Below are 72,089 nucleotides of genomic sequence, written 5' to 3'. Positions count from 1 at the left end.
GTATGTCCTTCAGAGGCTTTCTGGCAACAGATTTGAAAAGAGTGGGTATCATTCAGTAAGAATCTGCACACACAACTTTCTAGATAGCTGCAATAAAAAGTTATGGGTCTCTGAAGTTGGGGAAAGAGCCAATTTCGACATGTGGTGTTTTGACATCAATATTTCAAAGGCCTGTAGTTCCAAAACTACAACATAATTGGGGGCTAATATTTTGCATGTGTGGTACAAACATATGATTCCTGATTAGAGAATTTTTTGAGTAAAATCTGACACGGTGATGTGGGGGAGTTCCTGAAATTTAGGTGAGTTGGCACGGAATGACCCTATAAACAGATGAAAGCATGAAATATTATAAATATAAGCACAAGCATTTGTGATGTTTTATTCTTTAATAATTAAAAATGGTAAACTTTGGCAAATTCCTTTGGTATAAGGGAAAGAAAGCACTTGGGGATGAGCTGTTTTAGGAAAATAATCAACTTCCAGGTGGGAACAGTAAATTTGATTTGCATCCCGCTGTCTGGATGATTTTCCTACAACAACAAACCCACTCGTGTTTTATTCCTTACGTATTAGCTGTGAGAACTAGAAATGTGGCTTTAATTATTTAGAAACTGTGAAAGTCTAAATATTAATATCTTCAGGTCAGCATGTACACAAATTCTTTTCCAATGTTCTTATCATTTTTTCCCATAAAAGTCACTACTTGCTTGAATCTGACACACATTTTTAATAACTGTCTTTATATTCAGAACCATGAGCAGGAACTTCTTGTCTATAAATGAAGAGCTCCAGAAAGGAGACTTCCTGTTATCCAACAACAGCGAGTACAAAGCAATCTTTCAGGTAGAACTGAAACAGGGGAAATATATAGAGATGAAGAGTCTTCTTTGCTTTTTCTTCATTTGCTGTTTGAAAAAATTACTTCCAGTTACTTTCACAGAAATATAAACTCACCTTCCATTCTCTGATATTGAACTCTAACGTCTTGTTTCAGGATGATGGGAACTTTGTAGTGTACGGCTGGGCGCTGCTGTGGGCTACTGACACTGGCGGCATTCCAGGCATCAGTCGCCTGGCCATGCAAAACGACTGCAACCTCGTCATATATACGCCGGATAAACCCGTGTGGGCCGCCAGCAGCTACAGCCCGGATCTCACCACATGCCGTTTAACTTTGGGTAATGACGGCATTCTGGTGATCCACAGGGACAAGCATATGGTGTGGAAGTCCACTAAGAAGAATTAAAATTAATGAAAAAAACTTCTCAAAATGCTTTGATGTTCCTTTCATCTGCAACTGTCATTAAAGTTGTCAATAAATCAGCAAAGCAGATCAGCTGGATGTCTCCGTGTCTCAGTGTTATAGCTATAGCACTGTTATTACAATGTCATGAGCTGAACCTCAACACCACAATTACACCAATCACTATTTCAACTGCACTGTTGATAAATAATAAATCTAAGAGATATAACGTAAGGGACATAATTCTATTTAGAGTCAAAAATAATGAGTATAATATTGATATCAGATAGATTTTGATTGGTCTGTATCGAAGAAGGTTGAATTGATAAAGTGTGAGTGATGTAGAAATATAAGTCCTCTTATAACACAAACATAATACACACACTATTATCATTAGGAACATTAGGGACAAGCCTGCGAGCTGGGGACGGAATATCAGAACGTCAATAACATCAGTGATTGTCGCTAACATTAAGTACGTTAGCTAGCAACACAACAGACTCATGAAACAAACCATTCAAATGCTAACACACAAACAATCCAGTACTTGTCGCTGACTGAAGAGATGTTCCACTGAGATGCAAGACTGAGAAAACAGACACAGCTTGGACTGTGATGAAGTTAATTTGAGACGATTGTGAGCTTTGGAGATCACGTTCCTCTGTAGCTCTGACTGTAATCACAATCTTTTACACAGATCACAAAAAAATCCTGACATGTGTACAAAAGTGTGAAGTAAAGGAAAGGTCGCCATTACTAATGCCATTTCATAGTGTCCTGTGTTTGTGTGTGTGATATGTACATATGCACAAGAAGGTACCCAGGTGTTGAAACACCGGCCCCTGGAGGTGATAAGGGGTGAAATGGAGTTTCTCCTGACACTCAGGTCATGAACGTTTCAACTTGCAAAGACGTGACTTTAAAAGATGAAACCATTTTTAAAGTTGCTCAAAAGTAAAAGTAAATTATTACAGCAAGAAACATCTCGTCTCGTCTTCTTCCGCTTTATCCGGGACCGGGTTGCGGAGGCAGCAGTCTAAGCATGGAAGCCCAAACTTCCCTCTCCCCAGACACCTCGGTCAGCTCCTCGGGAAGAACACCGAGGCGTTCCCAGGCCAGCCGAGAGACATAGTCCCTCCAGCGTGTACTGGGTCTTCCCCAGGGCCTCCTCCCGGGGGAACATGCCTGGAACACCTCCCCAGGGAGGCGTCCAGGAGGCATCCGAAAAAGATGCCCAAGCCACCTCAGCTGGTTCTTCTCGATGTGGAGGAGCAGCGGCTCTACTCCGAGCTCCTCCCGAGTGACTGTGCTTCTCACCCTATCTCTAAGGGAGCGCCCAGCCACCCTGCGAAGGAAACTCATTTCAGCCGCTTGTATCCGTGATCTTGTTCTTTTGGTCATTACCCAAAGCTCATGACCCTAGGTGAGAGTCGGAACATAGATTGACCGGTAAATTGAGAGCTTCGCCTTTTGGCTCAGCTCCTTCTTCACCACAACGGACCGGTAAAGCGACCGCATCACTGCGGAGGCTGCACCGATCTGCCTGTCGATCTCACGCTCCATCCTTCCCTCACTCGTGAACAAGATCCCGAGATACTTAAACTCTTCCACTTGAGGCAGGACTTCTTCACCAACCTGGAGAGGGCAAGCCATCCTTTTCCGGTCGAGAACCATGGCCTCGGACTTGGGGGTGCTGATTCTCATCCCAGCCGCTTCACACTCGACTGCAAACCACCCCAGTGCATGCTGGAGGTCCTGGTTTGAAGAAGCCAACAGGACAACATCATCCTCAAAAAGCAGAGATGAAATCCTGTGGTTCCCAAACAGGATTCCTTCCGGCCCCTGGCTGCGCCTAGAAATTCTGTCCATAAAAATTATGAACAGAACCGGTGACAAAGGGCAGCCCTGCCGGAGTCCAACATGCACAGGGAACAGGTCTGACTTACTGCCGGCAATGTGAACCAGACTCCTGCTCCGTTCGTACAGGGACCGGACAGCCCTTAGCAAAGAGCCCCGAACCCCATACTCCCGAAGCACCCCCCACAGAATACCACAGGGGACACGGTCGAATGCCTTCTCCAGATCCACAAAGCACATGTGGACTGGTTGGGCAAACTCCCATGAACCCTCGAGCACCCTATGAAGGGTATAGAGCTGGTCCAGTGTTCCGCGACCAGGAAGAAAACCGCATTGCTCCTCCTGGATCCGAGGTTCGACTATTGGTCGAATTCTCCTCTCCAGTACCCTAGAGTAAACTTTCCCCGGGAGGCTGAGAAGTGTGATTGGAGCACACTCTCCGGTCCCCTTTCTTAAAAAGAGGGACCACCACCCCAGTCTGCCACTCCAGAGGCACTGTCCCTGACCGCCACGCGATGTTGCAGAGGCGTGTCAACCAAGACAGCCCCACAACATCCAGAGACTTGAGATACTCAGGGCGGATCTCATCCACCCCCGGTGCCTTGCCACCAAGGAGCTTGCAAACCACCTCAGTGACTTCGGCTTGGGTAATGGACGAGTCCACCTCTGAGTCATCAGCCTCAGTCTCCTCAGTGGAAGACATGACAGTGGGATTGAGGAGATCCTCAAAGTATTCCTTCCACCGCCCGACAATGTCCCCAGTCGAGGTCAACAGCTCCCCACCCGCACTGTATACAGTGTTGGCAGAGTACTGCTTCCCCCTCCTGAGGCGCCGGACAGTTTGCCAGAATTTCTTCGAGGCCGACCGATAGTCCTTCTCCATGGCCTCCCCGAACTCCTCCCAGTTCCGAGTTTTTGCCTCCGCAACTGCCTGAGCTGCAGCATGCCTGGCCTGCCGATACCCGTCAGCTGCCTCGGGAGTCCTGGAGGTTAACATGGCCCGATAGGACTCCTTCTTCAGCTTGACGGCATCCCTTACTTCTGGTGTCCACCACTGGGTTCGGGGATTGCCGCCATGACAGGCACCGGAGACCTTGCAGCCACAGCTCCGAACAGCTGCGTCCACAATGGAGGTAGAGAACATGGTCCACTCAGACTCCATGTCCCCCACCTCCCTCGGAAGCTGGGAAAAGCTCTCCCGGAGGTGGGAGTTAAAGACCTCCCCAACAGAGTGCTTGGCCAGACATTCCCAGCAGACCCTCACCATACGTTTGGGCCTGCCAGGTCTGTCCAGCTTCCTCCTCCGCCAGCAGATCCAACTCATCACCAGGTGGTGATCAGTTGACAGCTCAGCCCCTCTCTTCACCCGAGTGTCCAAGACATAGGGCCGGAGATCAGATGAAACGACAACAAAGTCTATCATCGACCTCCGACCTAAGGTGTCCTGGTGCCACGTGCACTTATGGACACCCCATGGTCGAACATGGTGTTCATTATGGACAAACCGTGACTAGCACAGAAGTCCAATAACAAAACACCACTTGGGTTCAGATCGGGGAGGCCGTTCCTCCCAACCATGCCCCTCCAGGTGTCACTGTCGTCGCCCACGTGAGCATTGAAGTCCCCCAGTAACACAATGGAGTCCCCAGTCTGAGCACCCCTCAGTACCTCTCCCAGGGACTCCAAGAAGGCCGGATACTCTATACTGCTATTCGGCCCATAGGCACAAACAACAGCAAGAGCCCTCTCCCCAATCCGAAGGCGCAGAAAGGCGACCCTCTCGTTCACTGGGGTAAACTCCAACACATGGTGGCTGAGCTATAAGCAAGCCCACACCAGCCCGCCGCCGCTCACCATGGACGACTCCAGAGAAGTGGAGAGTCCAGTCCCTCTCGAGGAGCTGGGTTCCAGAGCCCAAGCTGTGCGTGGAGGTGAGCCCGACTATCTCTAGCCGGTACCTCTCAACCTCCCGCACAAGCTCAGGCTCTTTCCCCCCCAGCGAAGTGACATTCCATCTCCCAACAGCTAGCCGCTGTGTCCAGGGATCAGGTCGTCGAGGCCCCTGCCTTCGACTGCCACCCAATCCACACTGCACCAGTCCCCTACTGCTACCTCTGTGGGTAGTGAACCCACAGGAGGTCGGGCCCACGTCACCTCTTCGGGCTGAGCCCAGCCGGGCACCATGGGCAAAGGCCTGGCCACCAAGCGCTTGCATATGAGCCCCAACCCCAGGCCTGGCTCCAGGGTGGGGCCCCGGCTGCGCCATACCGGGCAACGTCACGGTCCTTGATGGTTTCTCCATAAGGGTTTTGGTGAACTGCTCTTGGTCTGGCCTGTCACCTAGGACCTGTCTGCCTTGGGAAACCCCGACAGGGGCATAATGCCCCCGACAACATAGCTCCTAGGATCATTCAGGCACACAAACCCCTCCACCACAATAAGGTGGCAGTTCTAGGAGGGGGCAAGAAACATACAAGGGACTTTTTTTTTAAACCACTGTTTACTAAACATGAGGACCTGAGCATTCTGGGGGGAAAAAATCGATAAAAATAGACTGAACAGACAGAATCTTACTGAAAATAACAAACAAACTGAAGGCAGTGATACTTTTAGGGGCTACGCTACAATTTCTAACTGCACTAACAGCTGCAGAGAAAATCCAGCCTCTGTCTGAGGATGATGATGGTGATGATGATCCTGCTGAGGGAAAATGCTGGCATTATTTAGAAGAAAGAAGAAACTCTTATTTGTCACATGCACACTTCAAGCACAGTGAGATTCATCATCTGCATTTAACCCTTCCTCTGCATTTAACCCGCCCGGGGAGCAGTCAGGGGTTCGGTACCTTGCTCAAGGGCACTTCAGCCCAAGGCCACCCCATGTTAACCTAACTGCATGTCTTGAACTGTGGGGGAAACCGGACCACCCGGAGGAAACCCACACTGACACAAGGAGAACATGCAAACTCTATACAGAAAGACCCCACCAGCCGCTGGGCTCGGACCCAGAACTTTCTTGCTGTGAGGCGACAGTGCTAACCACTACACCAGTGGTTATGAAACCTTTTCAACTTGAGACCCAAACAATAAATTCAGAGTCTCCTCAGGACCCAAACTTACAAAAATCTACAAACCCCATTTCCATAAAAGTTGGGATATTTAACAAAATGCAATAAAAACAAAAATGTGTGATTTGTTAATTCATGTGAATCTTTATCTAGCTGATAAAAGTACAAAGAAAAGATTTTCAATAGTTTTACTGACCAACTTAATTGTATGTTGTAAATATAAACAAAGTTAGCATTTGATTCCTGCAACACACCAAAAAAAAAAAGTTGGGACAGAGGCATTATTACCATTGTGCTACATCAACTTTCCTTTTAATAACACTTTATAATCGTATGGGATCTGAGGAGTTGGACTTTTTGTCCATTCTTGCTTGATACAAGACTTCAACTGCTCAGGAGTCTGTGGCTGCCGCTGTCTGATTGTCATCTTCACGATGCACCATGCATTCTCAGTAGGAGACAGATCTGGACTGGCAGCAGGCCAGTCAAGAACACACACACTGTGTCTACAAAGCCATGCTGTTGTGGCCCGTGCCGAATGAGGCCTGGCATTGTCCTGCCCAAATAAGCATGGACTTCCAGGGAACATTCTCATTCTTATCTCATTATCTCTAGCCGCTTTATCCTGTTCTACAGGGTTGCAGGCAAGCTGAAGCCTATCCCAGCTGACTACGGGCGAAAGGCAGGGTACACCCTGGACAAGTCGCCAGGTCATCACAGGGCTGACACATAGACACAGACAACCATCTACACACATTGACACCTACGGTCAATTTAGAGTCACCAGTTAATCTAACCTGCATGTCTTTGGACTGTGGGGAAAACCGGAGCACCCGGAGGAAACCCACGCGGACACGGGGAGAACATGCAAACTCCACACAGAAAGGCCCTCGCCGACCATGGGGCTCGAACCCGGACCTTCTTGCTGTGAGGCGACAGCGCTAACCACTACACCACTGTACCGTGATGGCAACGTGTCTCTAAAATCCCAATACTGTATATCAATGGCACACACTTCACACACATGCAACTCACCCCCTGATGCCCCCCCATCCACCCACCCATCACAGATGAATCATCTCTGCCCTGATAGAAACATCAAAATAATCGCTTCCACCGCTGTTTTAAATCTTCACGTCGCTCGTGACTCCACCCTTTCTTTTCAGTCACACATGACCAAATCAACTTCCTGTGACTTCCATAATATCACCTGGCTCCGCCCCTCTCGGCTTTCAAGATGCGGTGTTGATGATGATGATGATGATGATGATGAAGAACAGCACACACATCACATCACATTATCTCTAGCCGCTTTATCCTTCTACAGGGTCGCAGGCAAGCTGGAGCCTATCCCAGCTGACTACGGGCGAAAGGCGGGGTACACCCTGGACAAGTCGCCAGGTCATCACAGGGCTGACACATAGACACAGACAACCATTCACACTCACATTGACACCTACGGTCAATTTAGAGTCACCAGTTAATCTAACCTGCATGTCTTTGGACTGTGGGGAAAACCGGAGCACCCGGAGGAAACCCACGCGGACACGGGGAGAACATGCAAACTCCACACAGAAAGGCCCTCGCCGACCATGGGGCTCGAACCCGGACTTTCTTGCTGTGAGGCGACAGCGCTAACCACTACACCACCGTACCGTGATGGCAACATGTGTCTCTAAAATCCCAATACTGTATATCAATGGCACACACTTCACACACATGCAACTCACCCCCTGATGCCCCCCCATCCACCCACCCATCACAGATGAATCATCTCTGCCCTGATAGAAACATCAGAATAATCGCTTCCACCGCTGTTTGAAATCTTCACGTCGCTCGTGACTCCACCCTTTCTTTTCAGTCACACATGACCAAATCAACTTCCTGTGACTTCCATAATATCACCTGGCTCCGCCTCTCTCGGCTTTCAAGATGCGGTGTTGATGATGATGATGATGATGAAGAACAGCACACAGGAAATTGCTGTGATTGTCGTAACGGTGCTGAAACGTGTAGCTCTCGCACTCCGCCACCAGAGGGAAGCACGAGCGCACTGCAGTTCCAAGGAGAACCTTTCAGAGCTGAGAGCCTGAGAACTCCTGCTCCCTTTTCATCATGAGGAAAACACAACTGGCAACAAACATCATCATTCAGTTATAAAAGGATTAAATGAAGTAAAGAAAAAAATGGAAACAATTCCAGAGAAGGAGGATAAAACAAAATATACTGTAAAATAAAACACAAAAGAGTAAATGAATAAATAAAACCGTTTTAACTGAAAGGTATACTAAACACAAATGTCAGAATAGAGGAAGAGCTTTCATTATTTGTGAAAAAATATTTGCTTTTAGTGAATTAAAACTCAACAATTAAAACAGTCAGGTCCTGTATTCTGTGTGTGTGTGTTGTCAAAAGCATCTCATCTGGTCGGTCATTAGTTTAGCATAGTGAATTAATGTAGGTTGCCAGAGTGGAACAATTTGGGTTGCCAGAGTGCGTTAATTTGTGTTTTTGTAAAGTGGAATCTTGTGGGTTGCCAGAGTGGATATATTTGGATTGTGAGAGTGGATCAATTTGTGTTGCCAGAAAGCCTTAATCTGGACTGTCAAAGTGGATTAATGTGGGTTGCCAGAGTGGATTATATCGGTCATGATATTACACTGTATTACTTCAGAAAGTAATGTGCACAATTGTGTACGCGGTGACTGAAGAGGTTAATGTGTGTTGCCAGAGTGGATCAATTAGGGTTGCCAGAGTGGATACATTTATGTTGCGAGAGTAGCTTCATTTAGGTTGCCAGAGTGCATTAATTTGGGTTGCCAGAGTGCATTAATTTGGGTTGCCAGAGTAGATTAATATGGGTTTCCATATTCGATTAATTTGGGTTGCGAGAGATAAATATGGGTTGCCTAGTAGATGAATTTGTGTTTTCAGAATTTTGGTGCCAGAGTGGATTAATGTGTGTTGTCAGAATAATAGTAACATGTTAATATCCAATACAAAAAGGATGGATGGATGTAGGGTGTTTTTTCTGTCTTGGTTTTAGATTAACACAAATTTTAATTTCATAAATACAGTGAAGGACAGCAGTGCAGTCACCATTATCAGGTTAACCAAGATCATTTATATCGACACCTCTACCGCCATACGCTTCAGTGCTTAACACTGTGTTTGGAAATAAACCATGAAATAATATACTATACAGGTACAGCATCTTCAGCTCACACTGCATGTGTTATTGCATACATGAAATTTCACTCAGTGTAGTTGGAGGTGCCAATAATTCTGGACATGGAAAGGTAGGAGGGGGGAAATATGACAGAAAATGTCACAATCATGATACTTGAAGATGTTTCTACAATCCATGATATGTATTGTAATATTTTTACTTTGCTAAGAAGAACAGGTAAAGCTGAATTAAAAAGAAGAACCTGGGAACAACTGAGACTGAGCCATCCATCCGTTATGTCTAGCCGCTTTATCCTGTTCTACAGGGTCGCAGGCAAGCTGGAGCCTATCCCAGCTGACTACGGGCGAAAGGCGGGGTACACCCTGGACAAGTCGCCAGGTCATCACAGGGCTGACACATAGACACAGACAACCATTCACACTCACATTCACACCTACGGTCAATTTAGAGTCACCAGTTAACCTAACCTCATGTCTTTGGACTGTGGGGGAAACCGGAGCACCCGGAGGACAACATGCAAACCCCACACAGAAAGGCCCTCATCAGCCACTGGGCTTGAACCCAAGACCTTCTTGCTGTAAGGTGACAGTGCTAACCAGTACACCACCATGCTGCCACTGAGACTGGTGATATTTAACATTTAATTTTGAATAAAATAAATGAAAATGGAATGAAATGAGACCAAATTTTCCATTTTATAAACTGAGTTGAAGAGAGAAAAAAGAATCAACATCAAATCAAAGCTGCTCCGAAGGTCGATTTATTTCGTCATAATTTTTGAAACATGATAAAAGTTATAAACTATGATTTAAAAAAAAAGTTCTCACATTACTATGATATCTGAATAAAGTCTATTGCAGGGAATTTTATCATGATATTAAAAGTATCGTTACAACATATAAATCACAGCTCCCCCTGGCGGCAGGACATTTTATTATACAGTGGATATTTATGAAGCTCTTTTGTGATAGAGTTAAATAGAGCAGCAGGTCACAGATCTGAGAGAGGTGAGGGGTGAGAGGGGTTTAAATAAAAATAAATAAATAAAAGCTGTATAATTTTTATTTTGTATAAATCTGGCAACCGGGGCGGCACGGTGGTGTAGAGGTTAGCGCTGTCGCCTCACAGCAAGAAGGTCCGGGTTCGAGCCCCGTGGCCGGCGAGGGCCTTTCTGTGCGGAGTTTGCATGTTCTCCCAGTGTCTGCGTGGGTTTCCTCCGGGTGCTCCGGTTTCCCCCACAGTCCAAAGACATGCAGGTTAGGTTAACTGGTGACTCTAAATTGACCGTAGGCAGGGGCGTATCACCCGTGGGGAATGCGTACGTTTCATCCCCCGCACTTTTGTTGAAACACCATTTCATCCCCCGCACTTCTGTCAGATTAAAATGACATCATTATGAAAATTATACAGCTACTATAAAATGTGTAACAAGGAAGTAAACTATTGCCATAACGTATAGACCGCCGAACCGCCCGGGCCAGGGGGGCCGTGGCCCGGGTAACTTTTTGAAAATTATTTTAAAAATAGGCTAAACCAATATTTTTTGACGTTGAGCGGACTCGAGCCTGGCATGAACCGCTCCGACGCGCTATAATGACACCAATCTATCACCAGCTAATCAGGAGACTTAATCAAACGCATCCCCCGCCCACCAATCTATCACCAGCCAATCAGGAGACTTAATCAAACGCATCCCCCGCCCACTTGTGTCCGTGTCTGAGACGCTGAATTTTCACAGAAGGAGGGAGGAAGTTGACTGAGGTAAGACTGTGTGATAAATTAACGAGCGAATAAGAGAGGGATTTCAACATATAGGGCTTAAGTTTGTTACCGTTAAATAAGCATTGCTTGTACAGTAGCGTTATGTCGTTACAACGTTGACCCACTTTTAATGTGTCGAGTACCGACTGTAGCCGCTAACATGCTAATTAGCTTGCTGTCAAAAGTGCAAAGACCTTAAATTGCTCTGTGTAAATTAGAAAATGGCGCAACTTCCTCTGTAGCCGTCAACGGACAAGCACAGACTTGTCTTGAGTTTTGAGCCAATCACAGCAGGGCAGCACTGTGGCCTGAGGTAAAACATGATAGTTTTAGTTTGTTTAAATTACAAAAATGAGTAACCCAATGACTGTCTCATATACTCTTCATATACTCATACTGTTTAAGTAATGCAATAAAACTCATCTTTAAAAGTGGAATTTACTCAAACTGTTTGCACAGAATGAACTTTGGGGTTAACAGTGTAATAGTGTCGCAGTGCTCTGCAAATCTGCAATTTAATATTTCAGATCTTGAGACATGAAAGTGCTATTTTCAAAAATAAAAGGTCAGAAATGTTTTCTTTGTCGTCTATTTAGTTCATTTTATTTCCTCAATAATTTTCCTTGATTGAGAAATCGGTCTGGGCTCTTATGGGTTAATCAGTAGCCTGCCTGCTAGTATATGTTCCATTTACAGTCAAACATTTTGATGGACTCCAGGCTCAATTTTGATGAATCAAAAATCTGCGTAGTAGTACAGTCTGAAGATGCTCTTGCACATTCGGTGTCAATTGAACAAAAATTATGGGAGGATATAGGTTTAATAAGTTTTACAATTTTTGAAGTGAGTGATGGATTGATAAGTTTAGATGTGTTCAATATTTTCTTATCTTCAGACATAATATTGTAGATGTTTCTTTACCTGCTTGATAGTTTTGACCGGGACTCCAATCTTCCTCAGAAGAGTCATTAGTCCTTAAATTAAATTCATTATAGACATGAACTTAAAATCATTGTTTTATTTTATGGCCTCAGTGCCCTGGCTTTTGGCCTTCGTGCCCTCGGCATCAGCAGAGAGTTCGTTTTCCACACTTCGTCGACTGAAATCATACCTCCGATCCACAATGACACAAAAGAGACTGAATGACTTGATGAACTGCCATATTCACCGTGACATTCTGGAACAAACTGACATGACAGCCATCGCAAAGGAGTTCGTGCAGGCCAATCAGTGCGTTTACATGCACATCCAAATCGAGCTACTGTCGGTAATCGAGCTAAGGGTCCCAGCAGGGGAGCCAGAGAAATCCAATCCTACATGCACACAAGGAAATCGAGCTATTGTGTGAGGTACATTGTGCACCCGAGCCACAGGTGGCGCTACACGCCCCATCGTCTTGGTACACTTCCGGTTGTCGTCATGAAGAAGAGCTATTCAAGAGTATAAACAAAGTTATCAGCAGTGTTGCCAGATACTGCTGATGTTTTCCAGCCCAAAACATGTTCAAGTCTGCCAAAATGCACTTAAAACCGCCCAATCTGGCAACACTGGCAGTTCCGTGTTCACAAGTTCCGTGCTCAAGCTGTTAGGCTTGCTCTAACAGACTGTATGGCTACAAACTGTCCTGCGCAGACCACTGTTTTGTAAGACAACTTATTTTGCACAATTGTATATTTTTCTAAAGCCCATTTTTTGCTTACAATTTTTTTTTTTTTTGCTTACAATTTAACTTATGTCTTAATAAAGACACAAAAAGTTCAATTGTTTTGTTTTTGTTGACATTCTTCAGATGTTGGACATTATATATATACACACAAATACAGTGACTTGTTTATGTACACAATTCACAGCTATGCAACAGCTGTACAGATGTATTTGGTGATACAGTAAGTGAGCTAAATTTTAACAGTGCAAACAATGCCACAAAAAGAAAAGATTCATGCCGTTGTCATGATTCGTTGTCATGCCGACCGAGGCTGTTGTGTTTCCCGCTTGTGGTCTCGTCACTCGTCACTTCCGGAAGGGGCAGTGCTGAAGTAAGTAGCTCGACTCCGTAGCTCAATAGGGTTTACATGCACTAAGTAGCTCGGCAGAAATCGCATAATCTAGGTCGTGTAGCTCGATTCCGAGAAATCAAGTTCGGTTCAATTTCAGCCGAATTAAGGTGTATACATGGCATTTTGAACTTCGATTTCAGTCGAGCAATGGCAGAAATTCGATTCTCTCTATGTGCATGTAAACGCACTGAGTGACAGACGCAGGCAGGCCTTTGGGAAGTTTTAAGCGCAAGTTATTGGTTACTTCTATTAGCACCGCCGAGTGCACTGCTTCCTCTGTTTTCAATGTTTCTATACTGCATTGGTACTGATACAAGCAAGTTGTTTAAGTTGAGTTAGCCTACTACCGAGGTGCTTTTGTTGTGTACTGTTGGCTGTTTTAGCATTTTATTCTGCGCACTTCTGTGCTGGCATATTGTGGAAACACTCACACACACACACACAGACGCGCACTCGCGGACACACACGCAGCTCTGACAAAACTGCAGGCATATTCCCATACTTTCCTCTGACCGAGCACCGCCGAGTGCACTTCTCTGTGTTCAGTGTTTCTCTCTATAGTGCTTTAGTACTGGTACAAGCAAGCAGTTTAAGTTGAGTTACCACCGACCACCGAGGTGCTTTTCTTGTGCATTTTAATCTGCGCGGTTCTGTGCTGGCTGTCATGACTGATAGCATTACATGCGTGTCCGTGTATAATGTAGCCTACAGTATATACATCATGTCTGACCTAACATTTCGGTGACACCCTCTTGCGATTGTGGCCCCCCCCCCCCTTGTTCAAATGCGTTCCGCGGTCTATGCCATAACGTTAGACAAAAAACAGCCACGCAACGGACTCAAAACAGTTTTTCTCACCCGACCAATCAGCAGTTGCGTGAATATAATAGCCAGTTTGCATAGCGTGCCGAAAGCGCTCAATAATACAGTATCTGTCTGCAGAGCTGCAGAGCCAACACCAGTTCTACCGCTCCTGATTCACCGTTCCAGGTTTGACGTCGCATGCGGTGATTACTGTGCCTGGCTCTGCGGCTCTGCAGACAGACCCTTCTCAAAGCGCTTGCGATGCCATCGTTCAAACAGTTGTCCCAGGCCCCATGCCCTAAAAGATTGTGTTAAAGGGCTGATGACACGTTTTTGACATCTTTGGCGATGTTTTATAACATAAAAAGTAATTCCCGATGATCCATATATTAATTCACGAAGGCGCCTATTTTACAAGTTATGATAAAAAACGCGGCTATTTGGGCAAATTTGACGGGGCTGCAGCACCCAGGAGACGAATGAGGAGGAGGAGCTATATGACATCAGCGAAAGAATCTTCCTCCTTACTTACCAGTTTGTTGTTGATGCGAGAGGTGTTCAGTTTATCATTATTAGTATTATTATTATACATTATTATAATATATATATATTAGTTATTATGCCTTCACGTTGTGTTGCCGGCTTTTGCTCCAAAACCCACAAGGATGGGGTAAGTTTATTCAAGTTTCCCAGAGATCCCGAGCTGCATGCGAAGTGGGTGAAGCAAGTCAGGCGCACTCGTGACAAGTGGGAGCCCTCACCAACATCCGTCCTGTGCTCTGAACACTTTGATTTGGATTGTTTTGACACCCTTCCCAGCTTAAAGGAATCTCTTGGGTGTTCAGTTCAGCACAAACGTGTGCTGCTACCATCAGCAGTGCCTACAGTATTCCGGAGGGGGTCTACTACTAGCTATGCCGGATCCAGCAGTCGCCTGGGACAAGGCGACTCCTCCAAAGACAGTCCAACTGTCAGAACATGTGTTGAGAAACGACATAAGATAAAGGTACGTAGAGCTATAGAATGCTCCGACATGATGCTAAAAATAGTAACCATGCGCTCTGCGCGGCCATCTTGGAAGTGACTCGCTCCAGAGTGCTCATAGAGTACACATCATAGAGTACACATTCATGATAATCATAAATGTAATCATAAAGTCGGCGTGATATCAGTCATGTATTTGCTTGTGAAAGCTTGTTTCTCAAAGCAAACACTGAGGGAAAGCTAACTTAGCCAGACAAGTAGGCTACAGATTGTCATTTGCTTACGCTGATGTAGGTCATCAAATATTTTGCTTCATTCAAGGATAAAACTAAGAAGCCATAAACTAGAAGACGTGCCTGCCAATATTATCCTAAATGTATCACGGATCAGGCATAGTCATAAGCTTATGTTAGCCGTTTGCATTCTCCATTAGGAACTATGTATTCAGTGTAGCATACGGCTTACATGATATAAGCAGTGTTTACACATGCAAGACAACAATACACAATATTAAAATATTGATTCCGTAACATTTTGAACAAATACGGGTTGACCTACCAATCCTTGTTATCCAACCTTGTGGTGTTCAATGCTGGGCTGTCTGCCTGTCCGCTGTCCATCTCGGGGTCGGAGTTGCTCTCAGATTGCACAGTAACAGGTTCAAACCTGTACGGTTGGATGCACCCGTGTTCGTCATCACTTGATTCTTCCTATCTATCCCACTCACAACACAATTCTAGACTCCCAGAAGAGGAAGAGCTAGAGAGTTCACCGGCGTTTTCATGCGCCATTTCCATTGAGTAGACAGCCAGTGAACCGCAGCGTGTTCTTCCGCTGACGTCACAACATGGCCGCGAGCCACGGACCCAGTTTTCTTGCGCTGTGCAATTAAAAGTTGGATATTCGCGTAACAACAGCTTCTTTTCACGTAATTATAACAGAAATCTAACATGTTTGCCATGTTGTATAGTTTATTTAAGAAATTGCATAGAGTCATGTTCGTGTCATCAGACCTTTTAATTGAGATTTAAAGGCATTTCAAATCGAATGAATGTTCAATAATTGTTGTACAGTAATGTTATTTGGCCATTAAGTGTTTGTTGTATGTGTAGTCTATTGCATCATTTTCAAATTTTATGCGTTAAACCTGATGTAATGCATGATGCAAACAAGTTTTGTACACGAGTTTGAATAATTAAAGACATTAAAAGCAGGAACTGCCCCGTCTTATTTGAATGCTATACTAAAGAGGTCCTTCCAGGATGCTGCGCTTCTCCAACCTGAACTGATTAGCCATGCCTCCTGCTCACACAAAGTGATCCCAGTCCAAACTGTTATGCATGATGGTGTATGATCTATACACTGTGTATGACTTCTTGGGCTATGTGAGGTTTTTGGTTTTGTTTATATCAGTGTATACCAGTGTAGGCAACAATACTGACATCTCTGTTATAGAACAGTATCCTGTTACCTAGAATTATCACTCAATACTTTTTGCCTTCACTTACTGAATAATTACATAGCCCTGGCAGTAACAACACCAAAACCCAACATGATAGATCTCTGCATGAAATGCAGAACTTGGCTGGAGTCAACTGGATTTATAGGCTTTCTGCTGTCCTCCCGTTCATTTGCATCCATGGACCATGGGCATGAAAAAGTTCCATATCGGTCATTGACAGTACATCAGTGTACACGCCGGGCGTGTATATAGCCATAAACCGATTTCTAATGATATGGCTTCCCCATTCCAGAACACCCCCACTTTTGGAAAGCTTGATACGCCCGTGCAAAGACCATCATAAAAATTGTACCTACTGCCATCTGGCAAGGCTGCAATACAGATGTGAGTGGGGAGTCAAACTCTCACGGTTACCAGAGAACCAGTCCCCCAGTGTAACCCTAGCTATATAATAAGAGAGAGGTCGAGGGCTACAGAAACGGAGATCAGCGCTGCCCAGTGCACCTCAAAAGACTGGTTAGTACTGGGACAGGAGACTGCCTGGGAAGACCAGGTCCTGGAGTGGGAGGGACTTTGACACAATTCAATGTGTCATATGCTAATATTATTATTCTGCTGAGATTGTTTTGTGCCCTTGCAAATATTTTGCTCATAAACTCATCAGGAGCTCCACTTTTATGCAGTGCATATATATATAAAATTTTTCTCGCTTATTTGCAGATATTTCATGCGACAGAAAAATTACTTCAGCATCATTGTCAACAACATGCCCTCCTCTGACTAGCTGAAAATAGGTTGGTGGTCCATCCACTTCCACGACGTAGTCAAGATGGTTACAGCGATTATATATAGCCAACAAGATGTCAATAAAGCTTCTAGCAATTCAGCATCAATGAGCGTGTGTGCGCAGTCAACTTTACAATGTATCTATTTGTACAATCTTGCAATGTAGAGGCCGCGTTATAACGGTTTCTTTCGCTAGTGGCAATGCCGAACGGATGAGCGCTGAGCGGAGATGTTCGTGCACTTCAAGAGTAGGGAGATTCCTTACAGCAATGTCAGCCAGCTTTGCCAGTTTGCCATGTACCTACCTGGCACCAATGCTCCAGTTGAGCGAATATTTTCACTCATGAGTAACACCTGGACTGATGAGAGGAATCGCATGACCGTGCCTACTCTCAAAGCCTTGCTCATTACCCGGGCCAATTTCGACGATACTTGCTCGCAGTTTCACAGCAGGCTCTCGGGCAATAAAGCGCTACTGGAGTAAATTCACTCATCATGTAAATATATGCAATAAAATGGCATCTTCTTTAGGGTGGGTGGGTTGGGTGGCTGTGTTTCTGAAACATTTTTTGTTGTCTTTCATCTGTCTTTAATCTGTATCACAGATTGTCTTGACTTGTTTGATGCTGTTGTCAACTCAGGGTTCATCTCATCTTATTATCTCTAGCCGCTTTATCTTGTTCTACAGGGTCGCAGGCAAGCTGGATCCTATCCCAGCTGACCACGGGCGAAAGGCAGGGTACACCCTGGACAAGTCGCCAGGTCATCACAGGGCTGACACATAGACACACACAACCATTCACACCTACGGTCAATTTAGAGTCACCAGTTAACCTAACCTGCATGTCTTTGGACTGTGGGGGAAACCGGAGCACCCAGAAGAAACCCACGCGGACACGGGGAGAACATGCAAACTCCGCACAGAAAGGCCCTCGCCGGCCACGGGGCTCGAACCCAGACCTTCTTGCTGTGAGGTGACAGCGCTAACCACTACACCACCGTGCCGCCCACTCAGGGTTCATGTTTTCAAAATAGTTAATAGCCGACACTGGTTAAGATTAAACAGAGGCATTTTGGGTAAAGGTTCGGAGGTGACAATGATTAGGCTCATGCGCTCATTCCTGTTACAATGCATAGCCTATTGTTTAAAAAAAAAAGTTCATCGCATAAAATATTGATGTTAATATGCAAGCGATGCATTTTCTTGGCGTTTTCACAAAGGTGGAATAAATCAGTTGAAATGTAGGCTATTGGCCTATTCCCCATCATCACATCTGTTGTCTGATTTTCTTACTTTAACTGAATTGTGATAGAAGCACATGTAGATAAGAAAATACTTGCTTATTCTCTGAAATGTTGATAAAAGTGAGCTTCTACAAAATGATAAAAGCACCTGTCTGAGCCATGGTTTGAGCTGGCGCATGTTTACATCAAAACGCGTGTGCGTCCACGAGTGTCCCGGTTTTAGACTTGAGAAATCTGGTCACCCTACTCAGCCCCTATACAGTTCTGTTATTTGAAACACATCAGTGAGCTGGTGTCGTGTTGGTATTCAGAACTAGAAATTCTCATCTCATTATCTGTAGCCGCTTTATCCTGTTCTACAGGGTCGCAGGCAAGCTGGAGCCTATCCCAGCTGACTACGGGCGAAAGGCGGGGTACACCCTGGACAAGTCGCCAGGTCATCACAGGGCTGACACATAGACACAGACAACCATTCACACTCACATTCACACCTACGCTCAATTTAGAGTCACCAGTTAACCTAACCTGCATGTCTTTGGACTGTGGGGGAAACCGGAGCACCCGGAGGAAACCCACGCGGACACGGGGAGAACATGCAAACTCCACACAGAAAGGCCCTCGCCGGCCACGGGGCTCGAACCCAGGACCTTCTTGCTGTGAGGCGACAGCGCTAACCACTACACCACCGTGCCGCCCCAGAACTGGAAATTTAAAAAAAAATTAATTAGTACTGCAGGTTTACACCATGATTTGCCACACAGCTTAATTAACTGCCATCTTGTGTGACTAAGCTACTGAGCCTCAGATAGCTGGTGTTAATATGTTCACTGAGAAATTGACCAAAAAATATGAATGAATGAATGAATGAATGAATGAATTTGAATGAATGAATGAATTTATTTATTTCGAACATGTATAAAATGTATGTAACTATTTGTACATACAAAAGAAAGAAAATGAAAAAAGTGACAAAAAAAGAATAAATAAAATAACAAAGAGCTAAGACATTACAATACACCGCACATTGTTCGAAAAAGGAGTGGGAAGAAGTACAATACTTTTTTTAATTTCCCACCCCTTTTTAACTACCCCGAAATCCAAACTGCATTAATACACCAATAAAAATATATACCATATAGACACTTCATGATTATCCATATAAATATATAATTACAAAAATAAATATATACTACATACCATATCTATCTATCTATCTATATACATATACACACACACACACACACACACACATATATGTATATATATGTATGTATGTATATGTGCAAAGAAGCCCCTGAAACAGTCCAGCACATAGTAGCAGGGTGTAAGATGCTAGCTGGGTCAGTGTACATGGAGAGGCACAACCAAGTGGCTGGGATAGTATACAGGAACATCTGCAACCAGTATGGAATAGAAGTACCCAAGTCCCAATGGGCCATACCACAGAAGGTGGCTGAGAACAACAGGGCCAAGGTTCTGTGGGACTTCAGCTTCCAGACTGACAAACAGATCCTGGCTAACCAACCGGACATAGTGGTGGTGGACAAAGAGCAGAAGAGGGTGGTGGTGATAGATGTGGTGATCCCAGCTGACGCCAACATCAGGAAGAAGGAACATGAGAAACTTGAGAAGTATCAAGGGTTGAAAGAGCAGCTGGAACGGATGTGGAAGGTCAAGGGTTGCGTGGTCCCCGTGGTAGTGGGGGCACTTGGGGCAGTAACCCCCAAACTGGGAGAGTGGCTCCAGCAAATCCCAGGAACAACATCTGAAGCCTCAGTCCAGAAGAGCGCAGTCCTAGGAACATCGAAGATACTGCGCAGAACCCTCAAACTCCCAGGCCTCTGGTAGAGGACCCGAGCTTGAGGATGACATGGATACCACCCCCCCGCCGGGGGTGAGAAGGAGATTTTTTATATATATATATATATATATATATATATACACACACACATATACATACACACACATGGTATATATATACACACACATATATACATATATACATACATATATATATACATACATACACACATACATACATACACACACACTTCATAAATATCTATATAAATATATAATTACAAAAATAAATATCTACTACATACCTATCCCTGTAAATATGAAGATATCTATCCCCATAAATAAATATATACCATATACTAAGTTAGTTCTAATATAACAATCCACCCTATTCTATTTATCCCTCATCATCCTCCATTAACATACTTCCTCTGCAATATACTTATTTAAAAATATTTTTTGTACCTTTTTTTAAACAGATTTATATTTGCACTTTGTTTTATTTCTGTCTCCAGTCTGTTCCATAAAGTCACCCCACAGCTCGATACGCACATGCTTTTCATATTTGTTCGAACCTTTGTTTTTTTAAAATTTAGGTCTCCCCTTAGATTATATCCCCCCTCTCTCTCACTAAACACTCCTTGTATATTTTTCGGCAATAGATTATTTCTTGCTTTGTACATTATTTGTGCTGTTCTGAATTTGACCAGATCCATAAATTTCAACATGTGTGATTTTATGAATAGTGAGTTTGTATGTTCTCTGTATCCTGTTTTGTTTATTGTCCTTATTGCTCTTTTCTGTATTGTACATATCGGCTGCAGAGTGGTTTTGTAGGTGTTTCCCCAGAATTCGACACAATAAGTCAGATATGGCAAAAATAATGAGTAATATAGAGTACGCAAAGATTTACAATCAAGAATATCTTTTGTTTTCCACAGTATTGCCGAGCACTTTGCCAGTTTTGCTCGTACATATCCTACATGAGGTTTTCAGCAGACTTTCGGATCCAAAATCACACCAAGAAATTTAATTTCCTGTACCATTTCTATCTTAGTATTGTCTATTATCAGTTCTACATTACAATCTATTTTGTGTCTCCCAAACAACATCATCTTTGTTTTGCTTAGATTTAATGATAATTTATTTTTGTCAAACCATAGTTTTAGTTTATTTATTTCAGTTGTGATTGTCTCTAAAGTCTGCTGCAAATTCTCACTGGAACAAAAAATATTGGTGTAATCTGCAAACAAAACAAATTTCAGTACTTGCGAAATTGTACATATGTCATTGATATACATTATGAATAATTTCGGACCTAATATTGACCCCTGTGGTACCCCGCATGTAATGTTCATGAAATCAGATTTATGGTCACCTATCTGCACAAACTGTTGCCTGTTTCTTAGATAGCTCGACAGCCAGCTCCACCCGACTCCCCTAACACCATACTTTTCTAGTTTACTTAATAATATACTATGATCAGTAGTATCAAATGCTTTTTTTAGGTCCACAAATACTCCTATTGCTATTTTTTTATTGTCTATACATTTTGTGATTTCCTCTATTAGTTCCATTAGTGCCATCGATGTTGATCTGTCCGTTCTGAATCCATATTGACTGTCTGTAAGGAGGTTGTGTTTTTCAATGAATTTGTCCAATCTATCTGAAAAAAGTTTTTCGAGTATTTTGGAGAATTGGGGGAGTAAAGAAACAGGCCTGTAGTTTGTGAAATGGTGTCTATCTCCGGTTTTAAACAATGGTATCACTTTTGCAATTTTCATTTTGTCTGGAAATGTACCTGATTGAAAAGATAAATTGCAGATGTGGGTGAGTGGTTTCACAATTCCCTCAATAACTGTCTTTACTGTTAACATGTCTATATCATTCCAGTCTGCAGAAGTTTTGTTTTTACATTTTCTTACAATTTGGATAATTTCTTCCTCATCAGTTGCAGTTAGAAAAATTGTACTTGGATTTCTATCCCCCATATCTTCTATGTCCCCACATTGTGTTGTCTCGGGTTCCTTTATTTTTGCCGCTAAATCTGGTCCCACATTTACAAAGAATTGATTAAAACCATTCACCACATCCTCCATATTATTTATGGTCTTATCATTTTCAGTGTAGTACTCCGGGTAATTTGTAGTTTTGGATCCATTTCTCACAATACCATTTAGTACAGTCCATATACCTTTAATATTGTTTTTATTTTTCTCCACTAATTTATTATAATAGTCTTTCTTACATATCCTTATAATATTAGTTAATTTATTTTTATATTTTTTATATTTTTCCTCTGCCTCTATAGTTCGATGCTTTAAGAATTGTCTGTATAATATATTTTTCTTTTTGCAGGCATTTTGTAGCCCCTTGGTGACCCATGGACTATTTGTATATCTATGTATATTACTGTATTTCTTTATAGGACAATTTTTATTATATAGTCCATTGAATATTATTAAAAATTCCTCATATGCTTTATCAACATCTTTTTCTTTATAAACTACATTCCAGTCCTGTATTATTAAATCATTTTTTCGTGCAATCATGGTTTCTTCAGTTTTCACTCTTATATATTTATAATTTTTAGTATCCTTTTTCTTGCTATAATTACAGTAATATACATTAAAAATAGGTAGGTGGTCACTGATGTCTGTTAATAGTAGTCCACTCTCTATATTATTTTCCAGGATATTAGTAAATATATTATCTATTAAAGTGGTGCTGTGAGAAGTGATCCTGCTTGGTCTGGTAATAGTTGGGTACAGTCCCATACTGAACATTGAGTTAATGAACTCTTCTGTCATTTTGTGTTTCTTATGATTAAAGAGGTCAATATTAAAATCACCACAGATGTACATGACCTTCTGAGTTGATTTTATAAACATACTTTCCATCCAATCTATAAAAACTTCTATGCTTGATCCAGGAGATCTGTATACAGCTCACCATTTGCAGCTAGAATAGTCATTTACCACATTAGCAATGTATAGAGTGGATTTCTGATTAGTTTAAAGTGATCTTCATTGAAAAGAACAGTGCTTTTCTTTCAAAAATAAGGACATTTCAAAGTGACCCCAAACTTTTGAACGGTAGTGTATATGCCAGATTAAAAATTTTTGCATTGAAAATCAAAATTTTTAGATTTAAGAACCAAGAAACTGTTAGTATCAGCACTGGTACAATGTCACTATGATTATGCCTGCTCTTTTTGGTACTCAAGTTTGACGAAGAAAACAAAAACAAAACTGCAGATTTCTCAGAATAAATTGGTTCATTTTATTCTAAATTTGCAGCCAAGAACATCATTATTTACTGAACGCTTGAGAATCTTAGGGTGGCTCCCTGTCCGATATAGAGTAGAGCAATCAAAACTAAATCATATGAACCGAGTGCTTGATGGGACGTGTCCTAAGTACCTTTCTGACCAATTCCTTTCCATCTCAAGAAGACATTCTCATACTACTCGTTCTAGTCAACATTTGCTTGTCATTCCTCATTTTGGTGCTTTCAGTAAGTTTTCGTTTTGTATCGCTGGTGCTCCGTTATGGAATCGTCTTCCTTCTACTTTAGTCAGTTCTCATCAATCTTTGTTAAATTTTAAGAAAAATGTTGTCTTTTATATGTGTAATGTTATGACTAATATTGAGAATAATTATTTTTATTTTTTATTAATTTTTGTACATTTTTATTAGTATTAGGCTTATATATCTCTTTTACGTCACATCTTGTATTATGGGGACCACAATGGAAATAAGTTTTTAACTTTTTTGTGTTATCCCCGGCAATATCTACAGTATTATGTATTTTATGTTTTGTCTTATTTTTTATACTCCTGTTTATTTTGGATCATCTTTTTGTATACGTTTATCATTTTTATGTCCTGTATTATTGCCAAATAAATCAAATCAAAAACTTTGACAAGCTGAGATTGTTATATACAGCTCTGGAAAAGTAGCCTGGCAAGCCAGACTAAATGTGAATATTTAGTCTGGTCTCGGTCGTAGACATTTCTGAAGGGTGTGGGTAGGAACAACCCGCTGTCTTTCAAACTGTCTCTGTGCGTATAGGCCAACGCTCTGACCAATCAGCGCAACAGTGACTGTGACGTAGTCAGAGCGACAGAAAGCAGTGGGGGAGGCCTTGAAATAAATAATTTTTCAAAATGCGTATTAATTAATAAACAGGTTCTAGATATTAAGAGGTTTGGAGATAATGACCACGAGTTTGGAGTCTGTACCACATACTTAACATACACTCTTATTTTTTTCAAGTGTTTTTCAAGGGTTTGCTTAAACTGTTTTTGAGAGTTTTTATTTAGTGGTGTTTGGTCAAATAATTTCCCTTAAATTTAAAATAACGGGAAAATAAGAAACAATCAAAAAGTAATGTTTCAAAGCTGTTTATTAATTCTTCGTACTGCACAAACTAGCCCCATCCTTTTGGCTACGAGCGGAGCCAGTTGGTAGATCAGACTTTTGCCATAGCCGGTCGGCAAAACAGCGAAAACGTCCTTCTTGAAAAGGAATGAGCGGAGAGCCTCTTCCTGCTCATGTTTCAATGAAAACTCCAAGTCTAATTCTTCTAAAACTGATTCCAAAGCGGAGTCAAACGCGCGCTGTTCACTAGCGGTAGCCATCTTTCCTGCTGTGCTTTCTCCAGCGTCATGCAGCTTTGTCGTCACTCCTGCAAAAGCCCGCCCAAAGAATCCAAACAAAAACCTTGCGTTGTGATCGGCGGGCACGATTTGATGCCCGGGGTGTTTTGTTGATATGGTGCGAGGCTAGACCCACTCGTAGGCAAAAATATTTTTGGCCGCTAGGCGGGTGGGTCTAGTTTACTAGGCTACTGGAAGAGATTAAGAGACCACTTCAATTTTTTTTCTTAAATCAGCACCTCCGTGTACAGCAGCCATTTCATTCCAGTGTCTGTGCTGGAATTTCTACACAAGCACCTCATTTTAGTTAATGAGGTCCTGATTAGGTGATCACCTGAACCACATTTTATTTAACAAGTGCTGCCAGGCAAAACAAACCTCGCCTGGTCGCATTTATGATGAATATGAAGGAAGATATCATGAAAAAAATCGGTCCCCTATGGGTCCATGTGGCTCCTGCTTATAAATAAAATAGTTTTCTGATCCCGTGTCCATACAGTAAATACAGCATATATTTACTCTATGAGTCAGTAGCCACAAAAATGAAGCGTAATCTAAAAATGAACAATTTAAAAATCACAGAAGTAAAATATACCAAGTGTCTGTACTTTATATTATTCTACTCTTACCTCTTACAGTTTCCGAAACTGAAAGCTCCGAACCGAGGCTGACGTACACACGCTGTCGCCATGACCCAAACTCTTATTTCCCGGAAATGGCCCGGCGCTAGAGCTCAGTGGAAAGCACTTTCCCTCTGTAATAAGCATAAACATTTCTGAAAGTGATTTCTTTAGTCTAGTCCATTTATTTCGAATGGTGAACTGTATACACTCACTGGCCATTTTAATAGGAACATGTGCATGCACATGCGCAGTGCACGACTGTTACACTCTTACATTCTTACAGCACGATGATGTAGTGGGTAGCGCCTCTATATGAGGCAGTAGACACAACAAAAACAATTTTGACCTTTTTGGTGACCTTGACCGGATGACCCTCAACAGGGGCTTAGCTAGGATTGGGAAGGTTGGGAGTGTTTTTCTGAATATAGGAAATGTAACTTGGTCGTGACCTGTGTGTGTGTGTGTGTGTGTGTGTGTGTGTGTGTGTGTTCTTATATATAATATAAAATGTTATAACAAAGTTTTAATTTAGTTTCTTATTCATTAACCAGAACTTTACAAATCACTGTAATTATCAGTAAAATTTTCTACAAATTCCTGCAATAAAAGCCGAAACCTTAAATGATAATTTCTAGTGCACTTAAGACAAAAAAACAAAATGCAAATTGCTGCAACTGACTCGTATTACACAGAATATATCTTTACTAAATATAACAAAGATAACAAATGAGATTCAGCTGACTCTGAAGATTAATATTATGGAATATATACAACTGAAAATAATAGATACCTTTAACAAGTTTAGATTTTATGAAATATACATAATGCAAATGTTACATCACAAAATGTTAGGAATAATTTTGATTCTATTAAAAAGTGCAATAAACAGATAAAAAAAATCTTTTAGAATGAGTAGGTATTTACATGACTTACTCACTCTAAACTTGTCGAGCTTTGCCAGTGAAGCTCTCAAAACTTGTAGTATTTTGCTTCCATTCAAGCCTCGTTTCGGAGTCTGACCAATAAGAAGGCTACATTTTCGGTAGTAAATTTGATTTTCTTGATTTAACTTCCATATATGGAAAGCACGCATGCTGGGCACGCCCCGGGAAACCACTGACCATTGACAAAAATATCCACAGAAATGCATAAAATTACTTCACAAAACAACAAAATTTTGGTTAGCATGGGTTAGTATAACATTTATAGGCCATGTTTGGGGATTTATGGCTGTGTTTTTTGAGAATTGGCCATGTAAAACATGGCTGCACGGTTTGCTAGCTAAGCCTGTGACCCTCAAAATGTTGGAGGTTCTATTTGAGACCAATGCCCATCTATCTTGAAAGTTTCATGAAGAGTGGTCCAGCCGTTTTCCTGTAATGTTGCTAACAAAAAAAAAAACAAAGAAACCCCATTGAAAACAATACCTCACCCTCTGGTGGACTCTGTCCCGAGCAAGGTAATGAGGAAAAGTATAAAAACCACTGCTGTGGTCAACGCTATCGTCTTGCAATAGGATCAGTTTGGATGGCAAAAACAGTGCAAATAGGACCTTAACTTTTAATTGGAAAACAAAATTATCTATTGATCATGCCAAAAAAGTTAAAAAGAAGAGTTTTAAGTGAGGAAAAAGCAAAGTTCAATTCTGGCTTTACTGACGGAGGGATACAGTGAGTGCCAGGTTGCTTCCGTCCTCAAAATTTCAATGACTGCAGTGTATAAGAATAAGGTCAAGCAGCAGACAAAGTTACAGACTGGTGCAGGGCCGTCGACGGGGGGGGGACAACCGGGTATTTTGTCCCGGGCCCAGGCATGAGGGGGGGCCCAGAACTGGTCCCTCATGAAGATGCCATTAATCATTCTGTTTCATTTCAAAATGTGTTGATATGGGGGAGAAAAATGTGCTATATTTGCATTCAATGAATGATTTCTGGTTCTTTTGCCTTTATTGTCTTCGAAAATAGATTCAAGAACCCACCTACCACCCCTAATGCAGAAATGGTTTGGTCTTTGATTAAGGCGCCAAATAACACGGCACTATTCCATCATAACGCTTCGACAATAAGCGTGCGCGAGCCCGTTTGCCAACATGCACAAGTCAGGAGCAAAGAAAAGAAAAGAAAAGAGAAAAAGAGATGAAGAAGCCAAGAGCCTCAGGGGCTCACTGCATAGATATTTAGCTGAGCCAGGTAAGACACAGATAACTTTTTTCCAGCCCCGTAATGTAACCCCAGCACGCGCGACGCACCATTCATAATTATAAAGTAGGGGATAGCAGGGTACACTGAGTGAACACTGAAATGCACAGGACATTGAATTATTTCATAAACATATCGGTTTAATAACACTGTGTTGCATATATCTCAATGAAGCAAAGAATAGCACATTGGCCCGCAATCATATCCAAATGTTTTAGGCACGCTTGCTGAGCTGGACTCCGGTTAGCTGAAAGCCCGTGGAACGCTGCCTCTTGTTAATTAAACCTTATTTTGTTGGAAATCATCCCGTGCAGATACGACGGCATGTGAAATTGCCAGCTAGATAGAGTTTAATGTAACGAATGGGCTATAAATGGGGTGTTTTGAGGTTAGTCTGTTGCAAAACATTAAACTTTCGCTTAGACTGGATACTCTTCAAACGATTCCCTTGCTCAAGTGAAAAATGATAGGCCTGTATGAAAAGCGCAATTAATGAAAGTAGCCTAATAAGCCCTAAATGAATAAAACAACCTCTGTTTTATTGCTGTTGCTTACACGTTAAGATTTTGAAATCTTCTCGGTCCAGTTCTATATCCAGGGAACGTTGTAATCCTTTTGGTTTATCCGTAATAAACGTGTCAGCCCCCAGGTCAGATAGGCTAATGTTACGTGGTTGGGAGGGTGTCAATTTTTTTTGTAACATTCTAAATCGAGTACGGAAAGGACGTTTATGAAAAACAAGACAAAAAAATACACTGAAAAACTCACTGTACACATCACTAGTGGCACACACAGACTGGCCATTGGGAGTAGCGGGAGTTTTCCCGGTGGTTCAGTGTGGGCCGGCGGAGAAAAAAAAAAAAAAACAGTTGCTTGCTGGCCTTTAATATGATAAGCAATGTTAACAGTTTCTTTAAGAAACTGTTAACATTGCTTATTACAGTTGCGCGCTGGCCTTTAATATGATAAGCAATGTTAACAGTTTCTTAAAGAAACTGTTAACATTGCTTATCATATTAAAGGCCAGCGCGCAACTGGTTTTTTTTTTTCTCCGCCGGCCTACGCTGAACCACCGGCCCACCGGGAAAACTCCCGCTACTCCCAATTAGACCCCGAAGCCGCCACCAGGCGCCGCTAAAACCGCCATTTAGAATTTGAGCCGCCGCCAGCCAATAATTTTGTAAGCCAATTTGAGCCGCTATCTAATAAAATTTGGTTGAGCCACTAAGAATTGTGTACATCAAATAATGGGTTTATCCACATCATGAGCTACAAGAAAAGTGACACAAACATGATCAACTGTACACACTAGTAGTAACACAATAGAGACGTATAGGCATACACTGTAGAGATTTAGAACTGATATCACAGCACAGAGAGCCACCACAAGCTTGCCGTTGTGACTACCTGTCTGGCTTCCCGCCCCTCACACCGTTACCACGATACACTGGGGAACCCGGGAACCCACCCAGAGCATCAATCGACTCCGATATCGACGAGATGGCTGCATTCTTTGCCGCTGCTGAGGGAAAGTGTAAAGGTATTTTTTTTTGTTTGTTTGTTTCACATACTTCGAGATTGATTAAAAAAAAAAGTACTCCACCACTCTACTTTCATCATAGTAAGATAGTTGCCAGTCCTTCACTGGTCATTGCTAGTGAGAGTAGATAGCTAGATGCCTTCCTCGAACAATCCAGATTAGCTTATTATTAGCATTGAACTACAATCTTGCTAGATTTATATTTACAATGAAGTAAGAGACCAGGGGACCTGTGGTAATTTGCTATTTATTCCCCCCGTTTGTTTGATCCGTTCGCCCGGATATATGCCACACAGTGACGTCCAGTATCAGCCATTTGTAGCCATAAACATTTTGGTGGCTGCAGCAGCCATTAAGGTTTTGGCTGAGTCAGCTAGCCAGCCAATAATTTCATCAGCCAGCCATTATCCTGAAAACAAACGGCTTCGGGGTCTACTCCCAATGGCCAGTCCGTGTGTGACTAGTGGTGATGCTTCTATGTTCAGATTTTGGGAAAGCCATAACTCCGTTCTCATTGAGGCCCAGTTCCATCCTGTAAACAATCATTTTGGTTTATCAACTACCTGCGCTGGCGGCACGGTGGTGTAGTGGTTAGCGCTGTCGCCTCACAGCAAGAAGGTCCTGGGTTCGAACCCCGGGTCCGGCGAGGGCCTTTCTGTGTGGAGTTTGCATGTTCTCCCCGTGTCCGCGTGGGTTTCCTCCGGGTGCTCCGGTTTCCCCCACAGTCCAAAGACATGCAGGTTAGGTTAACTGGTGACTCTAAATTGAGCGTAGGTGTGAATGTGAGTGTGAATGGTTGTCTGTGTCTATGTGTCAGCCCTGTGATGACCTGGCGACTTGTCCAGGGTGTACCCCGCCTTTCGCCCGTAGTCAGCTGGGATAGGCTCCAGCTTGCCTGCGACCCTGTAGAAGGATAAAGCGGCTACAGATAATGAGATGAGATGAGATGAACTACCTGCGCTCAAACATGTCACAGGAGAGGCTCAATGGGCTGGCTATGCTCTCTATAGAGCACGAACTTGCAAAGAAGCTGGACTTCAATGACCTTATTGACGACTTTGCCACAGCATCCGGCGCATTGCATTTCGCACCTGAATAGTTGCAGACTAAGGAAATGTTCAAACTGTAAATATGTTGAAATGTTGAAATAAAATGGTTGACTGTTATAATGGGCTTGGAATACCTGTTATTTAAGGGTTGGAGTGAATGGAGACTGTGAAAAGAGGGGTTGGGTGTGGGTGGTTGCTGTGTGGCGATGTGCGTGCGCGCATATGTGTGTGTGTGTGTGGGGGGGGGGCACTCAGATTATTTTGGGGGGGCCCACTCAGATTATTTTGTCCCGGGCCCAGCCAAAGCTGTCAACGGCCCTGGACTGGCAGACGGCAAAAACGACTCTCCACTGACCGGGATGATTGTCAAGATGTCACTCAACAACCGTAGGATGCCATCAAGTGACCTACAAAAAGAATGAGAAATGGCAGTTGGGGTTAAGTGCATGGCAAGGACAGTTCGAAACAGGCTCCTCCAGGCGGGGTTGAAGTCATGCAAAGCTAGAAAAAAGCCCTTCATCAGTGAGAAGCAAAGAAGAGCCTGGCTGAGGTTTGGTAAAGACCACAAGGATTGGAGCATAGAGGACTAGAGTAAGGTCATCTTCTCTGAGGAGTCCAATTTTCAGCTTTTCTCATCACCTGGTCATCTAATGGTTAGATGGAGATCTGGAGAGGCCTACAAGTATCTACAGTATCTCTGGGATCTGGGGGTGCTTCAGCAAGGCTGGAATGGGGCAGATTTTTGTTTGTGAAGGACACATGAGCCATCAAGCCATGTACAAGGTTATCCTGGAAGAAAACTTGCATCCTTCTGGTCTGACAGTGTTTCCTAACTCTGAGGATTGGGTTTTCCAGTAGGTCAGTGCTCCATACCACACAGCCAGATCAATCAAGGTGTGGATGGAGGACCACCAGATCAAGACCCTGTCGTGGCCAGCCCAATCTCCAGACCTGAACCCCTCTGGAATGCGATCAAGAGGAGGATGGATGGCCACAAGCCATCAAGCTGAGCTGATTGAATTTTTGCACCAGGAGGGGCATAAAGTCACCCAAGAGCAACGTGAAAGACTGGTGGAGAGCATGCCAAGACGCATGAAAGCTGTGATTAAATGTCAGGGTTATTCCACCTAATACTGATTTCTGAAGTTCAAACATCAGTATTGTGTTGTTTAAAAGATGAAGATGATCTTGATTTCTGTGTGTTACTCAAGGTCTGAAAACACTTTGACTTTTTTGTTATTTTGATCAGTTGTGATTTTCTGCGGTGGCACGGTGGTGTAGTGGTTAGCGCTGTTGCCTCACAGCAAGAAGGTCCGGGTTCGAGCCCCGTGGCCGGCGAGGGCCTTTCTGTGCGGAGTTTGCATGTTGTCCGTGTGGGTTTCCTCTGGGTGCTCCGGTTTCCCCCACAGTCCAAAGACATGCAGGTTAGGTTAGCTGGTGACTCTAAATTGACCGTAGGTGTGAATGTGAATGGTTGTCTGTGTCTATGTGTCGCCCTGTGATGACCTGGCGACTTGTCCAGGGTGTACCCTGCCTTTTGCCCGTAGTCAGCTGGGATAGGCTCCAGCTTGCCTGTGACCCTGTAGAACAGGATAAAGTGGCTAGAGATAATGCATGAATGAGTTTATAAATGTAATTGGTGATTTCTCCCCCCCCATCCCTGGGAGTGGATTTATGCCTTTTCCCCTGAACGATACAGTGGCCTACGAGCCACTTGTAGTTTCAAGATTTTCATATTTGCACACAGTTGTTTGTGTAGATGCTCGTGGTACCTTCAGTAATTTGGAAATTGCTCATAAGTAGGAACCAAACTTCCTCTGTGAGAAAATGCTATTTCCAAGGATTATATAGAAACAAATAGGATTGCTTTCTCTGAGATGGTGAGCTGCTCCTTCAAACTGGTCCAGAGTAAGGAAGCAGAAATGAGATCTTTTGTAGTGGTGCCTCCTGAACTGGACAGACTTTATGAACATTGCTGCTAGGGGTGGCACGGTACACAAAAGTGACGGTCTGGTACGTACCTCGGTCCAGACCCCACGGGTATGGTACATTTTCGGTACGGTGCAGGGGGAAAAAAAAACAACCAAAAAGGTTGTACTTAAGGGTATTTATTGTTCAAAAATAGGTAGCTGAAATATTCTGAATCAAAATGAAAAATGGAACAATGAAGGCAAAGCAAAGGAGTGGCCTGTGAAGTTGATGGTCTGTCCTCCTGTGTGGACAGAGACAGATCATTCTGCAATGTGAAAAGGGGGAAAACAATAAATTGAGCATTATGATGTAATAGTAGATTAGTCACTTAAGAAATAACATTTTATATATTATTATTATTATTATTTTCTTAAATGCATACCTTTCTTAAATGCATGTAACAAATATTTGAAGCCTTCCTCTTCCACAGTGGAGTATGGGCGCATTGCGGATGCAATAAAAATCCCAATTGCGTCGGTAATTTTTTTCACTCTAGTAGAGTTTGTGTCTAGTGGTTGGTGAAACACGGTGGGGAGAAGTGACTGGACACTTTTTTTTTTTCGGGCTTGTTCCAGTTATGGGAATGCCTGGGTGATGTCGTCGGATGTGCTTTAGCATGTTCGAAGTGTTCCCATTCGCATAACCAACCACTGTCGAACAACGCCGACAGACAGTCTTCGTTTTGTCTACTTCTCGCTCACCTTTATTGTAAGTCACGGGGAACCCGAAATTATCCCACACCGTTGATTTAAACGATGCAGGCGGGTCTTCTAACTCCGGTGTGCTGTCACTCGCCATTCTTGCATTTGTACTTCTCTTCAAACTTGCAGCCGCAAAGAAAAATAAGGAGCCATACCAAGCAGTGGTTGTATTTTGAAGGCGTTTGGGCGGGGTTGGAAAAGCTAGACCAATCAAGAGTTTCCAGGTGCAAATGGTTAATATGCCCTGAATGAATCCTCACACGACACAGCAGTTCCGCGTTTAGTTCTTATAAAAAAAAAAAGAGTACCGTGTATTCTCCGTGACAATACATGTACCGGACCGTGACGGTCCAATACAAGTACAAATACCGTGCCACCCCTAATTGCTGCTGAAGAGCGCTGTGTGTTTCTGAATGGAATGATGAAGATAGTGTTGACGGTGGCAGTAAGCTGTATAATGTCCTGCTCCTTCTGCTGATCACAATATCCTGAACTTTCCCCGTAACTCTCTTTTCCCAGAATGCAGCACCTGCAGGGTGGCACGCCCACCCCCTTTCGCCCTGAGACCTCAATGGCCAAGTCGCTGATGGACATCGGGACACGGCGGATCTTCTCTGAGGAACATGACCTGTTCAGGCAGAACGTCCGGCGCTTCTTTAAGGAAGAAGTAGTTCCTTATCATGCAGAGTGAGTGCAGTGGCTACGTCCTGAACGCCACATTACTATCACATGTTTTATTCAATCACATATCTCTAACGATGGTAACTTCCTGTTTGGTAGTTAACCATCACTCATGACTGCGCTGTTTTTTCTCTTAAAATGTTTAAATGTAAATTATGTTAAAAGTGTTTCAAAGACTTTTTTGCTGAGGATCAATTGAAAACAGTTTCCAATTTTACAAAATATAAAATATCCTCCTGCTCAATTCTATAAGATCATGTGATCAGAAGCATAAAGATGAAAAGCTTTTCGCAGTTCTGTCTTTACACGGCTACAGAGACGATACACCGTTATACTGTTACGCTGTAACATACAGGATTTACAGAGTTTAGTCCTGGGTGTGACTTTAAACTGCAACCGGTGGTGAGTCTCAGGTCCAGGAGGACTTGAGTATTGGGGAAAGTGGAGTTACCCCTTAATCACCATTGCTCCCAGGTCCGCTCTGACCCGGAGTGGTAGCACCTGCCTGGGTTCCAGCTATGGTTTAAATAATACATCGCCGATAAGGTGCTGGCAGCAGGGCGCTTTTCGGTGAAATGTGGCAGATGAACCCAACAGTGTCAGTGGTGCACCACCAGATGGCATGTGGAAGAGCCACTCAAATGGCCAACGGATGGCATCACTCAGCAAGTCAGCTGTCACTGTGGGGCAACTTCCATACCCGTCAGGTCTGTGGTACTTTTGTGCACCATTTGGCATCAGGTCTGGAGGTCCAGAGAGACAACACAATGGGGGCATTACATCGTTTGTCTTATCTTACTATGCAAGGCGCTTGATTAGGAGAGGAGAAAAATATGTGAGAGCTCACAAGGCCCGACATTCCAATGGCAGCTCGGCCGGGCTGTTCGTGATGCCACCGCTGTGGACGGCTCTGTCACTCTGGTGCAGGCCTCGTGCCCATCTGTGTTTCTGTGCATGCTACTGAAGCAGTCATCATCACTAGCGATGGACAGCGGATGACAGCGATTTACAGAATTACACTGTTTTGTTGCTGATAAACACTGTGTAAAAATATTAACTATGGAAATTTGTTACAAAGCAACTCGGTAAACGTGCAACAGTGTAAGTGTGTAATGCAAGTCTGCAAAAAAGTCTTTGTTTTTGTTGATCTTTTTCTAACATTACTGTAGAACAGGGGTTCCCAAACTTTTCCATGCCAAGGCCCCCCAAACAGCATTAGCTTCTGGCCGGGGACCCCTTTGCAAACCCACAGACAATGCTACACAATATGTATAGAAACATCAACTTTTAGAATGTTTTCTCTTACTTTTATTCAATAGTCAATAATTGTTATATTTGTTTAGCATAAGAATATTATTAACTAACATGTTTTCAACACAAATATTTTCGCACTGAACAATAAACTGTATAACCTCCTGTAGTACCTGATTCAACTTGTTATCCGTCCTTTTTGCGACCAGTGCCTCGCGATGGAGCATGCAGTGTGTGGCCCCTACATGCGGGGCCTTCTGCTTAATGAGAGCGGTCACTCCACTGATCTTCCCGGTCATTGCCGCGGCTCCGTCCGAACACGCCCCCACACAACGGGTCCAGTCCAATCCGTTAGACTCGATGTAATCGTCCAAAACTTGAAAAATGTCTTTCCCAGTAGTTCTTCTTTCAAGTGCTTTACAAAATAGTATTTCCTCCACAAATCTTTCCTGTGAAATAAATCTGATGTACACAAGCAGTTGGGCCTCGTTGGATAAATCTGTGCTCTCATCCAGCTGAAGTGCGACGTATTCGCTGGCTCTCACCTGCTCCAACAGCTGAGCAGATGCGTCTTGAGCCACGTCACCAATCCGTCAGCTCACGGTGTTATCAGAGAGTGGGACAGCATCGATTTTTTTTTTTTTGGCAGCATCCTCACCAAGCAATTCTCGGACAATGTCTTTGGTGGCTGGTAAAATCAAATCTTCTCCAATTGAGTGAGGTTTTTTAGCACGAGGAATGTGGTACGAGGCTAAAAATGATGCCTTCAGGGCCCGCTCGGGGACAGTAGCTCGCTGGGTGAATGCAGCAGATTGCCTGACCAAATGCTCTTCTTTGCGTCTGAAGAAATCTACTGTTTTTTCGGCATCTGTCGGATGTTTTTGTACCAAGTGACGCTGAAGTTTCGAAGGTTTTAAGCACTCGTTTGACAGGGTCTCCAGACAGAGGACACATTTCGGGCAATCATGGCCATTTTTCTGTATGGCTGTAAAGCCATACTTAATGTATGCTGCCTCATATTTTCGGATTTTAGGTGGCCAGGACTTCTTAATTTTTTTCGCAGCAGTGTCCTCCACAGCAGGGCTGTTGGTTTGTTCCGTCGGTCTCTTTTTCAAAAACTTGTCCATTTTATGCAAGCAATACGCTAGCTTGAGGAGCAAAGCAGCTTGATAAATGGCGCAAACCGCAACGTCACAGGCAATCGGAGAGATGAGCATGGCAAACAACGTTTCGATATGATGTATTATTATTAATAATTATATTTTATAATAATGATTAAAAAACTAATTACAATATATTTAATAATAATTATTTTTAAAAAGTATATTTTTTTTCGCAGTTTTTTTTTATCGTCCCTCCAACTTTCTGAGGCCCCCCTAGCGCCCCCTGGCGGCCCCTGCCCCCACTTTGAAAACCACTGCTGTAGAACATTGTTGATCTTTTGTCCTGTGAAACTGTAAAAATGTAACAATTTCGGAATGTAATGTTGTAACGGTGTAACATTTGTATCTATGTAACAGTGGCCCCTTTTCCGCAGTCTGTTCAAGGCAGAAATCTTGCGCCTTTATTTCACGTTGCATTCTGTATAAAGCATCCGAATGTGGAACGGCAGGTCTGTGCTGTTCCTCCTCTGAGCCAGAACGATTGCTAGTAACAGAGCTGGAATCGACGCCTAATGGTTAGTGAAGCAGCTTTGGGACCAAAAGGTTGCTGGTTCAATTCCCTCGATCAGCAGGAATTGCTGAATTGGCCTTGATCAAGGCACCGAACCCCTAGCTGCTCCCCAGGCTGCTCTGGGTGTGTTCTCTTATCCAGAGCAACATAGCCTCTGCTAAATGCCTGCAATGTAAAAGGAACAGCTGGCACAGCGGGACAGGGGTTGTGACGTTGTACCTCTTTCCAAAATCAGCGCAAATTCAAGTCTCCATCTACGGTGTCTAAGGTCCGCACCCCTTTCTGACTTAAACTGCTTCACTTTATTCTCCAACATTATTCTGATCAAACATGTTGCTTGCACGAGTCTTGCTGGGGGAAGTCATGGCCCTCATGGTTAGAGAAGCAGCTTTGGGACCAAAAGGTCACTGGTTCGATTCCTTGGAACAGCAGGAATGTCTAAAGTGCCCTTGAGCAAGGCACCGAACCCCCAACTGCTCCCCAGGCTACTCTGGGTATTTTGCATGTCATTTTGGATAAGAGTGTCTGCTAAATACCTGTAATGTAATGAGTCTCTCCACTCCTCTGTCTCTCTCTGTTTGTGAGTGTAATTTTCTGTAACAGACTTTTCCCCCCTGAAAAGCCAGTATGTTTGAAGTATTCATATTTCCGATGTGTAGCTGCGTCCCCCTAGACGCCGTCCCGCCTCTGGTTGCTGAACGCCAGCTCACGGTGTAAAAACACACACTGCCTCGGCTTCATGCTGGATTTATTTTTCAGCGTAAATCACTAAAGCTGGAAAATTGAGGTGTTTCTTTACACCAAGATTCCAGAATATCTGTGTGAAAATAGCGAGAGGAACAGCGGAACAGTGTAGCGATGTGACCCAGGTTTGCTAAAAGCTGTTGATCTTCATGTTTTGGATCCAAGAATGCCGTTGGGAAGTTGGATGAGATGACTGGTACCAAATTTGTGTAAAACAACAATTAAAGCGCTTAAATATCAGGGTATTTTTAACCAAAGTGATTCACACAGCCTCAAAAATCTAAACCTAACCCTGTGAGGAATGCAATCAATCAATCAATCAATCAATCAATCAATCAATCAATCAATCAATCAATCAATCAATCAATCAATCAATCAATCATATACAAGGGTTTGATGTTTAAAAATTGATTAACTTGTTTTTATTTTAATTGGTTGTGTGTGTGTGTTTACAGGTGGGAGAAGGCGGGCGAGGTCAGTAGGGAGGTGTGGGAGAAGGCGGGCCAGCAGGGGTTGCTGGGTGTTTACACTCCTGCTGAACATGGTGGCATCGGAGGAGACCTGCTCTCTGCTGCCATCATGTGGGAGGAGCAGTAAGTAACACTGGGTTACTGTCTCACTTACTATACCTGTTTCTGTCTGTCTGTCTGTCTGTCTGTCTGTCTCTCTCTCTCTCTCTCTGGGTATCTCAGTGGATCATTTTGGTTGGTGTGTGTGTGTGTGTGTGTGTAGGATGTACTCGAACTGTTCTGGTCCTGGTTTCTCTCTGCATTCGGAGATTGTGATGCCGTACATCAGTCATTATGGCTCTCAGGCTCAGATCGAGCACTTCCTGCCTCAGATGGCTGCTGGGAAATGCATTGGTGCCATCGCCATGAGCGAGCCAGGGGCAGGCAGGTGAGGCCACGCCCACTAATGATGGCACACAATCGTATACATATTCATATTAGATATTTCACTAGCATACAAGTGACATCTGTTGGTGAAAGAGGGGAACTGCAGCAAGTAGTGTGTGTGTGTGTGTGTGTGTGTGTGTGTGTGTGTGTGTGTGTACACACAGTGATATTCAGGGAGTGAAGACATATGCTCGGCAAGATGGCACTGACTGGATCCTCAATGGAAATAAGGTTTAAACAGATGCTGAAATATTCTTCTGCTACATTAACAAATAAAGTTTGGATTTATTTATTTATATTAAATGTGTTGTACCCTTTCTGTCTGTCTGTTTGTATGTCTGTCTGTCTGTCTGTCTGTCTGTGTCATCCCTCCCCCCCAGGTGTTTATCACTAACGGGTGGATGAGTGATCTGGTTATTGTTGTTGCTGTAACAAATCGTGAAATGAAATCAGCAGCTCATGGTCTCAGTCTGTTTCTGGTGGAGAGCGGCACCAAGGGCTTCAGCAAGGGACGTAAACTAGAGAAAATCGGCCTCAAAGCACAGGTGTTTACACACACACACACACTATATGTCACATCATACTGGTTTTGATGATTAGCATACAACACCAATTCCAAAAAAGTTGGGACGCTGTATAAACTGTAAAAAACAGAATGTGATCATTTGCAAATCACAGAAACCCTATAGGGGCGGCACGGTGGTGTAGTGGTTAGCGCTGTCGCCTCACAGCAAGAAGGTCCGGGTTCGAGCCCCGTGGCCGGCGAGGGCCTTTCTGTGCGGAGTTTGCATGTTCTCCCCGTGTCCGCGTGGGTTTCCTCCGGGTGCTCCGGTTTCCCCCACAGTCCAAAGACATGCAGGTTAGGTTAACTGGTGACTCTAAATTGAGCGTAGGTGTGAATGTGAGTGTGAATGGTTGTCTGTGTCTATGTGTCAGCCCTGTGATGACCTGGCGACTTGTCCAGGGTGTACCCCGCCTTTCGCCCGTAGTCAGCTGGGATAGGCTCCAGCTTGCCTGCGACCCTGTAGAACAGGATAAAGCGGCTACAGATAATGAGATGAGACGAGACATTTCTGTAGCTGTCACTGCTGATCTAATCTCAAATCTCTTTTCCTTTTCTGAGTCACTGTATAAACAGCAGGGGGCGCCATTAGATAAACGCCATTCTGATCTGAATTCATACTCTGACCTTTAACCTTGGTCATTTTATCCCATACATCAATCTAATCTAGAAATTAGGGCTCTCTATATTCCAGTCTAGACGTGCTCCCTTTGTTTGTTTGTTTTATTAGGATCCCCATTAGCTGCAGCAAAACTGCAGCTATTCTTCCTGGGGTCCGACACATAGTATACAATACATTACAACAGAAAATTAAAAACAGACCAGTAAAGGTACCATAATAGAAAAATAAAAATGAAATGAAACTAAAAATTATACCACAAAATTATACTTTTAATTACTGGTAATACATTCAATACAATGCATATCCAGACATTCTACAGCTAGCATCAAAGTGTTTTGTATTTATTACTTATAATGAGATGATGAGATGAGAAACCCTATATTTCATTGAAAATATTACAAAGACAATATATCAGATGTTGAAACCGAGAAATATTATTGTTTTTTGGAAAATATATGCTCATTTTGAATTTAATGTCAGCAACACGTTTCAGAAAAGTTGGGACGGGGCGTGTTTACCACCGTGTTTCATCACCTCAACTTTTAACAACACTGTAAATATTTGGGAACTGAGGAGACCAGTTGCTGTAGTTTTGAAAGAGAAATGTTGTCCCGTTCTTGCCTGATATACAATTTCAGTTGCTCAACAGTTCGGGGTTTCACATCTTTATCGTATTTTGCGCTTCATAATGCGCCAAATGTTTTAAATGGGAGGCAGGTCTGGACTGCAGGCAGGCCAGTTTAGCACCCGGACTCTTTTATTACGGAGCCATGCAGTTTTAATATGTGCAGAAAGTGGGTTTGGCATTGTCTTGGTGAAAGAAGGAAGGCCTTCCCTGAAAAAGATTTTGTCTGGATGGCAGCATGTTGCTCTGAAACGTGTTTATATCATTCAGCATTAATGACGCCTTCCCAGATGTGCAAGCTCCCCATGTCATGTGCACTAACGCCCCCTCATACCATCACAGATGAACTGTGCACTGATAACACGCCGGATGGTCCCTCTCCTCTTTAGCCTGGAGGACGTGGTGTCCATGATTTCTAAAAAGAATTTCTACTTTTGATTCGTCAGACCTCGGGACAGTTTTCCACTTTGCCTCAGTCTATCGTAAAAGAGCTCGGGCCCAGAGAAGGTGGTGGTGTTTCTGGATATTGTTTATATCTGGTTTTAACTTGCATTTGTGGCTGCAGTAATGAAGTGTTTTCACAGACGATGGTTTTCTGAAGTGTTCCTGAGCCCATACAGTGATTTCCACTACAGACACGTGTCTGCTTTTAATGCAGTGTCTCCTGAGGGCCTGAAGATCACAGGCATCCAGTGTCAGTTTTCAGCCTTGTCTCTTGCATACAGAGATTTCTCCAGATTCTCTGAATTTTTTAATGATATTATGGACCAGAGATGATGTGATCCCCAAATTCTTTGCAGTTTTACATTGAGGAGCGTTATTCTTAAATTGTTGCGCTGTTTGCCCACGCAGTCTTTTACAGAGCGGTGACCCCCTCCCCAACTTTACTTCTGCTCCTCGGACCTGCCTGATCCATCCTGGTGCCCTATGTCTGGTTGGAGTCTCATCGCATCGCTCCTGTGGAGGACAGCCCCATGAGGACAGTTGAAAGTCACACCTGGAAGACGCTCTGGACTCTTACAGTAATGCTTTTATGGCTGAGGACTACAGTTGACTTGCTAACTTTAGGGCTGCAGTTGTCATGAACAGTTTTGCACTCAAGTTTCCATCAATGAAGAGTTTATAACTTCAACAACACAGACTTCCTGTTAAAACTGTTAATGTTGTAGTCAGGCTGTCTGTTGTTGCCCAAATGAGGATGGGTTCCCTTCTGAGTCTGATTCCTCTCGAGGTTTCTTCCTCATGTCGTCTGAGGGAGTTTTTCCTTGCCACCGTCGCCACAGGCTTCATCATTGGGGATAGATTAGGGATAAAATTAACTCATGTTTAAAGTCATTCAAATTCTGTAAAGCTGCTTTGCGACAATGTTTACTGTTAAAAGCGCGAAACAAATAAACTGGACTTGACTTGACTTCTGAGAGATTCCGTCTCTGTGGGATACTCTTTTTATACACAATCATTTTACTGACTTGTTGCCAATTAAACTAATTAGGTTTTTTTTTAGCATTACACAACTTTTTCAGTCTTGTTGCCCCGTCCCACCTTTTCTGAAATGTGTTGCTGACATCAAATTCAAAATGAGCATATATTTTTCAAAAAACAACAAAATTTCTCAGTTTCAACATTTGATATGTTGTCTTTGTACTATTTTCACTATTTTAAATGAAATATAGTTTCCATGATTTGCATACATGTCAACCCCTATGGATTTCCCGTATTCCCTACGGATTTTGGCATTTTAAAAATGGTACGGGCGTAGTGGTATTCAACTACGGATTTTTCTACATTTTCACCTTAAAATTATTTTGATTTATTACCATCAAAAAAATCGTCATGAAATACGAAAATGCACGGGAGCCGCCATTTTCTACATTTAGAATTACTCAACCGGTACTTCCGCTAGTACCAACAAGCCATTCCGAATGTCTGAGCATGCGCAATTGTGATTTTCCTGCACACCGAGCGGGAAATAACAGCACATGTAGCGTAACAATAGACAGGTCAAGATGTCGGCACCACCGAAGAAAAAACTCAAAACATCTAAAACTGGAGGTCGCTTTCTTCCTGAATGGACAGAAACATTCAGTGGAATAATTATCGCTTCCAAAATGGGTGCTGAGTATGTCAACTGCACAATTTGTTGTAGAGACGTGAAAGTGTTTGCCTCTGGAATTTACGACGTGAGGGAACACATGAAATCTCAAATGCATGTGAAGAATGCAAACCAGAAAAAGAGACAGCCGTCAATTAATTTCTTCACGCAAAAGCAATCAGGAACATTGCTGAACAATGTGCCAAGCGAACCCCAAATTACTGGATTATGTGAGAAGAGACACTAAAGTTTGTTGAACTGATATAGGGTTAAAGGAACAGTCCACCGTATTTCCATAATGAAATATGCTCTTATCTGAATTGAGACGAGCTGCTCCATACCTCTCCGAGCTTTGCGCGACCTCCCAGTCAGTCAGACGCGCTGTCACTCCTGTTAGCAATGTAGCTAGGCTCAGCATGGCCAATGGTATTTTTTGGGGCTGTAGTTAGATGCGACCAAACTCTTCTGCGTTTTTCCTGTTTACATACAGTAGGTTTATATAACCAGTGACATGAAACAAGTTCAGTTACACAAATTGAAACGTGGCGATTTTCTATGCTATGGAAAGTGCGCACTATAATTACAGGCGTACTAACACCTTCTGCGCGCTTCGGCAGCGCATTGATACGGAGCTCAGATATCAATGCGCTGCCGAAGCGCGCAGAAGGTGTTAGTACGCCTGTCATTATAGTGCGCACTTTCCATAGCATAGAAAATCGCTACGTTTCAATTTGTGTAACTGAACTTTGTTTCATATCGCTGGTCATATAAACCTATGTAAACAGGAAAAACGCGGAAGAGTTTGGTCGCATCTAACTACAGCCCCAAAAAATACCATTGGCCATGCTGAGCCTAGCTACATTGCTAACAGGAGTGACAGCGCGTCTGACTGCATCTGACTGACTGGGAGGTCGCGCAAAGCTCGGAGAGGTACGGAGCAGCTCGTCTCAATTCAGATAAGAGCATATTTCATTATGGAAGTACGGTGGACTGTTCCTTTAAGAAAACACTGACTGTTGTTTAATTGAGTGTGAACAGTACATATGGATGTACAGAAATAAACCAGTGCATATATTAGGTAAGATCTGATACATTTTTATTATGCATGAAATATTACTATGGATTTGGTCTGGAAATTATGGATTTCTTTACCAGGCAGTGCAGGTGAGAGCCGTGAGGGGTTGACATGTATGGATTTGCAGATTATCACATGATTTTCTTTACAGTTTACACACTGTCCCAACCAGGGTTCCCGCGGGTCCTTAAAAAGTCTTAAATACAGCTTTTGGTTTTCAAGGCCTAAAAACGTCTTAAATTGTTTGGAATGACTGGAATTTTCGAAAGGGAGGCATTAAATTTAATATTGGACCGAACGAGTGAAATGTCTCCATCCGGTTCGGGGTATTTATTTAACCGTAATTTTAAAAGTGACCAGCGGACCTTTTGGGGGCAGCATTGGGTCTGTGCGTTCTGTGCATTCCGTAGATCAAGAACTAACGTTAGGAGGCTACTGGAGGCGGTGTGGTGGGTGTGAAGAGAGAGAGATAGAAAGTGTTGATAATTATGGGAAGATGTCTGTTTAATGACAAGTGGTTGGGGGATGACAAATACCCCCAAAATAAGGAGAAGAATCGTTTGCGATAAAAAGCGCTGGATTGCACAAATGTGTTTAAAGATGGTACTGCAGCGCTGGGGACACGCCCACTGGGAAACTGGCTTTTCACGGACACGAGGCGGGCATGTGTTAGAGGTCAAGTGCTCCGGAGTGAAACGCAGGGGGGTTCGCGCATGCGCACAAGAGTCAGGTGGAAAATGGGACTTATAGGACATAATACTCATCTCATCTCATTATCTGTAGCCGCTTTATCCTGTTCTACAGGGTCGCAGGCAAGCTGGAGCCTATCCCAGCTGACTACGGGCGAAAGGCGGGGTACACCCTGGACAAGTCGCCAGGTCATCACAGGGCTGACACATAGACACAGACAACCATTCACACTCACATTCACACCTACGGTCAATTTAGAGTCACCAGTTAACCTAACCTGCATGTCTTTGGACTGTGGGGGAAACCGGAGCACCCGGAGGAAACCCACGCGGACACGGGGAGAACATGCAAACTCCGCACAGAAAGGCCCTCGCCGGCCACGGGGCTCAAACCCAGGACCTTCTTGCTGTGAGGCGACAGCGCTAACCACTACACCACCGTGCCGCCCATTACTACTTATAAATTAGTGATTAATAAGTACTAGGGATTAATAAATGTTATTAAAAATTATTACAAATAATTATTAAAAAGTAGTAATTGGTAGAATACAAACAAATACTCATGGATTATAGATAATTTTTTAAAATAATGAACATTGATATAAAATAACTACTACTACTAATAATAATAATAATAAACAATAATACTACTAGTAATACTTGTTAATGTTATTATTATTATCAGTTCAGTTGTTATCAATGTTCACTATTAAAAACAAATTATCTATAATCCATGAATAATTGTTTGTATCACTGCTACTACTACTACTACTAATAATAATAATAACTACTTTTTTAATAATAATTTTAACTAATCTTATAACTCAATTTTATAGCATTTTAATAATCACTACTTATTATTTATTAGTATAATTTAGTTGATGATAATTACTACTTATTATTAAATTGCATTTTGATAATCACTGCTTATTAATTAAGTAGTAATTAATAATACTGAATTATAATAATTGCTACTCTATTCATTAATTAATATAGCTAATAAGTAGTGATTATTAAAATGTTATAAAATTGAGTTAATTTTTTTTTATTATTAAAAAAGTAGTTATTATTATTATTAGTAGTAATACAAACAGTTATTCTTGGATTATAGATAATAATTAATGATTATTTTTGAATAATGAACATTGCTATAACGATTGCACTGATGATAATTAGTTTGCAGTTATTACGGCACATTGATTAATATTGATAATGGTTATGAAAGGTGACAGTAGTTTTTCTGTGTTTAATGTAACGCTCTGATGATTGTATGGCTGCAGAAACAGGTTTACGCTGTTCCCTGCTATAATGCAGAAGATACTCGAGAACTTCCTCAGCCAGCTGTGTACTGTACCACACTCACACTGATTTTGCTGTCGGACACAAAATCACACATCAAAGATAATCTTTGGGGATTGAAACAATGCCGGCTAAGGTTGTTCAGCTGGTTCTACTTGCCGTTTATTGTTTTTGAAATGATTCATGGTGTTTTCTCCAGTAAACCCCAGTCTTCTCCTTGCTGCTACAGTAGTTCTGCAGCCCAGAACACACGACTTTGCTTCAGCTGTTTGCTGTCTAACAGTTGCCATTGATGCACCCTGTTGTTCACCAATTGTGTGCATTCTTCTTAAAGTTAGTAAAAAAAAACTATTGCAGAAAAGAGTTTTAAGTTGTCGTATTTATCATTTTCTTTGCCATGGTACAGCCTTAATTTTTCCATTTAGAGGTCTTGAAAATGTCTTAAAAGTCTTTAAATTTGTGCTTGAAAAATGTGCAGATACCCTGCCAACTTTTTTGGAAATGGGGTTGTATTTTCAGTATTTAATCTTTATGTGGAGCTGCAGCTGGATTTTAAGTGTGTGTGTGTGTGTGTGTGTGTGTGTGTGTGTGTACAGGACACAGCAGAGTTGTTCTTTGAGGATGTTCGCCTCCCAGCTGATGCTGTACTGGGAGAAGTGAATAAAGGTTTTTACTATCTCATGAATGAACTGCCTCAGGTACGAGCAGCTCCACACTGGAGGAGATTTTACCCTCTTCTATCACTTCATCTTTCGTTCTGCCTCCTTCTTTCCTTTTGTCTTTTTTTTATATTTTTCATTCGATGTCTTTCTTCCCAAATGAGGTTTATCATCACACTGTTGCATGAGTTAAATTTATAATGTAAAGCTATGCAAGTGTGGCAGCGGGGGCGTGGCCGAGCGTCAGGGAAGCTGAGTGGTCGTGTCACTACACCTGTTGTCAATTAACGTGTGTTTGTGTGTGAGAATGAGAAGGGGAGGGCGGTGCCGAGGGCTTGCTGGTAGCCTGTGTGTGTGTGTGTGTGTGTGTGTGTGTGTGTGTGTGTGTGTGTGTGTGTGTGTGTGTGTGTGAGTCGTTCTATAATTAGGGGTACATTTCATGTAAAGCAAAATCTCAGTATTCTTTTTCAATAAATAACCTATGTTTCCATGGTATATACCCTCAAGTTCCTAAACAAATTAATTGCCAAGCTTAATCTTAAATAACTTTTAAAATATTTTAATGAAAATGAACATTTGATTGTTTATTTTGTCAACCGTGTTATGGACAAATGTTATGTCATCTTAAACATATATAAAAACACTACACATTTGAAAACACATTTGTTTGAAAGTGCTTAAGTCCATTAACAAGATGTTTTTAATTAATCTGTACAACTGTTATGGAAAATATGAATTTTGAGCTTCATAAATAGGATTTTATGGTTCACTGTGATGCAGAATGACACTTTTTTCAACATAAATCCTTGTTACGTCGAATTTAGAGTTGTTCTCCCTCCTTATACAAGACTTCCCTATCCAGAGATAATCCCCAATCTTTTATTTTACAGTTCATCAAACACATAAGAGATTTATAGCACAAAAAACACTTGCAACACAGTTGACAGGCAATGTAAAACAATTGACGGGAGTAACACAGTTGACAGGGCAGAAGAACAAGAGGACACTTTTTAGGATAAAAAGAGCTTTTTATTGTTTTAAATTTAACTACAAATAAGCTGATGAATTCAGGTGAACTGTTAAAACAACATTTAGACACAATTTCAGAGAAACGTAGCTTATTTAACAAATTGAACATATTAAATCATTCTGTTTGTTTGTCTGTCAATATGAAGATTAAGTGACAAAAACATCCTCCTCCTCAACTGTGTCATAGCTGATGGGTAACACAGTTGACGGTAACACAGTTGACATTTCGGCCATTTTTAGAGTGTCGTGCTAACTGCAGACCTCAGAGCTTTCACTACAAGACCTTAATCAATTCATATTTTTATTATCTTTAGCTGTATACTTTGTAAATACAATTTCTAAATCAGGTTTATATGAATATGTTGACAACACAGTTGACAGACAATTAACCCTCTCTAGGACTATACAACAGTATTGATGAAAATATTGAAGAGGTGAACTCAAAACTTACCACACGGTCTTCAAATTTCCCACCAAAGAGGATATGACATCACATGATGTTGGTCACATGACTTAGGACCAAACCATTTGCCGATTTATGGGGGGGGTTCAGTGGGTAACACAGCTGACATAAGTTTCTCGGACGCACACAAAATTCTTCATTTAATTTATAATATAAAGCATTTTAGGCTTTTAAACACTTTTGTCATATTATAATAATTACCATGAATAAATATTTGTAAAAATTTTAAACAAAAACCTTTTTTTAAAATGTAAATATGAAGACCAAACCTGACATTTGGAAAATCGGACAGCATAAAAACACCAAATTCCAGTATTATATATGCATTTTTGCAGAGTAAAATGATGTAATTTGTTGACTTTTTGTATTATATAAAAGAGAAATGTGTGCTAATGTACAGTACAAAAGATCAGTGGCTGAAGTTAATAGTTAGTGAAATTGACAAATACAGCACATGGACTTGAGATGTACCCCTAATTATAGAATGACTCGTGTGTGTGTGTGTGTGTGTGTGTGTGTGTGTGTGTGTGTGAGAGAGAGTTTGAATTGTGTGCTGAAAAGCAGCAATAAAGAAAATAATTAAGACGCAAACAACCGCCTGCTGTGCTTCTGTGCTCCACCCACATCAGGGTCTTTCTAAAGTAAGGTCCATAAACAGTAGTGAATTTAGACTTGCGCTCTCTCTCTCTCTCTCTCTCTCTCTCTCAGGAGCGGCTGATAATAGCGGTCATGGCTCTGGCCAGCTGTGAGTTTATGTTTGAGGAGACTCGGAATTACGTGATTCAGAGGAAGGCCTTTGGAAAAACCATCTCTAACCTCCAGGTGGGACTTTAATAAATAAAAACACAGTTTAGACTTTAAAGATTCCTTGTGTTTTTCAACTCCTTTCATTTTAAACAAAATGATTTTTAGCTCATCCCGCTGTAGGCCAGGCTGGATGAGCTTATGTGATCACGCGTCGTCTGCAGTCATCCGTCCACAATTTACAAAACTCGCTGTTCCTCCTACAGGAGTGATCAGGTTTCGATCAAACTTGCATCCAGTGTTCCCAGGTGGGTGTGCATAAAAGTGGTCAAGACGGTGGCGCCACCTGTCATATTTACGATTTTATAGGCGTCTGAAATTTTTGGGTGACTCTCTGCTCTTCGTAAACTGCTGGGACGTTGTAGTAACTCACGGGAGGCTTCTTGCTGAACATTAAGGAGTTTTATTATGTTTCTAATGAACACAGTGTGCAGCTTGGTCACCTCATTTCTCACAGTATGCAACCCAAACTGTTTCTTCCTCTACTGTCTGTTTAACCCAACTGGTAACAACTAAAGGTCACCATACCACCTAGTGGACCTGCGGACTAACATGCGTTACTGTCAAATATCACCGTTACAGCAGACGTTTTCACTGAAACTCACCCAGAAGACTCTAAAGACATATTCCAACAAGAGTTGTTCACCAGGTGGCGCCACCTGCCACGGATGAGGCTCCACAGGGGTCCTATGCAATTTCACAAATATCGCTACTCCTCCTACAGGAGTGATCGGATTTCAAACTCGCACACAACAATAATGGCCGGTATGAGCTCCAGCTTCAGTGAGGCTATTTTTTTCAAGGATATGTTACTACTCGGCATTTTTCAACTTTGGAATTTTCCCCCTCACTCCAAACTCTCTAGGTATTTTAGTTGTTTCTTGGACTTAAAAAAGTAAACTCCATAAGTATTTGGACAGTGACAGACTTTTTCTGTTTATACTGTTCAAACCTTGTTAAAATGATCGCTTTTTCTGATGTAAAAAAAATGAGACCATGATAAATAATTTCAAAACTTTGCCCACCTTTAATGTGATCTATAACCTGTACAATTGAAAAACAAACAAATCTGTTAGGGGAAAAAAAAACATATAACAAGCTGGTTGCATAAGTGTGCACGCCCTTAAACTAATACTTTGTTGAAGCAGCTTTTGATTTAATTACAGCATTCAGTCTTTTTGGGTCGGAGTCTATCAGCCTGCCACATCTGGACTTGGCAATATTTGCCCACTCTTCCTTGCAAAAGTGCTCCAAATCTGTCAGATTGCGAGGGCGTCTCTTGTGCATAGCCCTCTTCAGGTCACCCCACAGATTTTCAGTTGGATTTAGGTCTGGGCTCTGGCTGGGCCGTTCCAAAACTTTAATTTTGTTCTGGTGAAGCCATTCTTTTGTTGATTTCGATGTATGCTTGGAGTCATTGTCATGCTGAAGGATGAAATTCCTCTTCATCTTCAGCTTTCTAGCAGACACCTGAAGGTTTTGGGCCAAAACTGACTGGTATTTAGAACTGTTGATAATTCCCTCCACCTTGACTAAAGCCCCTGTTCCAGCTGAAGAAAAACAACCCCAAAACCTGATGCTGCCACCACCATGCTTCACCATGGGTATGGGGTTCTTTTGGTGATGCGCAGTGTTGTTTTTGCGCCAAACATACCTTTTGGAATTGTGGCCAAAAAGTTCAACCTTGGTTTCATCAGACCATAACACATTTTCCCACATGCTTTTGGGAGAGTTGATGTTGTTTTTTTTTTTTTTTTTTGCAAAATTTAGCCGGGCCTGGATGTTTCTCTCTGTAAGAAAAGGCTTCTGTCTTGTGACCCTACCTCATAGTCCAGACATATGGAGAATATGGGAGATTGTTGTCACATGTAGTACACAACCAGTACTTGCCAGAAATTCCTGCAGCTCCTTCAGTCAGTGCGTTTACATGCACATCCAAATCGAGCTGCTGTCGGTAATCGAGCTAAGGGTCCCAGCAGGGGTGCCAGAGAAATCCAATCCTACATGCACACAAGGAAATCGAGCTATTGAGTGAGGTGCATTGTGCACCCGAGCCACAGGTGGCGCTACACGCCCCATCGTGTTGGTACACTTCTGGTTGTCGTCATGAAGAAGAGCTATTCAAGAGTATAAACAAAGTTATCCGTGTTCACAAGAAGAGTGTTTGTAGTTTGTATGTATGAACAGAAGTGTTCCTAATAAAGTGGGCAGCTAAGGTGAAGTGTCATGCCGACCGAGGCTGTTTTTTTTTTTTTTCCGACCGAGGCTGTTGTGTTTCCCGCTTGTGGTCTCGTCACTTCCGGAAGGGGCAGTGCTGAAGTAAGCAGCTCGACTCCGTAGCTCGATAGGGTTTACATGCACTAAGTAGCTCGGCTACAATCGCATAATCTAGGTCGCATAGCTCGATTACGAGAAATCCAGTTCGGTTCGATTTCAGCCGAGCTAAGGTGTTTCCATGGCATTTAGAACTTCGATTTCAGTCGAGCTACGGCAGAAATTCGATTTTCTCTATGTGCATGTAAACGCACTGAGTGTTGCTGTAGGCCTCTCGGCAGCCTCCCTGACCAGTTTTCATCTTGTCTTTTCATCAATTTTGGAGGGACGTCCAATTCTCAGTAATGTCACTTTTGTCCCATATTTTCTCAGAAACACTTTTCAGAAGTCATCAAGAAGTGGAGAAAATATCAGAAACACTTTTCTTCTGAAAAGTGTTTCTGATATTTTCTCCACTTCTTGATGACGGTCTTCACTGTGCTCCATGGCATATCTAATGCCGTGGAAATGTTTTTGTCCCCTTCTCCTGACCGATACCTTTCAGCAATGAGATCCCTTTGATGCTTTGTAAGCTCTCTGTGAACCCTGGCTTTTGCTGGAGGAGGCGACTGAGTAAATGTCTGAACTTTATTTGGAGTTTAACGTGATGTCATTGGCAGATTCCCCTTCTTGTGTACCACGTCACGTGTGACATGGCACAGATTATCAGCAATGGCGGACAGAACGCGATTGTCAGCTTCGGAAAAGAAGCGAAGGAAAATAGCGAGTGATGCCCAAAGGAGACGGTCGATGGTGAATATCAGCACAGCAATCGACAAGTGGAAATCGTGTTCTATCCGCCATTGCTGATAAACTGTGCCACGTCACATGTGACGTGGTACACAAGAAGGGGAACCTGCCGATGACATCACGTTTCACTACCGCGCGGAAATTAAAAGGGTAGGTGACTTTGGTCGCAAAATTAATATACTTGTCGTTGTCAAAAAATTATGTTTGATATATCATTTTGAAGCGAAAAGATTTCTCTGTCTAGTCATGTTGTCATAAAATATATTGTATTTTATGCCAAAGAATACATCCAATGGTGGAATGGCACTTTAAGGGTGTGTACACTTATGCAACCAGCTTATTGTACGTTTTTTATTTTTCCCCCTGAACAGATTTGTTTTTCAGTTGAATTGTACAGGTTGTAGGTCACGTTAAAGGTGGGAAAAGTTTTGAAATTATTGATTTTGGTCTAATTTTTTTTTTACATCTGAAAAACCAATCATTTTAATGGGGTGTGTACACTTTTTATATCCATTGTGTGTGTGTGTGTGTGTGTGTGTGTGTCATATAGGGCTGAACGATCTATCGTTTTTGACCGAAAATCGCGATCTCAGACAACACGATTTTGGGATCGTCAAAGCCGCGGTTTTTCTCAGTGCTCCTAAACTGACCCATGTTTTGTTTCGTCAATAAATTGTCCTCATTTTTTACACTACAGACAAAAAAAATTACGTTCAGGAAAGCCTTGTGGCACTCATTGTGAAAGAGTTTTGTGAATATCTCCTTCCGTTGTCATGTAAATCCCCGTTGTTTGGAGGGAGCGCTGTGAGGAAAAAGTGCGCTTTCTCTGTCTCTGAGCGCGCGGGTGGGGGAGGGTCTGCTCTCTCTCTCACACACAGGAGGGAGGGGCCTGCAATAGCGACTGCTACAGCCACTGCATCACTCTTATTTCCCACAGGGGAATTGTTGGCTCTAGTTATAATTTATAATGCTCATGTACATTCTTTTACAAAAGTGCAATATTTTGATGCTGCTGAGCCATTGATCAACCTTTTTTTATGTCTGATATGTTGTAGATGGGAAAAGTAAAAGAAGCAAAAGTTTACTTAAGCAAGATGGCTCTCTTTTTATTTTTATTTTAAGTTATTATAACTTGTTCCTCAGGCACTCAATGTTAATAAACAGGCCTACATTTGAAATCTGTTGACCTCAGTTTTCATTCTTGCATTAGCTTTATGGAATTCATTGTATTAATTAATTTGCACTGAAACTCGGTTTAAAGAAAAAAAATCGTGGTTGAAATCGAAATCGCAATATCTGCCAGAAAAATCGCAATTCAATTTTTTCTTAAAATCGTTCAGCCCTAGTGTCATATATAAAATATATTGCCAAAAGTATTTGCTCACCCATCCAAATTATCGGAATCAGGTGTTCCAATCACTTCCATGGCCACAGGTGTATAAAATCAAGCCCCTAGGCATGCAGACTGTTTTTACAGTTTGGAGCTGGCCCCTTCCTCTTCCAACATGACTGTGCACCAGTGCACAAAGCAAGGTCCATAAAGACATGGATGACAGAGTCTGGTGTGGATGAACTTGGCTGGCCTGCACAGAGTCCTGACCTCAACCCGACAGAACACCTTTGGGATGAATTAGAGCGGATATATATAATGTGTGTGTGTGTATATATAATGTGTGTGTATATATAATGTGTGTGTATATATAATGTGTGTGTGTGTGTGTGTGTGTGTGTGTGTGTGTGTGTCTCTGGGCAGACAGTTCAGCACAGATTAGCTGAGTTGAAGACGGAGATCTGTGTAGGTCGAGCGTTCGTTGATAGTTGCCTCCAGCTGCACAGTGAGGGGAAACTGGACTCTGGCACTGCCTCCATTGCCAAATACTGGTCAGTCTCTCTCTCTCTCTCGCTCCAGTTTATTCACTCTGTATTTAGATCCATATGAGTGATTTTGTAAAGTACTCAAACTGTTTGGCCACATAAAACGAATGGATTGTGGCGTCAGCAAGATCTGTTTAGAAGTCATGATTAATGGAAAGAGAAACGGGGGTCGGCAACCTAAGAGATGGAGAGATAACATCACAGCATGGACAGGTGTTGATATAAATTCCCTGATCGCTCTTGCCAAAGATTGAGATCTATGGAAGCAACATCTCATGTTAGTGCGTGTTCTGCCGCAGGCGGAGATAGCGGTTAATGATAAATGATGAGTGATTTTGATGACGCTATAAGAGTCAGGGTTAATCTGAGAGGGCGTGGCATGTCAGTCTCCTGTTTAAACATCTTTGTGCTTGTAAAAACAGTATCCACTTTAAATTTAATCTTGTGTCTCGCTCTCGCTGTGTCTCTCTCTCTGCAGGGCGTCAGAGTTACAGAATAAAGTGGCCACTCAGTGTTTGCAGCTGCATGGTGGGTGGGGCTACATGTGGGAGTATCCAATTGCCAAGTGAGTGACACACAGCAGCCAAGCAGAGGAAAGATCTAGCATTTAATTTCAACCATTATTCCGTTTCAAGCTTTAGAAATCAATGCTCTAGATTCCCTGCTTGTAATGTTTGGTCACACCCGTAACTCCACCCTGTACGGGTGAAAGAAATTTCATTTTTGTCCGATATAATTGCTGGAGTTCTTAACATTGACATATTTTTCACTTTTACATTTCTGTAGCGGCGGCACGGTGGTGTAGTGGTTAGCGCTGTCGCCTCACAGCAAGAAGGTCCGGGTTCGAGCCCCGTAGCCAGCGAGGGCCTTTCTGTGCGGAGTTTGCATGTTCTCCCCGTGTCCGCGTGGGTTTCCTCCGGGTGCTCCGGTTTCCCCCACAGTCCAAAGACATGCAGGTTAGGTTAACTGGTGACTCTAAATTGAGCGTAGGTGTGAATGTGAGTGTGAATGGTTGTCTGTGTCTATGTGTCAGCCCTGTGATGACCTGGCGACTTGTCCAGGGTGTACCCCGCCTTTCGCCCGTAGTCAGCTGGGATAGGCTCCAGCTTGCCTGCGACCCTGTAGAACAGGATAAAGCGGCTAGAGATAATGAGATGAGATGAGTCACTGTATAAACAGCAGGGGGCGCCATTAGATAAACGCTGTTCTGATCTGAATTCATGCTCTGACCTTTAACCTTGGTCATTTTATCCCATACATCAATCTAATCTAGAAATCAGGGCTCTCTATATTCCAGTCTAGATGTGCTCCCTTTGTTTGTTTGTTTGTTTGTTTGTTTTATTAGGATCCCCATTAGCTGCAGCAAAACTGCAGCTATTCTTCCTGGGGTCCGACACATAGTATACAATACATTACAACAGAAAATTAAAAACAGACCAATAAAGGTACCATAATAGAAAAATAAAAATGAAATGAAACTAACAAAATAATACCACAAAATTATACTTTTAATTACTGATAATACATTCAGTACAATGCATATCCAGACATTCTACAACTAGCATCAAACTATTTTCTATTTATTACTTACTAGTTATTATTCCTTGCTGTATGATTTTATTCTATATTTTTAGCGTTCTATATTTCTTTAATAATTCAGTTAATAATTCAAATAGTTTTATATGTATCCATTTAAGAGATGTTTCTTCACTAACAATTTGAAATCTTTTTTCCTAATAGTTTGCCCAAAGTGTTTGGGGAGTAAATTCCATGGCTCTGTACATCACTGTTCTTTTACTGTAGTTTGTTTTTATTTTTGGCAGTGAAAAGTTTCCTCTTGCCGCATGTCTCGTAGTCTCATCTCATTATCTGTAGCCGCTTTATCCTGTTCTACAGGGTCGCAGGCAAGCTGGAGCCTATCCCAGCTGACTACGGGCGAAAGGCGGGGTACACCCTGGACAAGTCGCCAGGTCATCACAGGGCTGACACATAGACACAGACAACCATTCACACTCACATTCACACCTACGGTCAATTTAGAGTCACCAGTTAACCTAACCTGCATGTCTTTGGACTGTGGGGGAAACCGGAGCACCCGGAGGAAACCCACGCGGACACGGGGAGAACATGCAAACTCCACACAGAAAGGCCCTCGCCGGCCCCGGGGCTCGAACCCGGACCTTCTTGCTGTGAGGCAGCAGCGCTAACCACTACACCACCGTGCCGCTCCCGTAGTTATAATTGTCTGAACTATAATATAGTTTCCTGTGTAGAACTTGCGGGATTTTGGATGTGGATACATTTCTTACAAATATTAATAATGAATAAAATAGTCTGTCTCGCACCATTAACCAGCTGAGATTTTTATGCATTTTAAATACATTTGTTCTGAAATCACAGCCAAGGACAATGGATGCTGCTCTGTTTTGCACTTTTTGAAGTTTATTAACCATGTCTGCTGTGGCGTTTGACCAGACCACTGTGCAATAGTCAAGATTTGACAAAATTAAAGCTTCTGTTACCCGTTTAGTTGATTTTGGAGACATGCCTTGCGTCTTCTAATAACAGAAATGCCGCTTCCTATTTTATTAACAATTTTATATATGTGTTTTTTCCAAGAAAGTTTGTCATCTATAACTACTCCCAGCAGCGTGGTCTCCTGCACTTGGTTGATACACACCTCTTTAATTTCCAGATTTAACTGAGGGTTTCTACTAATTTTGTGGTGTGAACTAATTACCATACAGCTGGTTCTGGATCCATTCAAAGCAAGTTTGAATGTGTATCATCCTCTAATCTCAATCTAATTCCAGATGATGTTCAGGAGGTTTGCGTTGGTTTCTGGTGTGGGGTTTTGTTTTGTTTTTTCTCACATGCTCTCATCCTCAGAGCCTTCGTGGACGCTCGTGTGCAGCCCATCTATGGTGGAACCAACGAGATCATGAAGGAGCTGATTGCTCGCACCATCGTCGGACACAAATAGACGGGAGGGGCGCTGAGCCGAGCTGAGGGATCCGACTGAGAAGCTGGTTTGAGAGTGTTTAGTGGTTTGTGTGTTCCTGAGAAGTGCCATGATGTACATGTAGCTAAGAAATGCTGATCATGTAGCAATACATTTTCTTCAAGTTCATGTGATACAACGGTGATTTATTTCAATCAACCAGGAAAATAATTAAGTTTAACTTTTAAATAAATAATTTAACCTTTATTCTTTTTTACGTTGTTGTGCTGTCATTTGTGTTCAATGTTTTAAAACAGCAGTAATATTTAAAGCACTAGAGATGTGAAATGTTCCGACTCGCTCAGCTCCACTTCACTCTCCGTCATCACTGAAGCAGCAAAAATGGATTCAGGAATTTTAAAAAATGCTGATGCGGTGACACATGACCTCACAACTGCCTTTAAAAAATATAATACTGACTGTTCAGTCTTTCAGCTGTGATAAAGTTTAGAATTTCAGGATCTGGTGTCTAAAGGTGATGATGCACAGGGCAACTGCGCTTCGACACTTTCCCAGGGAGATTGGGCAACATCACTTCTGTCTGAATGATTTTGACTGTTTTTGGGCAACTTTTTATGATTAAGATCATCCAGTCAGCGTGCTGCAGCGAATCACATGACCACCCGAGAGCTTCTGGAATTTTCAACAAAGACAGCGGCGACTCCAGCAGTGGAGCGAAGAAAAAAAAGAGAGAACTTGTATCCTTTTATGCCCAAAGTGGTGAATTTAGCTCATCAAATGTTTAGAAACCCAACAGACATCTCCAGTTGTTTTTTCTCGTCCCCCACCAGTGTGTCTGATTAAGATCCTCTGATGTCTGAACAGCGCTGAAGTCTGTAGTTGTGTCTGAGGTCTGAACACCGATGTGTGTCATTTCATTATGAAATCATGACTGTACTCTTAACTCTGAATCCACCTCCAAACCTTTCATAAAGTGCCCTAAAGGCCTCTGCATGCTCTTGCGACAAGGCTTTCGCAGATAGCTTTTCGCAGACAGTTGTAATTTATTGTTGAGCGGGGAGTAATAGGCGTGCGCGATGTTATTCACCGCCACAACGCAAGGGGGCGCGAAGTCGCTAGGAGTAGTTGGTGGGTGTGGTTAGTGGAGTGTTTATCCTCCGGTTACTTATAATGACTAGAACTTTTTTTTTTATAATGACTAGAACTGGAGTCGTATAGATGTACGTACTTCCTCAATCAACCGCTCTTCGTGCTGCTCCATCTTCGCTCGTGTTTTTAAAAATGCCGGTCGTGAAAACAAAACAAACCAGGAAAGTAGGGAAGCGGAAGTGCGTGTACAGCGGATGTAGAGTGGACCAATCAGAGCCCTCTTGTCTGCGACGCTGTCTGCGAGGCTTCTGCAGTGGTCACAATTTTTGGGAAGTGTGCGCAGAGCGTCTGCGAAGGTGGGGGGGCTACGCAGACACTATCTGCGACACCGTCTGCGAGGACTGGGTTGTCAGCATAAATTGGCCTTAAAATTACTCGTTGTGTGCAGTTTTAAAAATTGTTTGAACATAAAGAAAAATACTTTTTCGATAGAATAAGTAAAACTCTTCTGCTGTAATTTGTGATCGAATGTGTGCTGATTATTTTGTATGTAAATGACATTAAAATGTTATTTTAATGAAATATTTTTCATTAAAATAACACGTGGCTCACCTCACTGTGTGGATCTGTAATCTCTCTCTCTCTCTCTCTCTCTCTCTCTCTCCTAACTGTAGCACTATTTTACATTAAAGTGAAAAATGTTTTTTGGCTTTATATTTAGTTACAATGTTTTCAGCCGAGACTTAAACGCTGAGCCTGTGTCTGATTCCCGAACACTACTTGGAAGGCTGTTCCATAACTGTGGGGCTTTGTAAGAAAAGGCTCCGCCCCCTGACTTGTCCAGGGTGAACCCTGCCTTTCGCCCGTAGTCAGCTGGGATAGGCTCCTGTAGAACAGGATAAAGCGGCTACAGATAATGAGATGAAAGTAATACATTTCAGAGCTGCAGGAAATGTGGAAGTGAAACATGACGCTCGCGCATTCCGCCACCAGAGGGCAGCACGAGCACACCGTGAGAACCTCAAAAGTAAACAAGTAAACACAATAATAAAATTATACAAAGCTAAAATAAATTGTAATAAATAAATACAGAGATGGAAGATAAATGAAGATATTAAAAAGAAAAGCAAAGCTGAAATAAAAAAGAAAATTATATGAATATAATAGATACTATTTCTGTTTAGAAGAAGAAGAAACCTTTATTTGTCACATGCACACTTCAAGCACAGTGAAATTCATCCTCTGCATTTAACCCCTCTGAAGCAGTGATCACACACGCACAGCAGTGGGCAGCCACACCAGAGCGCCCGGGGAGCAGTCAGGGGTTCGGTACCTTGCTCAAGGGCACCTCAGCCCAAGGCCGCCCCACGTTAACCTAACCGCATGTCTTTGGATTGTGGGGGAAACCAGAGCACCCGGAGGAAGCCCACGCAGACACGGGGAGAACATGCAAACTCCACACAGAAAGGCCCTCACCGGCCGCTGGGTTCGAACCCAGAACCTTCTTGCTGTGAGGTGACAGCGCTAACCACTACACCACCATGCTGTTTAGAGACAGATAGATAGATAAAACTTTATTGATCCCTTTGGGAGGGTTCCCTCAGGGAAATTAAAATTCCAGCAGCATCATTAGAGAATAAACAGAGAATAGAAAATAGAGAAAACTTCTAGATAAATTAAGTATTAACATATAGTCAAGTTTATTTCTATAGCGCTTTTAACAATAAACATTGTCACAAAGCAGCTTTACAGAATTTGAATGACTTAAAACATGAGCTAATTTTATCCCTAATCTATCCCCAATGATGAAGCCTGTGGCAACGGTGGCAAGGAAAAACTCCCTCAGACGACATGAGGAAGAAACCTCGAGAGGAACCAGACTCAAAAGGGAACCCATCCTCATTTGGGCAACAACAGACAACATGACTATAACATTAACAGTTTTAACATGAAGTCAGTTTCGTTGATGTTATAAACTCTTTATTGATGGAAACAATATATAAATATAAAACATATACAAACATAAAAAATAAAATATGAAAAAAAAATCTCGCAGGAAAGGTATTGTACATTTATATTGCACATTGTCCAGTATTGCTTTTTGTCAGGCTAGGCTACTGCTCCTTCCCGTCCTCTGTCCTCCTGTTACCCCTCCTCCCCCCCAGAGAGGAGTTGTACAGTCTGATGGCGTGAGGGACAAAGGAGTTTTTGAGTCTGTTCGTCCTGCACTTGGGAAGGAGCATTCTGTCACTGAACAGGCTCCTCTGGTTGCTGATGACGGTGTGCAGAGGGTGACTGGCATCGTCCATGATGTTCAGTAGTTTATCTTCAATCCTTGTACACACATGCAAACTCCTCACCTTTCGGCGAAATTCGCCGTTTTGGTCCCAAAATAGGTCACTTGTGTGAATCGTGTAGATCCGAAGAGTTTTTTTTGGGGGGGGGGGGGGGGGGGGTAGGCAGGCTACAACGCTATTGTTGCCAAACATTTCACTTACAAGGTTACAGCCAATCAAGATAAACAGTTACTAACACGCTTCTTTTCCGTTGGAGTTCTGATCAGCTGGTGCACAACCCACTGCTGGTTGCCAGTCCTCGCTTACGAATATTCCACAGATTCAGACCGCAAAGTCACCTTTTTATAGAGAGATCTGGCAACCTCATCTCGCGACTGAATCTGAATACCAATAGAACAGTTTCCAGCGCGCTCGGGGGTGAATAACCATGGGCGGATCTACCGGGGTGGCATATGCCACTCTAAAAGAAAGCCTTTCCACCCCTGCTGCTACCCCAGTTGGCAGCGACGAATTCAAAGAAAAATTACGGCCAATTTGACATTTACGTGCGCGAATTTCCAATGTCCGACTGTGGCGAATGCAGCACGAGATAACGCCAGAGATTGGTTGCTTTGGAAAATTGAGAGGCGCGAAGCGAGGGAGCCAGGAGTCGCGAGGAAAGGAGACACGGGAGGAAAGGGGTAAAAGCTGATTAACTATCTATCAAAAAATGAAATTATAATGAATGAACAGTGCTAGCATAGTTGCGATGCTGATTTTGAGAGGATAAAAATCAGGTTGGAGAAGGTTATTTAGCTAACTATACATGTAAGGCAAAAAAAAAAAAAGTGTGTTTCCGGTAACCCGACCGATCGAGAATTTCCGCGTCGAAATTGCCGACCGTAAAGTTATTACAAATTTCCCTCGATATTTTAGTGTAAGTGGCGTTAGTTTGTCATAATTTTTTGTTTCAACGCATTCAAGTTGTGAAAGAAACGATAAAAAGTAAAATGTTTTGCCACTTCTATCAGCCCTCCTGGCTGTAATGCAAATTGCTTCCTCTTCAGTATACAAGTGCACTTCCATGGCAGGGAAAAACACTACATTTTGCCGCCTATGTAGTCCCCTATTTATACAAATAGGAGTCATTCAGGATTCAGCCATGTTTTTGCTCGGTGTTTTTGCTCGACCCAAGTTCTACAGTAGGCTAGGCGAGGCCGGCTGCTTTTAATGGAAGTAGCCGAGCCTAGGACGTTAAACCATATTTTCACATTATTTCTTGATAAGGTGTTTTCACATTATCACATGAAAATATCATGAAATTACGTGTTATTACATGATAAATATATTGTAAAAACGTGATAACTCTGTTAACAATATCTTTTCACGTAATTACTTGAGTCTAAGCCAATTTTTTTTTTTTGAGTGTGGCAGCAATACGCTTCCGCAGATCATAACTCGAACTCTTGCGATATTTTTTTTATTCGTTTAAAGATTTAAAATACTTATTTTATTATGATGTGTGGTATAAAGGATTCTGTGCCAAAATACTATTTTGTAAGATGTTTACTTGTGTTAATTTTTTCAAACAAAATAAAACAAATTAAGAAAAAAATTTCCTACCTACCGACCTTATTTTAGTATTTCATGTTACCTGAAACACACTTTTTTTTTTTTTGGCCTAATGTTAGCTAGGTTTGACATTAGTTTTGTGTAAAGTCGGCCACAAAAGTTAATATTGATTCACCGTCTGTCAAGGAAAACATTGCTATTGGCTGAAGCTTATGATTCACATATTGAGGATCTTAAACATGAGTTAGATCAGACGAGGAGAGTACTAGACAGAAAAAAGGGGGAACAGGAGAGTCCTACCACTCTCATGGAGTTCACTGTTTTTGGACCCATACCAAGATGATGTTGTTATTGTTTTTTGAGTTGTTCAGGTTGTGTAAAATAGCGGTTGTCTTGCCTGTGAGCAGTGCATCCTGTGAACGAAGTTTTTCATCTCTCAGGCTCATAAAGACTTAATTGCGGTTGACTATGACAGAAAAGAGACTCTCAAGTTTGGCTGTACTCAGCATTGAATCAAAGCGCACAAAAGCATTAGATCTTGATAAATTTGTGAAGCGTTTTGCTGAGCAACATGGAAATCGCCGCATTCAGCTGTTGTAGGCATGACAAGTTCATGTTATGCTCACTGGTGAGCCTTTACAAAGCGTGAGGAAAAAAACTATAAAATGTGACACTGGTGTAAATGGTTTAAATCATGCTGAACTTGAAGCAGTGTTGTTATTGTTGTTTTTTAGTGTCTGTTCTTTTGCATATACAGTATAAAACTGTCCAGAAACGGTATAGACCTCATCTGAGAATGTGTGTTCTTCGTGAACAATAAAGGCATGAGATTAAGTTTATCTGTACGAGTTTGTAAATGGCAGTCTGTGCCCTTTTGTAGTGTGTACATACTATTTGTCGTCAAACTGTGATTAAATTCAGTATATATACACACACACATGTCTGTAATACGTTGCCACCCCTCAAAAATTCCTGCCCCCCTCTTGCCACCCCATAAATATTTTTCTAGATCCGCCCCTGATTTCACATAGGTGATGTCTTTAAGAAAATTGACAGACAGGGATTGGCCAGGTGTGTCCTCTGGGGTAGGTCTGTTAGATAGCACAGGCAGTAATATATACCTTTTTGTAAATAGCCCACTGTGTTGTACACAGGGGTGAAAATTAACTTCACAAAATATCAAACTTTACCGGCCACTGACAAATAAATGGTACAATTTACTGGCCACTCAACAGTAACTTATTAAGACATGTTTATGGAAAGTTATTTTGTACTGTATTAAATTCAAGATGTCACTGGTTGCAATTTTTTTTGTAACGTAGACTACGAAATGTACTTTTGCGCGCGTGCCGTGTCCCCGTGCATCCTTCTCACCTTTTTCACCCCTGACCAGTTTGCATGCCTGTTGTATTTATATTGTTTTATATATCAACAATCTACAGTAATGTTAGAAAAAGATCAAGAAAAACAAAGATCAAAGACTTTTTTCAGACTTTTTTGAAGAGTGTGCAGACACTGTGTATGGAGGAATATTGGTGAGACGACTGTGAGCGTGGTAGCATCATGTTGTGAGGGTGTTTTGCTGGAAAAAGGGATTGGTGCACTCGAATAGATGGCGTCGTGAGGAAGAAGGATGCTCTTATATATGATATAATCAATTAAAACTGAAATAAAAATGACTTCTTATAGAAATAAAGTAGATTACCTAATTGAGTATAAAAGGAAAAGTAACATGAAATGTGTGGAGCTGTGAACGTTCGAGTTTGAATGTCTTTAACCTCGGTGTATGTAAACTTTTGGCTTGCTTCCTTTTTATCACCTGATTTCTGAATGTTAAAGTATAACCAGCTGATCTCATTTCATCTACAGGATGATGATTCTTGTGTACTAATATCCTTATTACTCATTGCAAAAGTTGGATTCCATAGAAAACTGGTTATCTATGACCCGTGATTGCCAGCACTGGCCACTGGGTTCCTCAGAATTAATTCTTTATTCCTGATCAACATAAACAGCTACCTTCTGCATTACTGTAGCACAAACTGCTGAAAAAGTTCATGCTGGCTAAAACAGAAAGGTGTCAGCATGAACTTTTTTAGCAGTTTGCGCTCCAGTAGCTTTTCTGTTCTTCTGGATCTGACCATATGTTCTGGCCTTCAAGCCCCATGCAAATCAATGAGCCTTCGACACCCATCACCCTGTCACCGGTTCACCAGTTGTTCTTCAGATCCTTGGACCACTTTTGGTCAGTACTAACCACTGCATACCGGGAACACCCCTCAAGATGTGCCATTTTGGAGACGCTCAGACCCAGTCATCTAGCATCACAATCTGGCCCTTGTCAAAGTCAGCCAGATCCTTACACTCGCCCATTTTTCCTGCTTCCAACACATCAACTTCAAGAACTGACTGTTCTCTTGCTGCCCTGTTCCTTTGACAGGTGCTGTTGTAGCAACCTAATCAGTATAGTTCACATCACCTGTTTCACAGTGAATCAACACAGTTTTTTTAAGCAAGGCAGGTTTTTTTGACCTCAGCCTAGATCTGGATTTAACAGTCTCTCTAACTTATACTACATGTGAAATAATAAATTAAATGCTACACCTTTCTTGCATTTCTTTGAGTTAATTGGCTTGCATGGCCTGAATCCCTTTTTCGTGGATGGTGTTGGAATATTGTTGGCGCAGCATCAGGTTTGAGTCGAACACGACCTGCATAGCCCATGAGCTCAGCCTGTCGATTCCTTGCAAAGCAATTGGACTCCTCACAAACAGCAGGATTTCTACCAAAGGAGAGTGTTTGTAAAGTGTGACCTGCTCCCAAGTTGTGTAGCCACTGCTTAGCAAGTTGTTTATGTTGCTTGGTTGGGCGGCACGGTGGTGTAGTGGTTAGCACGGTCACCTCACAGCAAGAAGGTTCCGGGTTCGAACCCAGTGGTTGATGTGGCCTTTATGTGTGGGGTTTGCATGTTCTCCCCGTGTCTGCGTGGGTTTCCTCCGGGTGCTCCGGTTTCCTCCACAATCCAAAGACATACAGTTAGGTTGACGTGGGGCGGCCTTGGGCTGAGGTGCCCTTGAGCAAGGTACTGAACCCCTGACTGCTCCCTGGGTGCTCTGGGCTGCCCACTGCTCTGGGCGTGTGTGCGTGTGTTCACTGCTTCAGATGGGTTAAATGCAGAGGATGAATTTCACTGTGCTTGAAGTGTGCATGTGACGAATAAAGGTTTCTTCTTCTTGTTGGCAATGGAACACAAAAAAAAATGCTTCCCTTATTATCGCATTTATTATTTTTGCAACCACGGGCTTTGCATTCTAACATTTTTCAACAATGATTTGTACATCCGGGTACATCATGGGGTCAGGAGCAGTGAGCCAATCAAGATACAGGAAACCTATCAATGATTCTACATCATGATGCCCTTTGACACCACCCACAAAATGGCAGTATGGCTGTGCTCTGAAGTGAGCAGGATATCAAATCAATCTAAAAGCACTGCTTTATGTGACAGTACAACAGAGATGTTGAGGAGAAGTAGTTACAACAGTTCTCCTCAACATCTACACTTGTTCTTTCCAGGGATCATTTCCTGAATAACTCAGCAGATCGTTCCACCTTCTTGGTTCAGATTGCGATGGGTGGTCATATGTTAATCGGGGGTAGTACACTGTCAGAAATAGGGGAACAGTAGGAGAACATTTCTGTCCTCCATGGTACAATTTACACTAATGTACTCCATGGCGCTCATTACTGGACCTCAATGTGTATCTTTTCAGGGCCAAAAAGTTACATATATGTTCCTAAGCGGTATATAAAGGGTACAAATAAGTACCTTAGAGGGTCCTGCCTCTACAGTGACAAGCCACTGTAGCCCTAAAGGTACAATAATGTGCTTTATTTTCTGAGAGTGTTCCATAAGGAATGACAGGAGAGTCTACATAAGACTTTTGTAACTGGTTTGTTCTCTTCGCCTGATTTTTCTCTGTGGTCTTTACAGACTGGGAAGGTAACAGTGCACTTTGAAAGGTCCAGAATGTTCCCAAATCACACTGACATTTCAGAAACAACAAGAAAATACAGTTTTCCCTCCAAAGACATGTCCCCTTTAAAACACAGCTGGAATCACAGTGTTGAACTGCTACAGTAGACCTTCTGTTCTGGACCATATGTTCTAGCCTTCATGCCCAATGCAAATCAGTGAGCCTTCAACACCCATGACCCTGTCACTGGTTCACCAGTTTTCCTTTGGAACCTTGGACCACTTTTGTTTGGTTCGAACCACTGCCTCCCAGGAACACCCCACAAGATGTGCTGTTTTGGAGATGCTCAGTCAGACCCAGTCATCTCGCCATCACAATCTGTCAAAGTCACTCAGATCCTTACACTCGCCTTTTTTTCCTGCTTCCAACACGCCAATTCTTCAAGAACTGACTGTTCTCTTCTCTCGCTGCCTGATGCAGTATATACCACCCCTTGACAGGTGCCACTGTAATGAGATCAACGTTATTCACTTCTTCACCTGTCAGTGGGTTTAATGTTACGGCTGATAAGTGTGTGTGAATGAAGTTTTTAACCCTAAAAAGTTCGAGAGAAAGACATTATGACTGTAATGTAATTCATAAACCTGAAAGTCTCTCTTGGAAATTCGAGCCAGCCTGAGAGAGCGCATTAAAATCTTGCGCAGAGCTGAGTGTCACCGCAGGGACAGGAAGTGGCGGATGAAGGAAAGGGTAAACTTCACGAAGAACCCTTTCAAATACCTGTCCAAACTCTTGGGCGACAAAAGATCAGGGGAGTTGAAAGCAACAAAGGAAGAGGTGGAGGAGCACCTTCGTCAGGTCCACAGTGATCCCAGGAGGGAGGTTGGCTTAGGTGAGATGGAAAGGCTCATTAAACCTGCCGCACCAACTATTCCCTTCGAGATAAAAGAACCGAGCTGGCAGGAAGTCAACAGCTTTCTCAAGAAGACCAGAGGAAAATCAGCCCCAGGTCCAAACGGTATCCCGTACAATGTCTACAAGCATTGCGAGAGGCTTAGGAAACGACTCTGGAAGCTACTGAAGGTGGCATGGCGGAAGAACTTCCTTGCTGACGAATGGTTGCTTGCCGAGGGGTGCTTCATCCCTAAGGAAGAAAATTCCGTAGGGATCAAGCAATTTCGTACCATCTCACTGCTTAATGTGGAAGCTAAGATCTTTCTAGGGATCCTGGCGAAGAGGTTGACCACCTTTTTGTTGGACAATGGGTATATTGACACTTCAGTTCAAAAAGGTGGCATGCCAGGGGTATCTGGCTGTCTCGAACACACCAGCGTAATCTCCAAGATCATTGAGGACGCAAAGAGGAACAACGGCAATCTGGCAGTCCTGTGGCTTGATTTAACAAATACCTATGGGACGATACCCCATAAGCTAGTGGAGTTGACTCTGAAGACCTACCATATCCCAGAGCGATTCCAGAAGCTCTTGCAGAATTACTTCGACAGATTTAACATGCGTTTCACCTGCGGAGAATTCACCACGAGTTGGCAGAGGCTAGAGGTGGGCATCGTCACTGGCTGCACAATTTCAGTGATTCTGTTTTCTGCAGCGATGAACCTTCTCGTCAAGTCAGCAGAGAAGTTGCGTCGAGGTGCAGTCCTGGCAAGCGGCATGCAGATGCTGCCTATAAGAGCGTTTATGGACGACCTCACCATCACAGCAAGATCAGTGTCAGAAGGAAGATGGATTTAGGAGGACTTGATTGAGCTCATAAATTGGGCAAGAATGGAGTTCAAACCGGCAAAATCCAGAAGCCTAGTTCTGAAAAAGGGGCGTGTCCAGGAACGATTTCGCTTCAAGATTGGAGAGGACATTATTCCATCTGTCCAAGAAAAACCTGTGAAGTGCTTGGGGAAGTGGTTTAGGTCAGACCTCAATGACAGAGCGTGAAAGAGATGCTTAACCAAGCAGAAACCTGGATGACATCTCTGGAGAAGAGTGGTCTGCCGGGTAATTATAAGGCCTGGGGCTACCAACATGGGGTTCTCCCCAGACTGCTCTGGCCACTCCTGGTTTATGAGGTACCTGTTTCCACAGTGGAGAGGCTGGAGAGGAAGCTGAACACTTACTTGAGGAGATGGTTGGGTGTCCCAAGAAGCTTCTGCTCCATTGGCCTGTACAGCTCAGGCAGCAAGCTACAGCTGCCAATAACATCGGTGGTGGAGGAGTATAAGGTCGCAAAGATACGGCAGGCCATGATGCTACGAGATAGTAGAGATGAGAGAGTGCGGCAGGCGGGCATTGTTGTCAGAACAGGCTGGAAATGGTCAGCCAGTACAGCACTGAAGGAGGTGGAAGATCGACTGCATCATGCTGACATCATTGGGTCAGTAGCCCAGGGAAAGCTTGGGCTGGGTTGCTTCACCAGAACAAGCTGGAACAAAGCCGATCCAAAGGAGCGTCGAGGCTTGGTGCAAAGGGAGCTGCGGAAGGCAGAGGAGGAAAGCCGGCATGTCAAGGCCGTGGCCATGAGCAAACAAGGCAGCTGGACTAAATGGGAGGGAGCGAGGGAGAGAGCTTTATCTTGGCGGGACATCTGGAGCATGGAAGGCCACCGGATTAAGTTCCTGTTGCGTTCCACATATGATGTCCTGCCGACTCCATCGAACCTCTACACCTGGGGAATGGTAGAGAGCCCGAGCTGCAAGCTCTGCGGAAGGACAGCTAACCTAGAGCATGTCCTCTCCTCGTGTCACTCAAGCCTTGCAGACGGGAAGTTCCGATGGCGACATGACCAGATCCTCGCACAGTTGGTCGATGGTGTTGAGCAGGCGAGGAAAAAGGCAAGACAGTTTTCCAGGGGGCCTCGCTTCATCCATTTTGTCAGAGCGGGAGAAAGCTCTGTAGCAGGAGGGAGGAGCAAAGGGGTCCTTGCCACAGCAAGTGACTGGGAGATGCGGGCTGACCTGAAAAAGCAGCTCAAATTCCCAGAGGAGATAGCCCACACTAGCCTGAGACCAGATATTGTACTGTGGTCTAAAGGTACCAAACAGGTGGTGCTCATAGAACTGACGGTTCCCTGGGAAGAGAGGCTAGAGGAGGCATATGAGCGTAAGCTTAAGAAATATCAAGCCCTCATCCTCGAGATCCAGCATAATGGATGGAAGGCCTGGAACTTGCCGGTGGAGGTGGGCTGCAGGGGTTTTGCTGGGCGGTCGCTCTGGAGAGCCCTTGGACTGTTGGGAATTGAAGGGTCAGCTAGGAAGCAGCTGGTGGCCAACACCACCAAGCGGGCAGAAGAAGCGTCACGCTGGATTTGGATCCAAAGGGAGGTGCGGTGGTAGAGCCGGCCTACTGAAGAACTGAAGGCATAGAGTTGGGTGGCGTTCAAGCGGGGGTAGAGCCAGGATGCTGGTTCTGCCGTCGAGCCCCTCCGAGGTGTCATGGGCTTAAATCGATGAAACACCAGTGAAGGGGGGTGCCCATTTGACAACCTGCTGAAGCCAGCCAACTCTTGTCTAGTTGTGGCATGCAGTCAAGCTTCGTCTTGGCTTAGGGAGGAGGGCGCCCTGCCACGCAGAGCCCCGCTGGTGCCTTGAGGGAAGGAGAAAGAGAGAGAGCGATGCCACTGGCTCACAGATGGTGCAGGGCCGAGTACCTGTAGAGGTGAGCCAGGTGCGATACCCCTATCGTATTTTGCATATATAATTCATAAACCTGAAAGTCACTTCAGGAAGAGTGGAAGTGTGTGAATCAGAGAAAGAGAGAGAGAGAGAGAGAGAGAGAGGTTGAAGTAGTTGTTATGGTGGTGAAGTCATGAGTCAACTCTTTTGTGCCAGCAACTGGTGATCAGGTCATTCAGTCTCTCTCTCTCTCTCTCACACACACACACACACATGCAAACACACAAACATAAACCTTGTTGTCACCTGGATGCTGCTCTCTCTCTCTCTCTCTCTCTCTCTCTCATCCTCTCAGCTCAGGTAATGATGCAGAAACTGATGTGTTTAATTTCCTCTTGGAATCAATAAAGAGTTTTATTCCTCACTGTAATGTTATAACTCTATAAAATGTGTAATTAATGTTGTTGTTTTTTTGTCCTTAAATGCTATAAATGCACTATGCATTCCTGAAGAAGGTTTTTAGAGACATGTAAGGTTAGAGCTTTCCAAACTTGACCATGTGTTCACAGACTGCAACTTTTTCCATTTTGGTTCTAAGGGTGTGTAAACTTTTGCACAACAGGAAATCTCTCTCTCTCTCTCTCTCTCTCTCTCTCTCTCTCTCTGTAAAGTAAAGCTGCTGCTTTACTTTACACCTCGGTGCTGAGGAAACACAGTGCAGCTTTATTAACCTCATCTGCATTAATCTATAAAAGGAATAGTAAATAAAATTAATTGAAGTTACACCATATTTCACCTTCCAGAGTAAAAACACACTAAAAGTACAAGAAATTTATGTTTAATAACATCACACCAGAGAACACTTCAGTCAAGTCAAGTTTATTTGTATAGCGCTTTTAACAATAAACATTGTCGCAAAGCAGCTTTACACAATTTGAACGACTTAAAACATGAGCTAATTTTATCCCTAATCTATCCCCAATGAGCAAGCCTGTGGCGACGGTGGCAAGGAAAAACTCCCTCAGACGACATGAGGAAGAAACCTCGAGAGGAACCAGACTCAAAAGGGAACCCATCCTCATTTGGGCAACAACAGACAGCATGACTAACATTAACAGTTTTAATATAAAGTCAGTTTCGTTGATGTTATAAACTCTTCATTGATGGAAACTTGAGTGCAAAACTGTTCATGACACCTGCAGTCCTAAAGTTAGCAAGTCAACTGCAGTCCTCAGCCATAAAAGCATTACTGTAAGAGTCCAGAGCGTCCTCCAGGTGTGACTTTCAAAAGGAGCAGTGAGGTGGACAGTTGGGGGTCGCGCCTGGAGGACGCTCTGGACTCTTGCAGTGGTGCTTTTGTGGCTGGGGACTGCAGTTGACTTGCTGACTTTGGGACTGCAGTTGACTTGCTGACTTTGGGACTGCGGTTGACTTGCTGACTTTGGGACTGCGGTTGACTTGCTGACTTTAGAACTGCAGTTGACTTGCTGACTTTAGGACTGCAGTTGATTTGCTGACTTTGGGACTGCAGTTGATTTGCTGACTTTGGGACTGCGGTTGACTTGCTGACTTTGGGACTGTGGTTGACTTGCTGACTTTAGGACTGCAGTTGACTTGCTGACTTTGGGACTGCAGTTGACTTGCTGACTTTGGGACTGCAGTTGTTGTGAACAGTTTTGCACTCGGGTTTCCGTCGGTGGGGGGTTTATAGCATCAACGAAGCTGACTTTATGTTAGGACTGTTAATGTTATAGTCATATTGCCTGTTGAGTCTGGTTCCTCTTGAGGTTTCTTCCTCATGTCATCTGAGGGAGTTTTTCCTTGCCACCGTCGCCACAGGCTTGCTCATTGGGGATAGATTAGGGATAAAATTAGCTCATATTTTAAGTCATTCAAATTCTGTAAATCTGCTTTGCGACAATGTTTATTGTTAAAAGCGCTATACAAATAAACTTGACTTGACCCTCAGTTCAGCTGCTTCAGGTGAGAGGGGTAATGGTCCACTAAACCAGAGCAACTCAACAGGAATGAACTCACTCTGTGTGTGTGTGTGTGTGTGTGTGTGTGTGTGTGTGTGTGTGTGTGTGTGTGTGTAAAAAACACACTGCTTTGCCCAAACGAGGCACAGTATATTTAAAGATAAGGCTCATTAACACATTACAATATCATATAGTGTAATGTATACTATGTAACGCGCGTACACACACACACACGATATACTATATAACTGCATTTATAATCACATCTTGATCTACACAGGACATGCTGCAGTGTTTTGTTACACACAGGTTAGAAACATGAATATTCATGAGTTACAGTGTGTGTGTGAGTTAAAGTCATGCTTTGGTTTGTAATACAGCTCATGCATAAGCTTCAGAACAGCTGGACAAATATGATCCCACCCTCAGACACACAGCTGAATGTACTTTCATCATGGGTGTGTCCACCTACAGGGTGTTAAGCAATCAGTTCCCAGAGGGCAAACCCCCGATAACATGCAAACTCCACACAGAAAGGCCCCGTCAGCCACTGGGCTCGAACCCAGAACCTTCTTGCTGTGAGGCGACACTCAGTGCGTTTACATGCACATAGAGAAAATCGAATTTCTGCCGTAGCTTGACTGAAATCGAAGTTCTAAATGGCATGGAAACAACTTAGCTCGGCTGAAATCGAACCGAACTGGATTTCTCGTAATCGAGCTACGCGACCTAGATTATGCGATTGTAGCCGAGCTACTTAGTGCATGTAAACCCTATCGAGCTACGGAGTCGAGCTGCTTACTTCAGCACTGCCCCTTCCGGAAGTGACGAGTGACGAGACCACAAGTGGGAAACACAACAGCCTCGGTCGGCATGACAACAGTAGTAGTAGCAAGCAGCAGAAGAGGTCAGGAGGAACAAGGAGAACGATAACTTTGAACAGCTGATAACAGGAACAGCTGATAACTTTGTTTATACTCTTGAATAGCTCTTCTTCATGACGACAACCGGAAGTGTACCAACACGATGGGGCGTGTAGCGCCACCTGTGGCTCGGGTGCACAATGTACCTCACACAATAGCTCGATTTCCTTGTGTGCATGTAGGATTGGATTTCTCTGGCACCCCTGCTGGGACCCTTAGCTCGATTACCGACAGCAGCTCGATTTGGATGTGCATGTAAACGCACTGATTGTTAACCGCCGTGCCACTCCTCTGTAAGCATTTCCACATACGATCAACAATGAGTAAATCACTGAGTTGAACAAATCAAAAGAAACAAAGAACGAGTCTTCTTTTTTTAACTATTTTTATTTAATATCTAGGTAAAACGTTGATTGTATACAATCTTGAACGTTCCTTGACAACAAAAGCTCTTCCAACATTTTTAAGTGGCCTATCAGTCCCAGTTTTTGAGAAGGAAAGAAAGAAGAAAAAACAAAGCAGTAAAATTAAATAGTTACAAGGGGATAAATACCATCTTTAGGGTATTCTACATTTCAACCAGA

General features: G+C 42.8%; 2 protein-coding genes across 2 annotated transcripts; both read left to right on the top strand.

Annotated features, from left to right (window-relative positions):
• Positions 1-756: 756 nt before the first annotated feature.
• Positions 757-1,249, top strand: LOC132888475 (B-type lectin plumieribetin-like). The gene is made up of 2 exons (XM_060924521.1): positions 757-846; positions 998-1,249. Exons 1-2 carry the CDS (start codon positions 757-759, stop codon positions 1,247-1,249), a joined length of 342 nt encoding a protein of 113 aa, XP_060780504.1.
• A 32,273-nt stretch (positions 1,250-33,522) lies between these two features.
• On the top strand, positions 33,523-56,234 carry LOC132887600 (long-chain specific acyl-CoA dehydrogenase, mitochondrial-like). Its single transcript, XM_060923069.1, has 10 exons — positions 33,523-33,688; positions 37,807-37,944; positions 38,084-38,248; positions 38,412-38,478; positions 38,628-38,792; positions 45,808-45,909; positions 48,071-48,184; positions 52,983-53,110; positions 53,583-53,669; positions 55,994-56,234. The coding sequence occupies exons 1-10, from the start codon at positions 33,573-33,575 to the stop codon at positions 56,085-56,087; spliced, it is 1,176 nt and encodes a 391-aa protein (XP_060779052.1). The 5' UTR covers positions 33,523-33,572; the 3' UTR covers positions 56,088-56,234.
• The last annotated feature ends 15,855 nt before the right edge of the window (positions 56,235-72,089 follow it).

Source organism: Neoarius graeffei, chromosome 6 (assembly GCF_027579695.1).
Source record: "Neoarius graeffei isolate fNeoGra1 chromosome 6, fNeoGra1.pri, whole genome shotgun sequence".
Lineage (NCBI taxonomy): Eukaryota > Metazoa > Chordata > Actinopteri > Siluriformes > Ariidae > Neoarius > Neoarius graeffei.
The sequence above is the reverse complement of the archived record's forward strand: the minus strand, read 5'-3'. Positions and strand labels throughout refer to the sequence as shown.

Bases quoted from the DNA above. Each gene is read 5' to 3' on its own strand.
- LOC132887600 (XM_060923069.1), top strand. From the start codon at position 33,573: ATGGCCAAGTCGCTGATGGACATCGGGACACGGCGGATCTTCTCTGAG. The intron at 33,689-37,806 runs GTGAGTGCAGTG...GTGTGTTTACAG, and splicing joins GTAGTTCCTTATCATGCAGA to GTGGGAGAAGGCGGGCGAGG. The intron at 48,185-52,982 runs GTGGGACTTTAA...GTCTCTGGGCAG, and splicing joins AAACCATCTCTAACCTCCAG to ACAGTTCAGCACAGATTAGC.
- LOC132888475 (XM_060924521.1), top strand. From the start codon at position 757: ATGAGCAGGAACTTCTTGTCTATAAATGAAGAGCTCCAGAAAGGAGAC. The intron at 847-997 runs GTAGAACTGAAA...GTCTTGTTTCAG, and splicing joins AGTACAAAGCAATCTTTCAG to GATGATGGGAACTTTGTAGT.